Here is a 72,089-nt window from a genome sequence, read left to right as displayed (position 1 = left end):
ATTTCATTATATGCTTTTGCACATATTTATTTGTCGGATGATTCTCTGGTGATGCATGTCAAAACTCATGATGAAAGGCAAGGGAATTCACCGCTATTTTGCTGCGTGCCAAGGTTGTTGGAAAGAACCTGAAATTTGAGGTTGATTTTGTTGATGCCGATGTACTGCTGGACGGTACAGCGATGGGAGTAAACCAGGTGAAGTTATTCACCAAGTCTGCCGAGAGGCGGTCATTTGTGGAGTAGCTTTCTGAGAAGCCATTGCATCGTGTGTACATGCAGTGTGTGGAACAGAATAGCAATCCCACCGACTCCTTCGCCTGGATGAAGTCGGCTGGTCTCCAATGTGAGACTCAAGGCTTCGTTTTTGCTGCTCAGGACCAGTCACTTCCCACTCGCAATCGCCTAAATGTGATTCTTAGAGAAAATATTGTCATGAAATGTCGGCTGTGTAATGAATTTACAGACGCTGTCCAACACCTTGTCAGTGGATGCCCTTCTTTGGCACAAACAGCATACCTTAAATGACGTGATGGCATGGCTCGTTGTTTTCACTATCGTCTTCGACATGCCCGTGGCTTTGACTCTGAGGTCCATCCATGGTACGACACTGAACATGTACAGGGCGTCATGCCAGGATCACCCGAACCCGCTCTGCATACTATTTTTAATCTGTAAAACATAATAATAATACTCCGACCCATCCGTGCAGCACCAACAATACACACACGTACATGTACACGTACACGCACATGTACAAGCATGCACGCACACACACACGCACGCACGCACGCACGCACGCACACGCACACGCACACGCACACACACACACACACGCACACACACACAGAGAGCCACCTTCTTAGGTCTGTACCTGTAATATATTGGAAAATTGAAAGCAGAAATACACTTTGGGGCAATATCTATACGTATCTCGAAACACTGTTGTGTATGCCTGTACCAGTTAAGTGTATGCCTAATTTGTATACGGAACGAAACATTAAAGACGGACCACAAAAACTTCATTTTGGCTGCGCATAATAAAAACAAACCATAATGTGGATGCATATAGGTATGTACTTTAGAATTTAAAGAATATAAACAATAAAGTTCTGTTTATATACTCAAAACATCTAAACTGCAAAATATTACCACAATACGCCTGTGCATTTGTCGTTTATGAATGTAGTATTGTATTAATATAGTTGAAACACGACTCTGTCTGACAAAGGTCGGCTTATGAATCCAGATCTGATGTGGTGAATATATTATGCAATATGAACATGGCGGCGCAGCAAGACACGGACGATTACATGAGTCACACAAAAAGACCTTTCAAAAGATAATCGATAATTGTTTGATTTATTCACTGTTATCTTGCACAGTGTAGGTTTATTAAAACAGATGGATAATAGCTATGTCTGATCGTGAAGTCAGAATGTGAAAGGATTAGCTGATAACACGTTGATTGATTGTTCACTGTTATCTAAATCAATCATTGTGTTAAAGAACCGTGGACATTATGAGAATAGTTGACAAGTGTGCTATCTCAGCTGACCAATCAGGATGGACACCTATTTGAAATACCTGCAACAAATGAACGTGATAATTTCAACAGAGGTATAATACCCCCAGACTTTATACATTATTATTAAAATATTAGATTGTTACAAAGACACATGACATCGAAAGTTTCTTAGTACAAACTGCCCATGTCTAGGACATTGTTTCGTTACATCGAGACACCTTGAACAAGGTAAGGACAAAAAAATATAAACACCACGGTTATAATTAGTTTTCTAATTCAACTTAGTCTGTAACACGAGTTCTGATTGGTCAATGCTATAAATTTCCGACCGTATAATCAGCATATACGGTCGCAATTTGAAAACCGATTCACCAAAACCTTTGAATGTATCCCTACACTATTGGGGTAACGCTGTTTCGCAGGACATTGTCATTTGCAGAAGCCATTGGTCAATTAACTCCCCATTCCAGCTAAAATGGGTGGAATTTGTGTTAAAAAAGACAAAACAGTATCATAAATTTAATTTTAAGTTCAAACAACTTACTCGCAACGGGCTGTTGACCCAACACTGTTAGATCCTGAAACAAGGTTTATGACGTCATTATGGAGCGTGACGTCACCTGCTATGACGTCATTTGACAACAGAACAGATAATGGCCCGTAGTTGAGGAATCAGCGGGACGCTCATTTCTGTAACTAGAGGGCGGTTTCATCATAATACCGTCCATTTTATCTATAATACTATGATCTATTCATCATTGTCCAATTTTGTCTGTGTGCACATAATAAACGTGTGTAGTTTGAAAAGGGAACTACTTTCTCTGGCGATGGTGTAAGTTGAAGGAGTGATATGATTAACCTTTGACCTAGAGGAACTTTAACCCGGTTTAAATAATGAATTTCTTTCACGAAAACACAGCGTAAAACGAGTTGAATTAGAATGGGGATAACTGTACTGTGTTTGACGAATTGGGGACGTATACCGGTGGTTATATAGCCGCAAATTCAACGTTATATCGGCTCCGCTTACGCGTCGCCGATATAACGCAAAGGACAAGGTATGATAAGGGTGATTTTTGGCCCACAAACAGAATTGGCTGAACACATGTTATTTGTTTAGAGACAAGATGGCTTTGCATAAAAAAGCTATTTTTTAAATGATCTGAGGCCATAATTTCAATGCAGAGGGGCCAAAAATGGGTTTTATCAGTTCCCATGAAAAAATAACGAAATATCAGTGTGCCATAATGACTTATATACAACTATCAGTTTATTTACACATAAAACGGTATCAGTTTTGCAACAGGTATTCATGAAGAAGAAACATGTCAACATCAATCACAAGGTTTTAACTTCAAGGGGCCCAATTAGGGTTTCAATACATTGTGGACAGTAATTCAATTACTTGCCAATTGATTACAAAAAGCATATTATTGACAACTTTCTTTGCAAACATAAACTATAGGTCAATTTTACAACATGTGCTTATGATAACCAATCATGTCCCACGAAAAATCACAGGGGGCCCATTTTAGGTCTAATTACATTTTGGGCACAGCTTGATTTTAACAAGTAATTGTTAAAAGTCAGTATTCACACCGGTTCTAGCAAATATACAGTAAACATCTCATTCACAACATGTTATTACAATAACCAATCATGTTGCACTAAAAATCACAGGTCTTGACCTCAAAGGGGCCTATTTCAGGTGAAATTACATTCTTGGCACAGCTTGATTTAACACCATGTAAGTGTTAAAAGTCAGTATTTACAACATTCTTGCAAATATATACAGTAAACATCTCATTCTCAACATGTTGTTATAATAACCAATCATGTTGCACTAAAAAGCACAGGTCTTGACCTCAAAGGGGCCTATTTCAGGTGAAATTACATTCTTGGCACAGCTTAATTTTGACACCAAGTAAGTGTTAAAAGTCAGTATTCAAAAATCTTCAAAAAGTAATTATTCACAACTCATTCACTGCAAATATATATAAAACATCCACTTTCACTCTTCATCCACATGGTCATCAATCTCAGAATCAGTTTCTGAATCACTGTCAAGAACTGCAGCATTCAACCATGTATCACTAGAGTTGCTGGAAACAGGCATATTGTCTTGGTGTCTGCCATACCCAGATCTTCTCTCAACTGAAAAACAGATGACTTTATATCAAAAGAAAATCCTGTTTTAAAACTTTGATATTATAAATCTATACAAGGGTAACATTACTTATTTATTTTCAAATGTCAGTAGTCTGGCCTTGAAGGCTTATGCAGATTTAATCACCACTGAGACATCAGTATTTCTGAAATTCTGTCACATTAAATAAAAATATTGGTTATTTTTTAGCACTCACTTTATTCTTACCTTCCACCTCAAGTTTTGAAATGACACTCCTGAAATCAGTCCAAGCAAATTTCTCTTATCTGAAAACAAATATTTGAAATCATAAAAGAATTATCATTATGTTCAAGAAATTGGTGCTTTGTAATTTTTCTAATGCTAAACATGTCAATAGGATAGTTATATAGGGAAGGGAATTGACCTCCAAAAGCATTATCAATTTGTTGAGGCCACTTTTTGATCAATTATAGATATAAGATAAAAACAACTGTTAGAGCACTTGAAAACAAAGGTAATCAGTCTTCAGTTTTAATATGACAATTGAAACCAATAGTCATTGATTCTGTAAACATATTTTTAAGAAGAAATAGTGAACGCTTTTAATTGATTATGTGATTGGTTATTGGTAATTGACTGGCAGCCCACAAAATATCCATAAACTAATTATTTGTTTGATCAGTGCACCACTAATTAACAGCTCTGGACAGTTTGTAAATATTTACTTACAGAAATTACCATACTAACATTTTGAAACAATGCTTACCTTCTACAGATTCTTTATTGTGTGGGGAACAAAGTGGAAAAGTCAGTGTCTTCAGGCTTAAACAAGATTTACATGATGTTAATTCAAGTTTGTTTGAACAGTGTAACTTACATTACCAAACTTAAGAATTTTTTTACAAAAATTTGTATTTCATGTGCTCAAGTTTTTGTCAGCCAATTTACAATGTTTAACTTAACTTTTGAAGAAAAAAAGAAGAGAAAAAACAATTAGGATTTGAACCTGAATGTCTGATAACAGAAAAAAATTGAGAAGCCATCACTGTAACCACTAGGCTACAGATTCTACTGTTATTATTTGTCACTTTAAGCTTATATATACACTTTGCAACAATGTGTCACTTGACGTCTGCTTGCTTTTCATAATCTGCTAGACCTTGATACAATGTTCTTATTCTAACAATATTAAATGTAGCCTGATATATCCTAGAAAACATCAAGGTACATAATTTTTGTTAAAATGTGTATGTTTATACACTGTTACATCCAGTGGAATGCCAGTGTTATTTGACAGTGACAGGTGACACAGAGGGGTTTGCTAAACAGATGATAGAACAAATATGATAAAATTCTAGCATAATTACAAAGATTCTCACCTTTAGAATGCTGCCTGATCATATTTTGAAAAATCTTCTGATGTCTTCTTATTTTTCCAGCAGTGATCAACAGGGTCTCCAAAACACTAGATCTACCCTTGTTTACCTCAAAGTAATCAGCCTTGAGAGTCCCTTACGATATTGAAATTGTTTAATAAACATGTTTGATAAGTTCATTTTAGTGCTCTAAAACATTCAAAATAGTAATGAATCATGGTATAGTTGTGTAAATGTGACGGATAGTTTTCAGAGATATTACTTTACGCCAATGTTTATTTTTGAGATGTTGTATGGGGCAATTTCATACAACTGAAAAAATGTACTTTTAAACATTTGATATGAGCAAAAGCGTGACCCACCACAATTTTTTAGGAGTGCATTCTAATTTACTCTCTTCATGTGTGGTGAAAAATTGGGATGGGTCAAGCTTTTGCTCACACTTTTTTATCACTCTGAAAATATGAAAATGCAGGTTTTTCGAAGATATTGTAAAATAGGTTAACTTTGAGGTCTTCAAAGAGGGAAAAAACAGCACTAAAACATATAAAAAAAACATATGGAGGTAATTTCAACAATTCATTTAGCATTTTTTATGCTAAAATTATCATGTTGTAGAACTTTGAATATCATGAAATTTTGTGGGCCAATAAGGGCCTTTATCATACCTTGTCCTTTAACGTTAAATCGGCTCTGCTTACGCGTCGCCGATATAACTAAATTTGCGGCTATATAACCACCGGTATACGTCCCAAATTCGTCAAACACAGTACAGTTATCCCCTAAGTATAGGGAATCGTGAAACAACACCAAAGAAGGTGCACCATGCCTTTAGAAGCCTCCAAATCGGCTATGTATATGGGAGTGGCAGCCCCTCCATCCAACGAACACCGAACAGCGGCAGACGTTCCGGAGGGAATCTATACGTGCAAAAAGTTTGCCAGAGCGAAATACGAAGGGAAGAACCGACTGTTGCTGCTGCTCTCTATGCGGACTGGCGAAACGATTCCGGTCTGTGGCTACAAGATACGAGAAACGATACAAGACGCCTGTGGAATGGAATGTCTACAATTGGTGGGTGGACCGTTTCTGTGTAGGCTTGGCAAAATCTGCCACTCGCGATTGCCTATTTCGAAAAGGAAAGATGATCGAGCAGCCGAGTTGCTGTTCCCCAGAGAGTCGAAGTTCCTGTAGAGACCAAGCGGGTATAACTTCTATCCAGTCAAAACAAACATACAAACATACACGCAAACACACATACGAAATGTTTTTTCTAGACAATCCACACAACCATATCTGTCACAACTAGTGTGACAGTCCACACAACCATATCCACCACACCTAGTGTGACAGTCCACACAACCATATCCACCACACCTAGTGTGACAGTCCACATAACCATATCCACCACACCTAGTGTGACCATCCACACAACCATATCCATCACACCTAGTGTGACAGTCCACACAACTATATCCATCACACCTAGTGTGACTATCCACACAACCATATCCATCACACCTAGTGTGACAGTCCACACAACCATATCCACCACACCTAGTGTGACCATCCACACAACCATATCCACCAGACCCAGTGTGACAGTACACACAACCATATCCACCACACCTAGTGTGACCATCCACACAACCATATCCACCACACCTAGTGTGACAGTCCACACAACCATATCCACCACACCTAGTGTGATAGTCCACACAACCATATCCATCACACCTAGTGTGACCGTCCACACAACCATATCCATCACACCTAGTGTGACCATCCACACAACCATATCCATCACACCTAGTGTGACAGTCCACACAACCATATCCATCACACCTAGTGTGACCATCAACACAACCATAACCATCACACCTAATGTGACAGTCCACACAACAATATCCATCACACCTAGTGTGACCATCAACACAACCATATCCATCACACCTATTGTGACAGTCCAAAGAACCATATCCATCACACCTAGTGTGACAGTCCACACAACAATATCCTTCACACCTAGTGTGACAGTCCACACAACAATATCCATCACACCTAGTGTGACCATCCACACAAGTATATCCATCATACCTAGTATGACGTTACACACAATTATATCCACCCGGCTTTGGTATCTTTACCGTAGTTACACGGCAGATTTAATCTCGCTTGATGCTTACCTTTGTGTATAAACTAAGTATCACTGCCATCTTTACTTTTAGCTCAAAGTTATGAGATGTAAGTTTAGAAATGTAACTATATGAATGTCAGAATGATTTATTAGGTGACAGTAAGAATAGTGAAACATTAAATACTTCGCTGCATTATCTCGTGTGGCGTTACCATATTTACTGAGTTTATTATATTAAATTGTCTTAACAATGAATTTTGAATTTGAATATCCTCTCTATTTGTGTTTGAAGGCGTGGAGATCTCGGAGCTAATTGCCTGTAAATATTTGAAGGCGTGAGCGGTCCCTAACAAGACTGTATCACAATCACAAAGAGAACTTCACTCGCTGGAATCAGTGACAATGGCATGGAGGATTCGAAAAGGTAGACTGTTGTCCCTGCTTACGTTCAGGGTCTTTGAATAATAATTAATTTATATATTCAATTATTTGTTAAAGGTTTTGTCGTCTCTGTTGACTGTGGAATGTGTACGACATACACCATGAGTGCAGATTTAAACGGAGTCTTCCCTTTCTGTTTGTTTCTGCTGTCGGTAGGCCAGGACGTTCTAATCCTTCTATTTGTTTCTGCTATTGGTAAGCCTGGGCGTTCTAATCCTTCTATTTGCTTCTGCTGTTGGTAGGCCAGGACGTTCTGATCCTTTCTGCTTGTTTCTGCTGTCGGTAGGCCAGGACGTTCTACTCCTTCTGTTTCTTTCTGCTGTTGGTAGTCCAGGACGTTCTGATACATTCTATTTGTTTCTGCTATAGGTAGGCCAGGACGTTCTAACCCTTTCTGTTTGTTTTTGCTGTTGGTAGGCAAGGACGTTCTGATCCATTCTGTTTATTTCTGCTATCGGTAGGCCAGGACGTAGTAACCCTTTCTGTCTGTTTCTGCTATTGGTAGGCCAGGACGCTCTCACCCTTTCTCTGTGTTTCGACGAGGCCAGGACGTCCTGATCCTTCTGTTTGTTTCTGCTATTGGTAGGCCAGGACGTTCTGATCCATTCTGTTTGTTTCTGCTATTGGTAGGCCAGGACGTTCTACTCCTTCTGTTTGTTTCTGCTGTCGGTAGGCGAGGACGTTCTAATCCTTCTGTTTGTTTCTGCTATTGGTAGGCCAGGAGGTTCTAACCTTCACTGTTTGTTTCTGCTATTGGTAGGCCAAGACGTTCTGATCCTTTCTGTTTGTTTCTGCTATTGGTAAGCCAGGACGTTCTAATCCTTCTGTTTGTTTCTGCTATTGGTAGGCCAGGACGTTCTAACCCTTTCTGTTTGTTTCTGCTGTTAGTAGGCCAGGACGTTCTAACCCTCACTGTTTGTTTCTGCTATTGGTAGGCCAGGACGTTCTAATCCTTCTGTTTATGTTTCTGCTATTGGTAGGTCAGGACGTTCTAACCCTCACTGTTTGTTTCTGCTATTGGTAGGCCAGGAGGTTCTAACCTTCACTGTTTGTTTCTGCTATTGGTAGGCCAGGACGTTCTGATCCTTTCTGTTTGTTACTGCTATTGGTAAGCCAGGACGTTCTAATCCTTCTGTTTGTTTCTGCTACTGGTAGGCCAGGACGTTCTAACCCTTTCTGTTTGTTTTTGGTAGGCAGGGACGTTCTAACCCTTCTGTTTGTTTCTGCTATTGGTAGGCCAGGACGTTCTAATCTTTTCTGTGTTTTTCTCCTAGACGAGGACGTTCTGATTCTTCTCTTTGTTTCTGCTCTTGGTAGGACAGGACGTTCTGATTCTTTGTGTTTGTTTCTGCTGTTGGTAGGCCAGGACGTTCTAACACTTTCTGTTTGTTTTAGCCAGGCCAGGACGTTGTAACCCTTTCTGTTTGTTTCTGCCATTGGTTGGCCAGGACGTTCTAACCGATTGTGTTTGTTTCTGCTACTGGTAGGCCAGGACGTTCTAACCCTTTCTGTCTGTTTATGCCATTGGTAGGCCAGGACGTTCTACTCCTTCGTTCTAACCTCTTTGTGTTTGTTTCTCCTGTTGGTAGGCCAGGACGTTCTAACCCTCACTGTTTGTTTCTGCTATTGGTAGGCCAGGAGGTTCTATCCTTCACTGTTTGTTTCTGCTATTGGTAGGCCAGGACGTTCTAACCCTTTCTGTTTGTTTCTGCTGTTAGTAGGCCAGGACGTTCTAACCCTTTGTGTTTGGTTCTGCTAGTGGTAGGTCAGGACGTTCTAACCCTCACTGTTTGTTTCTGCTATTGGTAGGCCAGGACGTTCTAATCCTTCTGTTTATGTTTCTGCTATTGGTAGGTCAGGACGTTCTAACCCTCACTGGTTGTTTGTGCTATTGGTAAGCCAGGACGTTCTAATCCTTCTGTTCGTTTCTGTTATTGGTAGGCCAGGACGTTCTTTGTGTTTGTTTCTGCTGTTGGTAGGCCAGGACGTTCTAACACTTTCTGTTTGTTTTAGCTACACCAGGACGTTGTAACCCTTTCTGTTTCTTTCTGCTATTGGTAGGCCAGGACGTTCTAACCCATTGTCTTTGTTTCTGCTATTGGTAGGCCAGGGCGTTCTAACCCTTTCTGTGTGTTTTTGCTAGGCCAGGACGTTCTAACCCTTTGTGTTTGTTTCTGCTATTGTTAGGCCAGGACGTTCTAACCCTTACTGACTGTTTCTGCTATTGGTAGGCCAGGACGTTCTAACCCTCACTGTTTCTTTCTGCTATTGGTAGGCCAGGACGTTCTAACCCTTTGTGTTTGTTTCTCCTGTTGGTAGGCCAGGACGTTCTAACCCTTTCTGTTTGTTTCTGCTATTGGTAGGCCAGGACGTTCTAACCCTCACTGTTTCTTTCTGCTATTGGTAGTCCAGGACGTTCTGATTCTTTGTGGTTGTTTCTGCTGTTGGTAGGCCAGGACGTTCTAACACTTTCTGTTTCTTTTAGCTAGGACAGGACGTTGTAACCCTTTCTGTTTCTTTCTGCTATTGGTAGGCCAGGACGTTCTAACCCATTGTGTTTGTTTCTGCTACTGGTAGGCCAGGACGTTCTAACCCTTTCTGTTTGTTTTTGGTAGGCACGGACGTTCTAACCCTTCTGTTTGTTTCTGCTATTGGTAGGCCAGGACGTTCTAATCCTTCTGTTTATGTTTCTGCTATTGGTAGGTCAGGACGTTCTAACCCTCACTGGTTTTTTCTGCTATTGGTAAGCCAGGACGTTCTAATCCTTCTGTTCGTTTCTGTTATTGGTAGGCCAGGACGTTATTTGTGTTTGTTTCTGCTGTTGGTAGGCCAGGACGTTCTAACACTTTCTGTTTGTTTTAGCTACACCAGGACGTTGTAACCCTTTCTGTTTCTTTCTGCTATTGGTAGGCCAGGACGTTCTAACCCATTCTGTTTGTTTCTGCTATTGGTAGGCCAGGGCGTTCTAACCCTTTCTGTGTGTTTTTGCTAGGCCAGGACGTTCTAACCCTTTGTGTTTGTTTCTGCTATTGTTAGGCCAGGACGTTCTAACCCTTACTGACTGTTTCTGCTATTGGTAGGCCAGGACGTTCTAACCCTCACTGTTTCTTTCTGCTATTGGTAGGCCAGGACTTTCTAACCCCTTTGTGTTTGTTTCTCCTGTTGGTAGGCCAGGACGTTCTAACCCTTTCTGTTTGTTTCTGCTATTGGTAGGCCAGGACGTTCTAACCCTCACTGTTTCTTTCTGCTATTGGTAGTCCAGGACGTTCTGATTCTTTGTGGTTGTTTCTGCTGTTTAGGTAGGCCAGGACGTTCTAACACTTTCTGTTTCTTTTAGCTAGGACAGGACGTTGTAACCCTTTCTGTTTCTTTCTGCTATTGGTAGGCCAGGACGTTCTAACCCATTGTGTTTGTTTCTGCTACTGGTAGGCCAGGACGTTCTAACCCTTTCTGTTTGTTTTTGGTAGGCACGGACGTTCTAACCCTTCTGTTTGTTTCTGCTATTGGTAGGCCAGGACGTTCTAATCTTTTCTGTGTTTTTCTCCTAAACCAGGACGTTCTGATTCTTCTCTTTGTTTCTGCTCTTGGTAGGACAGGACGTTCTGATTCTTTGTGTTTGTTTCTGCTGTTGGTAGGCCAGGACGTTCTAACACTTTCTGTTTGTTTTAGCCAGGCCAGGACGTTGTAACCCTTTCTGTTTGTTACTGCCATTGGTAGGCCAGGACGTTCTAACCGATTGTGTTTGTTTCTGCTACTGGTAGGCCAGGACGTTCTAACCCTTTCTGTCTGTTTATGCCATTGGTAGGCCAGGACGTTCTACTCCTTCGTTCTAACCTCTTTGTGTTTGTTTCTCCTGTTGGTAGGCCAGGACGTTCTAACCCTCACTGTTTGTTTCTGCTATTGGTAGGCCAGGAGGTTCTATCGTTCACTGTTTGTTTCTGCTATTGGTAGGCCAGGACGTTCTAACCCTTTCTGTTTGTTTCTGCTGTTAGTAGGCCAGGACGTTCTAACCCTTTGTGTTTGGTTCTGCTAGTGGTAGGTCAGGACGTTCTAACCCTCACTGTTTGTTTCTGCTATTGGTAGGCCAGGACGTTCTAATCCTTCTGTTTATGTTTCTGCTATTGGTAGGTCAGGACGTTCTAACCCTCACTGGTTGTTTCTGCTATTGGTAAGGAGGACGTTCTAATCCTTCTGTTCGTTTCTGCTATTGTTAAGCCAGGACGTTCTGATCCATTCTGTTCGTTTCTGTTATTGGTAGGCCAGGACGTTCTTTGTGTTTGTTTCTGCTGTTGGTAGGCCAGGACGTTCTAACACTTTCTGTTTGTTTTAGCTACACCAGGACGTTGTAACCCTTTCTGTTTCTTTCTGCTATTGGTAGGCCAGGACGTTCTAACCCATTCTGTTTGTTTCTGCTATTGGTAGGCCAGGGCGTTCTAACCCTTTCTGTGTGTTTTTGCTAGGCCAGGACGTTCTAACCCTTTGTGTTTGTTTCTGCTATTGTTAGGCCAGGACGTTCTAACCCTTACTGACTGTTTCTGCTATTGGTAGGCCAGGACGTTCTAACCCTCACTGTTTCTTTCTGCTATTGGTAGGCCAGGACGTTCTAACCCTTTGTGTTTGTTTCTCCTGTTGGTAGGCCAGGACGTTCTAACCCTCACTGTTTCTTTCTGCTATTGGTAGGCCAGGACGTTCTGATTCTTTGTGGTTGTTTCTGCTGTTGGTAGGCCAGGACGTTCTAACACTTTCTGTTTCTTTTAGCTAGGACAGGACGTTGTAACCCTTTCTGTTTCTTTCTGCTATTGGTAGGCCAGGACGTTCTAACCCATTGTGTTTGTTTCTGCTACTGGTAGGCCAGGACGTTCTAACCCTTTCTGTTTGTTTTTGCTAGGCACGGACGTTCTAACCCTTCTGTTTGTTTCTGCTATTGGTAGGCCAGGACGTTCTAATCTTTTCTGTGTTTTTCTCCTAAACCAGGACGTTCTGATTCTTCTCTTTGTTTCTGCTCTTGGTAGGACAGGACGTTCTGATTCTTTGTGTTTGTTTCTGCTGTTGGTAGGCCAGGACGTTCTAACACTTTCTGTTTGTTTTAGCCAGGCCAGGACGTTGTAACCCTTTCTGTTTGTTTCTGCCATTGGTAGGCCAGGACGTTCTAACCGATTGTGTTTGTTTCTGCTACTGGTAGGCCAGGACGTTCTAACCCTTTCTGTCTGTTTATGCCATTGGTAGGCCAGGACGTTCTACTCCTTCGTTCTAACCTCTTTGTGTTTGTTTCTCCTGTTGGTAGGCCAGGACGTTCTAACCCTCACTGTTTGTTTCTGCTATTGGTAGTCCAGGAGGTTCTATCCTTCACTGTTTGTTTCTGCTATTGGTAGGCCAAGACATTCTGACGCTTTCTGTTTGTTACTGCTATTGGTAAGCCAGGACGTTCTAATCCTTCTGTTTGTTTCTGCTATTGGTAGGCCAGGACGTTCTAACCCTTTCTGTTTGTTTCTGCTGTTAGTAGGCCAGGACGTTCTAACCCTCACTGTTTGTTTCTGCTATTGGTAGGTCAGGACGTTCTAACCCTCACTGGTTGTTTCTGCTATTGGTAAGCCAGGACGTTCTAATCCTTCTGTTCGTTTCTGTTATTGGTAGGCCAGGACGTTCTTTGTGTTTGTTTCTGCTGTTGGTAGGCCAGGACGGTCTAACACTTTCTGTTTGTTTTAGCTACACCAGGACGTTGTAACCCTTTCTGTTTCTTTCTGCTATTGGTAGGCCAGGACGTTCTAACCCATTGTCTTTGTTTCTTTACTGGTAGGCCAGGGCGTTCTAACCCTTTCTGGTGTTTTTGCTAGGCCAGGACGTTCTAACCCTTGTTTGTTTCTGCTATTGTTAGGCCAGGACGTTCTGCTGACTGTTTCTGTATTGGTAGGCCAGGACGTTCTAACCCTCACTGTTTGTTTCTGCTATTGGTAGGCCAGGACGTTCTAACCCCTTTGTGTTTGTTTCTCCTGTTGGTAGGCCAGGACGTTCTAACCCTCACTGTTTGTTTCTGCTATTGGTAGGCCAGGACGTTCTAACCCTCACTGTTTCTTTCTGCTATTGGTAGGCCAGGACGTTCTGATTCTTTGTGGTTGTTTCTGCTGTTGGTAGGCCAGGACGTTCTTTTCTGTTTCTGTTAGCTAGGACAGGACGTTGTAACTGTTTCTTTCTGCTATTGGTAGGCCAGGACGTTCTAACCCATTGTGTTTGTTTCTGCTACTGGTAGGCCAGGACGTTCTAACCCTTTCTGTTTGTTTCTTTTGCTTCTAACCCTTCTGTTTGTTTCTGCTATTGGTAGGCCAGGACGTTCTAAAACCAGGACGTTCTGATTCTTCTCTTTGTTTCTGCTCTTGGTAGGACAGGACGTTCTGATTCTTTGTGTTTGTTTCTGCTGTTGGTAGGCCAGGACGTTCTAACACTTTCTGTTTGTTTCTTAGCCAGGCCAGGACGTTGTAACCCTTTCTGTTTGTTTCTGCCATTGGTAGGCCAGGACGTTCTAACCGATTGTGTTTGTTTCTGCTACTGGTAGGCCAGGACGTTCTAACCCTTTCTGTCTGTTTATGCCATTGGTAGGCCAGGAGGTTCTATCCTTCACTGTTTGTTTCTGCTATTGGTAGGCCAAGACATTCTGATCCTTTCTGTTTGTTACTGCTATTGGTAAGCCAGGACCTTCTAATCCTTCTGTTTGTTTCTGCTATTGGTAGGCCAGGACGTTCTAACCCTTTCTGTTTGTTTCTGCTGTTAGTAGGCCAGGACGTTCTAACCCACACTGTTTGTTTCTGCTATTGGTAGGTCAGGACGTTCTAACCCTCACTGGTTTTTTCTGCTATTGGTAAGCCAGGACGTTCTAATCCTTCTGTTCGTTTCTGTTATTGGTAGGCCAGGACGTTCTTTGTGTTTGTTTCTGCTGTTGGTAGGCCAGGACGGTCTAACACTTTCTGTTTGTTTTAGCTACACCAGGACGTTGTAACCCTTTCTGTTTCTTTCTGCTATTGGTAGGCCAGGACGTTCTAACCCATTGTCTTTGTTTCTGCTACTGGTAGGCCAGGACGTTCTAACCCTTTCTGTGTGTTTTTGCTAGGCCAGGACGTTCTAACCCTTTCTGTTTGTTTCTGCTATTGTTAGGCCAGGACGTTCTAACCCTTACTGTTTGTTTCTGCTATTGGTAGGCCAGGACGTTCTAACCCTTTCTGTTTGTTTCTGCTATTGGTAGGCCAGGACGTTCTAACCCCTTTCTGTTTGTTTCTCCTGTTGGTAGGCCAGGACGTTCTAACCTTCTGTTTGTTTCTGCTATTGGTAGGCCAGGACGTTCTAACCCTCACTGTTTCTTTCTGCTATTGGTAGGCCAGGACGTTCTGATTCTTTGTGGTTGTTTCTGCTGTTGGTAGGCCAGGACGTTCTAACACTTTCTGTTTCTGTTTTGTAACCCTTTCTGTTTCTTTCTGCTATTGGTAGGCCAGGACGTTCTAACCCATTGTGTTTGTTTCTGCTACTGGTAGGCCAGGACGTTCTAACCCTTTCTGTTTGTTTTTGGTAGGCAGGGACGTTCTAACCCTTCTGTTTGTTTCTGCTATTGGTAGGCCAGGACGTTCTAATCTTTTCTGTGTTTTTCTCCTAGACGAGGACGTTCTGATTCTTCTCTTTGTTTCTGCTCTTGGTAGGACAGGACGTTCTGATTCTTTGTGTTTGTTTCTGCTGTTGGTAGGCCAGGACGTTCTAACACTTTCTGTTTGTTTTAGCCAGGCCAGGACGTTGTAACCCTTTCTGTTTGTTTCTGCTATTGGTAGGCCAGGACGTTCTAACCGATTGTGTTTGTTTCTGCTACTGGTAGGCCAGGACGTTCTACTCCTTCGTTCTAACCCCCTTTGTCTTTGTTTCTCCTGTTGGTAGGCCAGGACGTTCTAACCCTCACTGTTTGTTTCTGCTATTGGTAGGCCAGGACGTTCTAACCCTCACTGTTTGTTTCTGCTATTGGTAGGCCAGGACGTTCTAATTCTTTGTGGTTTGTTTCTGCTGTTGGTAGGCCAGGACGTTCTAACACTTTCTGTTTGTTTCTGCTATTGGTAGGCCAGGACGTTGTAACCCTTTCTGTTTCTTTCTGCTATTGGTAGGCCAGGACGTTCTAACCCATTGTGTTTGTTTCTGCTATTGGTAGGCCAGGACGTTCTAACCCTTTCTGTTTGTTTTGCTAGGCCAGGACGTTCTAACCCTTTGTGTTTGTTTCTGCTATTGGTAGGCCAGGACGTTCTAACCCTTACTGACTGTTTCTGCTATTGGTAGGCCAGGACGTTCTAACCCTCACTGTTTCTTTCTGCTATTGGTAGGCCAGGACGTTCTAACCCTTTGTGTTTGTTTCTGCTGTTGGTAGGCCAGGACGTTCTAACCCTCCCTGTTTGTTTCTGCTATTGGTAGGCCAGGACGTTCTAACCCTTTGTGTTTGTTACTGCTATTGGTTGGCCAGGACGTTCTAACCCTCACTGTTTGTTTCTGCTATTGGTAGGCCAGGACGTTCTAACCCTCACTGTTTGTTTCTGCTATTGGTAGGCCAGGACGTTCTAACCCTTTCTGTTTGTTACTGCTTGTTTGTTTCTGCTGTTGGTAGGCCAGGACGTTCTAACCCTTTTTTGTTTGTCTCTGTTTGTTACTGCTATTGGTAGGCCAGGACGTTGTACCCCTCACTGTTTGTTTCTGCTGTTGGTAGGCCAGGACGTTCTAATCCTTCTGTTTATGTTTCTGCTATTGGTATGCCAGGACGTTCTAACCGCTTCTGTTTGTTTCTGCTATTGTTAGGTCAGGACGTTCTAGCCCTTTCTGGATTTTTTCCTAGGCCAGGACGTTCTGATCCTTTCTGTTTGTTTGTTTGTTTCTGCTGTTGGTAGGTAGGCCAGGACGTTCTAATCCTTTTGTTTTGTTTCTGCTATTGGTAGGCCAGGACGTTCTAACCCTTTCTGTTTGTTTAACCCTCACTGCTATTGGTAGGCCAGGACGTTCTAACCCTCACTGTTTTTCTGCTTTCCAGGACGTTCCTAACCCTTTTCTGTTTGTTACTCCAGGCTGATGGTAGGCCAGGACGTTCTAATCCTTCTGTTTATGTTTCTGCTATTGGTATGCCAGGACGTTCTAACAGCTTCTGTTTGTTTCTGCTATTGTTAGGTCAGGACGTTCTAGCCCTTTCTGGATTTTTTCCTAGGCCAGGACGTTCTGATCCTTCTCTTTGTTTCTGCTGTTGGTAGGTAAGGACGTTCTGATCCTTTGTGTTTGTTTCTGCTGTTGGTAGGCCAGGACGTTCTAACACTTTCTGTTTGTTTCTGCTATTGGTAGGCCAGGACGTTCTAACCCTTTCTGTTTGTCTCTGCTATTGGTAGGACAGGACGTTCTGATCCTTTGTGTTTGTTTTGTTTCTGCTATTGGTAATCTTTTGGACTTTTGGTTGGCCAGGACTTTCTAACCCTCACTGTTTATTTCTGCTATTGGAAGGCCAGGACGTTCTTACCCTTTCTGTCCGTTTCTGCTGTTGGTAGGCCAGGACATTTTAATCTTTTCTGTTTGTTTCTGCTATTGGTAGGTCAGGACGTTCTCATCTTTGCTGTATCTTTCTGCTGTTAATGGACAAGGACGTTCTAATCCTTCTGTTTGTTTCTGCTGTTGGTCGGCCAGGACGTTCTAACACTTTCTGTTTGTTTTAGCTAGGACAGGACGTTCTAACCCTCACTGTTTGTTTCTGCTATTGGTACGCCAGGACGTTCTAACCCTTTCTGACCGTTTCTGCTGTTGGTAGGCCAGGACATTCTAATCTTTTCTGTTGTTTCTGCTATTGGTAGGCCAGGACGTTCTCATCTTTGCTGTATCTTTCTGCTGTTGGTGGGCCAGGACGTTGTAATCCTTCTGTTTGTTTCTCCTGTTGGTCGGCCAGGACGTTCTTACCCTTCTCTTTCTTTCTGCTATTGGTAGGCCAGGACGTTCTAATCTTTTGTGTTTGTTTCTCCTGTTGGTCGGCAAGGACGTTCTAACCCTTCTGTTTGTTTCTGCTATTGGTTGGCCAGGACGTTCTAATCTTTTCTGTTTTTTTTCTCCTGGGCCAGGACGTTCTGATCCTTCTCTTTGTTTCTGCTCTTGGTAGGACAGGACGTTCTGATTCTTTGTGTTTGTTTCTGCTGTTGGTAGGCTAGGACGTTCTAACCCTTTCTGTTTGTTCTAGCCAGGCCAGGACGTTGTAACCCTTTCTGTTTGTTTCTGCTGTTGGTAGGCCAGGACGTTCTAACCGATTGTGTTTGTTTCTGCTACTGGTAGGCCAGGACGTTCTAACCCTTTCTGTGTGTTTTTGCTGGGCCAGGACGTTCTAACCCTTTGTGTTTGTTTCTGCTATTGGTAGGCCAGGACGTTCTAACCCTTGCTGTCTGTTTCTGCCATTGGTAGGCTAGGACGTTCTAACCTTTACTGTTTGTTTCTGCTATTGGTAGGCCAGGACGTTCTAACCCTCCTTTGTTTCTGCTATTTGTAGGCCAGGACGTTCAAACCCTTTGTGTTTGTTTCTGCTGTTGGTAGGCCAGGACGTTCCAACCCATTGTCTTTGTTTCTGCTACTCGTAGGCCAGGACGTTCTAACCCTTTCTGTGTGTTTTTGCTAGGCCAGGACGTTCTAACCCTTTGTGTTTCTTTCTGCTATTGGTAGGCCAGGACGTTCTAACCCTTACTGACTGTTTCTGCTATTGGTAGGCCAGGACGTTCTAACCCTTACTGTTTGTTTCTGCTAATTGGTAGGCCAGGACGTTCTTACACTTTCTGTTTGTTACTGCTATTGGTTGGCCAGGACGTTCTAACCCTCACTGTTTGTTTCTGCTATTGGTAGGCCAGGACGTTCTAACCCTTTGTGTTTGTTTCTGCCATTGGTAGGCCAGGACGTTGTACCCCTCACTGTTTGTTTCTGCTATTGGTAGGCCACGACGTTCTAATCCTTCTGTTTGTTTCTTCTATTGTGAGGCCAGGACGTTCTAGCCCTTTCTGTTTTTTTCTCCTAGGCCAGGACGTTCTGATCCTTCTCTTTGTTTCTGCTGTTGGTGGGTCAGGACGTTCTAACAGCTTCTGTTTGTTTCTGCTATTGGTATGCCAGGACGTTCTAATCCTTCTGTTTGTTTGTGCTATTGGTAGGCCAGGACGTTCTAATCTTTCTGTTTGTTTCTGCTACTTGTAGGCCAGGACGTTCTAATCTTTCTGTTTGTTTCTGCTATTGGTAGGCCAGAACGTTCTAGCTCTTTCTGTGTTTTTCTCCTAGGCCAGGACCTTCTGATCCTTTGTGTTTGTTTCTGCTGTTGGTAGGCCAGGACGTTCTAACCCTTTCTGTTTGTTTCAGCTGTTGGTAGGCCAGGAGGTTCTAACCCTTTCTGTCTGTTTCTGCTGTTGGTAGGCCAGGACATTCTAATCTTTTCTGTTTGTTTCTGCTATTGGTAGGCCAGGACGTTCTCATCTTTGCTGTATCTTTCTGCTGTTGGTAGGCCAGGACGTTCTAACAGCTTCTGTTTGTTTCTGCTATTAGTATGCCAGGACGTTCTAATCCTTCTGTTTGTTTCTGCTGTTGGTAGGCCAGGACGTTCTAATCCTTCTGTTTGTTTCTGCTATTGGTTGGCCAGGACGTTCTAATCTTTCTGTTTGTTTCTGCTATTGGTAGGCCAGGACGTTCTAACCCTTCTGTGTTTTTCTCCTAGGCCAAGACGTTCTGATCCTTCTGTTTGTTTCTGCTATTGGTAGGAAAGGACGTTCTGATCCTTTGTGTTTGTTTCTGCTATTGGTAGGCCAGGACGTTCTCATCTTTGTTGTATCTTTCTGCTGTTGGTGGGCCAGAACGTTCTAACAGCTTCTGTTTGTTTCTGCTGTTGGTAGGCCAGGACGTTCTAATCCTTTTGTTTGTTTCTGCTTTTGGTAGGCCAGGACGTTCTAACCCTTCTTTTTGTTTCTGCTATTGGTTGGCCAGGACGTTCTAATCTTTCTGTTTTTTCTGCTATTGGTCGGCCAGGACGTTCTAGCCCTTTCTGTGTTTTCTCCTAGGCCAGGACGTTCTGATCCTTCTCTTTGTTTTTGCTGTTGGTAGGCCAGGACGTTCTGATCCTTTGGGTTTGCTCCTGCTCTTGGTAGGCCAGGACGTTCTAACCCTTTCTGTCTGTTTCTGCTATTGGTAGGCCAGGACGTTCTAATCTTTCTGGTTTTTTTGTCCTGTTTGTAGGCCAGAAAGTTCTAACCGTTTCTGTTTGTTTCTGCTAGGCCAGGACGTTCTGATCCTTTTGTTTATTTCTGCTATTGGTAGGCCAGGACGTTCTAACCCTTTGTGTTTGTTTCTGCCATTGGTAGGCCAGGACGTTGTACCCCTTTGTGTTTGTTTCTGCTATTGGTAGGCCACGACGTTCTAATCCTCTCTCTTTTGTTTCTGCTGTTGGTAGTCCAGAACGTTCTAACCGTTTCCGTTTGTTTCTACTATTGGTAGTCCGGGGCTTCAGGCGTACGGTCCCATTCGCCATTCCTGCAACGTTGGCAGGAAAATAATAATCGACCTAGCAACCATAGGTGCCTGCATTTCATAACTTGTGAGGTACATGCGAACATTTTCTTTTTATGAAGATTTCAAAGACTGTCACAGTTGCAAGCTGTTTGATCAGGGTTAGCCTTCTCAGAAAGGATAGAAAAGTTGTTAGAATTGGTCTGCAGCAACCATGCTTTGAATAAACGACTAACGGGATCGGGTGGTCAATCTTGCTGGCTTTTGATACATGTCATCTTATCCCAGATGGAGGAGCATGGTAGTCTGGTTGTTAAAGCCCTCGCTCGTCACGCTGAGGACCTAGTTCGACTCCCCGAAGAGGAACATTATGTGAAGTCAATTTCTTGTGTCCCTCCTCCGTGAGATAGCTGGAATATTGCTAAAAGCGGTGTAAGACAATACTCAGTCAAATATCCCTAGGATTTGTGTAGATCGATAATGTCATCGATTATGCCATGAATATTACCGAGTGCGGCGTTAAATAACAAAAAAGAAAACAAACCAAAGCTGACGCCGTAATGGAACTGGAAGACCGCCCGTTACACTCACCGTAGATGATCATGATTAATATATGACAACCAGCATGCATATGTGTCGACGTCTTTCATAAAAGTTTTATCGCTCCAGCCTACAAGAGTCTGGTGTTGATGGTGGGGATGGCGACGTTGTGGTTGATGTTCCTGCTGTTGAGGATCACGTGGACCAACGAGAGACCATCACGCTCCAGAGGCACAGGGCATCAAAACAAGGGGCGGGGCACTGACAGGTTGGAATTTCGCTTGTTAGATATAGCGGTCGACTGCCAACTTAAACATTTTGATCAACTTGTTAAGCCTATTTTATTGTATGGTGCTGAGGTGTGGGGCTACGAAAACACTATTCAATTAGAACGTATTCATTTGAAATTTTCTAAATACATATTAAAGGTAAAAACAACAAACCCTGATTTTATGGTTTACGGTGAACTTGGAAGATATCCACTTAGTATTTCTTTTAAATTGACAATGTTATCATATTGGTATACATTATTATTATCTCATGGTAAACAATCAAAAGTAATGTATAAATTAATGTTTAATTTGCACAATTCTCAGGCAGATGCTAAATATCCGCCAATAGCGGAAGTACAATCTGTCTTAGAGAATACAGGCTTTTAGTTACATTTGGCAATTACAAGAATTTCAGAGTACTCATTTGCTGGTAAATAATGTTAAAACTGTACTCGTTGATCAGTTTCTTCAAACTTGGAGAGAACGTAAATCACAGTCATCGAAATGTCCTATATTACAATATGTTTAAGGATAATCTTTATATTGAAACTTATTTGTTGCAACTTCCTCTAGATTTACGTATTTATACTACAAAACTTAAAAACTGTAACCACAAACTCCCTGTCGAAACTGGTAGATGGCATACAATTTATAAAGAAAATAGGTTGTGTACATCATGCAAGAGTAAAATTGGGGATGAATTTCACTTTATGTTAGAATGCAATGAGTTAAGCGAATTACGAAACAAATATCTCCCTGCATATTATATGTATGTGTTTCATTGCTTTGCACATGTATTTGTTTTACTCTATGTCATGTATATGACTCATGAGAATAAACTTGACTAGGCTTAACTTCACATGATATGTACTCTATGTGACAGCACTCAGTTCACGCCCCACAGTAATATCAAATCGTAGCTTTCTTGTTTATATATGAATGGGTTTCATCGCGTATATTTCTTTGCAAAATAACGAGAAAAAGATTAAGGTTAAAAATCTGCTATAATTTATGTAATAATTGTTTTCATCTTTTTATAGGTCATCAACTTATGTGAACATGAATTGAAAAAAACCCATGAATATTGCTATTTTTCACAAGATGTATGGCAAAGCAGATCAATGCTCATGACACCAATTGCCTTGCACTGGTTCGAGTATTTACAACCCGTAGAGGTCCGGGTTAGAATGAGCCTTCAGTAACCCATGCTTGTCATAAGAGGCGACTATCGGGATCGGGTAGTCAGGCTCGCTGGCTTGGTTGACACATGTCATCGGTTCCCAATTGCGCAGATCGATGCTCATGCTGTTGATCACTGGATTGTCTGGTCCAGACTCGATTATTTACAGACCGCCGCCATATAGCTGGAATATTGCTGAGTGCGGCGTAAAACTAAATTAACTCACTCACTCGATTATTTACAGATCGCCATCATGTAGGTATCATATTTAGACTATTAATAAACGAACGATGGAAGAAAATTGGATCTGATGATGAGGCTAGTTAACCGGTTAAATGAAGGTAAAAGTGTCCCAAATTCTCGGATTGATGCTCATGACATCAATCGCTTGTTGAATGTATGCTACCGTATCTCGACAACGTGGACGTTGCCTATGATGCCCACACGTGATTGTCTGGCCCAGCCGACTATTGACGTACATGCATTGCAGATGGGTAGTGATGTGCGGTAACGACGGGTTTCTAACGGATGGTAGCCACGAAGACAGCTGGAAGGTTCTGATTGTTGTGGATGACAATGTCTCCATACCGGCTTGCAACAGGTAAGTGCACACTAAGTTTGATGAGAAATTTAAAATAAATTTAAAATAAATAAATCAGAGCCTGTTACTGCGGGAAAGGTTACAAATCTTGATAACGCTGTAAAAAAGCGGGAAATGCTTCATCAAGCTATTGATATTTATTATTTGACCATCTGTGGGAAAGCCCAGTGGATAAAGTGGTCGCCTGTAATGCCCAAAGCCTGGGTTCGATTCCCAGATGAGTGCAATGTATGGAACACATTTCTGGTGTCCTGAACCGTGATATAGCGAGAATATTGCTAAAACTAGACACCCCACCCCCACCCCCAAAGTTGCTTGTACTTTATTGAAACATAGGATTTGGTTATCTTGTCTGAATCACAGATTCTGTATCATACACTGTGCCACATATTTGTCAACTCACAATGGTTTTCATTTACTCGCTGTAAAGTGGGTATTTACCAATATTTCAGCAATATCACGACGGGGGACACCAAGGATGTGTTTCACACAATGTACCCATGAGGGAAATCGAACCCGGGTCTGAGGCGTGGCGCTTTAACCGCTAGGCTACCCCATCGCTCCATATTAACCATCAGAAGTTTTGTTTTTTCCGCAGAAAACCATCTTGTTTCACAGTTAGCCTTGGTGATCCAGCTGCTCAAACATATGACGTCATCAAGGTAATTGACGACCATAAACTCCGACAGAGGGCTTTGGGATTCTTAACTGTTATCTCGCGAGGTGCTGACGTCATCTATGACCGATGTGCCGCTTACAGCCCGGAAGACACTGCTCAGGGTTATTTCCTCCACCATCCTACCCATGGCATTGTCTATGCGGACAGAAAGAGTTACTTAGATAGACATGCGCTGTTTCAAAGTACGAACACAAATTATGCAAATCGAGGGCTATTACGATATTGTGCTCAAGACAATTTGGCGCCTTTGATTCAACAGAAGGTAGGGCCCGTTTTACCCGGGAATCTGAATCCCTCAAAGTCAGCACACCTGCAATCACTTAGACAGGTATACAACAGACTCCCCACTGTTTTCCTACCCAACCACGTGTACACAGAATTAGATGATGTCCCCACGTTATACCACGAAGAAGGGTTCTGGTCCATAGTAATGCTGTTCCTGCCATCCGGCTTTGGGGTGGGGCAGGCGTTGTCACAGAGGCTGCTGTGGGAGGTTGGAGGAGTTGTAGGGCTCATCCCCAAATGGGACAGCCATCAACAGTTCCTGAATCGGACAACGAACACATCCCGAGTCATTAAGTCATTGGTGAAGGAGGTTATGGGTCCATGTGACTGTAAGACTGACAGTACCATGTTCCAGTGTGTACGAGAGCTTAGCGGGTACCTGCTGGACCACAATGTGATGACGTCTGAAGACAGAGAACTGATCCAAGTCTGGCTAGCGGATCTGGAAGTCGCAGGGTACAAGGAACCTAAAAGATATAATCACGAATTCCATTGTCAGAGCACGTTGATCGCGACCTCTGGGTTGATTAGACCCGTTTTGATTTCAGCAATTCAGCCTCCCGCCTCTGACCTGTCTACTGTGATGAAGCCTCTATGTCCTCAAGTCAAGTATTCATCATCACCTGCACCAGTCATAACCGATATTGCTCTCATCATCACTTTCAACTCGGACAAGTTTTATGACAATCTTCCTCTCTTGGAAGCAATTCACAGACGATACTTTGCTCACATCATTTACTGTGGTCCAAGACAGGACAGTTTCGAGTCCAAACTTATTGCATCTGTTGCCTTATCGAATATTCTGTTTATAGAGGGCATCAAGGAAGGATGGCATTTTATGTGGGAGTGTCTGACCTTGACCTCCAAGTTTAACCTTAACGTCAGAGGTTACCTACAGATCGGGGACGACACTCTCTTGAACTCGTGGAATATCGCGGACCTACCACGTGACCGAATATGGATTGTGCGTCACGGGCAGTTAATCCCGCGGGATGAAACAAATAAATGGGTGTGGTGGAAACATGTCTCGGGTCAGAAGGCAGTTAACCGTGCTCTAGACACGATGGTCAGAATAAACAGCAAGGAACCGGGGAATACACACGTGAGCAACTTCTTGAAAACATATACTACCAACGTTGGGGACATAGGTCACGTGTATCATGGGTCATGTGACCTGATGTATATTCCGTCCAAGATGGCCGACCAGTTCAGGTATTTGGCAGCCATCTTCCGTCGGGAGAGAGTAATTGTTGAACTGACATACCCGACTCTTGTACATGGCCTAGCGCCCAGTGCTGACTTCTATATGATTCAAGGGGAAATACTCTGGGGTAAAAAACGACGACAGTATGCGGAAATATATCATGAATATTTGCATTCGCTTCACCCATACAAACTATCACATGCACTCAACTCGACAGAGGGTCGTGCTTTTCTCTGTGGAGTATATATGCCTCTTCAACAGGAAAATCTAGCGTTGCTAAGTGACCAAACCAACTACAGGAAGTAATCATTTCAGAAAATATTGTAGAAATAATGCTTATGCTAAAAATCAGCTTTGTCACAAAATACAACATTGTAAATGCACGGTTTTTTTATTGTACTTCCAGAACATACCCGTTCATTTGCTCAATTGTTTATATTCTAAGCTCCGAAAGAAAGTACAGGTTGATAATGTTCATTTGAAACCACTGATTGCAAACTGATAATCATTAAAATGTGTATTCACAGTGTATGAAATAAAACCCGTCCGACCGCCCGAGACGAGCTTTATCTTTATCTGTATTTCTGCCGGACGTCTAAGTTTACAGATAGCCAGCCCAATGGACGGGTGAAAAAAATATTCAGACAACGTTTCCACTGGCACTGTCTATTTAGTATTTAAGAAGGACTGGTTAAATCTCTTCTGGGCTGGTAAGTTTGCGAAGTTACCAGCCCAGATGTCTGGCTGGGTTTTGGCTTATTTCATACACTGATATTAGTATTCATCGTCAGAGGTAAAAGAAATCAGATCACCCGAACTCGTCACATTTAACCGTACAGTGCTTGGATGTGGAACTGGTAGAAATGTCCTCATCCCAAAGCACGAATTGCATGTTCATAAACTGTGTGAGAATACAATGATCTGTACGATGAGGGACAAGTCTATATTATAACATACCACGCGAACAGAGAGAGATCATACAACCCTTAAGTTAAGAATGAGATTACAAGAATTGTGGATGTAAGCTGACGACGGTAGCTCGGCTTTGGGAACGAAGCAGACAGCCCGTGGTGAGAGGTGGGTAGAGTGTGCAACAAGATACAAATCATTCTTTATGAATTATAGGAACCTGTTGCAAAAAGTTGACTTGGAAGAACGTTGACCTGTAACTTCCACCTCATGTGGCTGCCAAGACTGAAGGTTTTGCTGCAAAATATATAATTACAGGTGACTTCTCCATTGTTGACAATAGCAAACTTCATCAACAATTTAAATTGGGAGTAAATCAGGTTAAGTTATTCACCAAGTCTGCCGAGAGGCGGTCATTTGTGGAGAAGCTTTCTGAGAGGCCACTGCATTGTGTATACATGCATTGTGTGAAACAGAATAGCATCGCCTGGATGAAGTCGGCAGGTCTTAAATGTGAAACAGCGAGCTTTCTTTGTACTGCTGTGGACCAGTCACTTCCCACTCTCAATCGCCAAGATGTGATTCTTAAACAAAAGATCAATATGAAATATCGACTTTGCAATGAATTTACAGGGACTGTTCAACACCTTGTGGGTGGGTATTGGATGCCCTTCCTTGGCACAAACATCATATCTTAAAAGACATGATGGCATGGCTCGTTGCTTCAACTATCGTCTTCGCCATACCTGTGGCTTTGACTCCAGGGTCCGTCAATGGTACGACCCTGAACATGTCCTAAGAATGATGCTTTCAAACTTCTGTAGAATAGGCTCATATACAGTCTAAGAAGATTCCAGTCAACAAACCTGATCTTGTCCTTTTCAATCATTCAATTAATTTTATATGTCATGGAATCTTTTGTCCCTTTTGACAGCAACGTGATTGGCAAGATTCAGGAAAAGCATGATAAATATGCGGGCCTCGCCTTTGAAATGTCTCGCTGGCATCCCAAATACACTGTCGTCAGACTCCCCATTGATGTCAGTGCCATTGGTTTGGTACCTCCTGATCTCTTGGCGCAGATCAGGAGAGTGCCCGGGTTCTCCACCGGGAGCACAGCCCTTCTGACACTCTAGGTAATGCAGAAGGCTGCAGTGTTGGGGAGCTTTCATATTCTCCGGAAAGTTCTTGGTGGGTTCGACTAATCAGCGTTTCCTGGGAGAAGTCCCATTCGCTGTCTGGGTGGCGTGTAGAGGGTGCGAGAGCCCTGAGCTGATGATGAGTCTTACCAGCTCGACTGTGCCAGGATCGCCCGAACTCTCTCTGCTGCTTACTATTTTGAATCTGTTAATAACGTGTCCATTTATATAGCGGATGTATTACCCCGGATAACCCAAGCTGCCTGTTAGGCGCTAGAAGGTTATAGTCACATGACTTATCACACCAGGTAGCCATTTTCTGCTGGGTGAACAGAGGCAATTTTGATCAAACTCACTTGCCTAAGGGGAAAGTACATGTATTACGCGTGCTTCGTTGCGGGGTCAAGCTGCCAAACACAGACACCCATCCAAGGATTCTCTGCGCCCAACGTTGCTTAACTTCACCTGATTGGGACCTAAGCTTTATGCACACGGCCACACACCACCACATAACAACGTTAATATAATTATGGATGCTGTTGAAACATGTGCAAAAAAAATGGGCCAAAACTGAAGAGTTACTTGTCGAATGACATTGTCTTTCAGAGTAGGTTCAGTAATTACGTGATGTTGTCATTGATAGAATGCACAAACTGAAAAAGAGGAAACAGAACTGGAATAAAGCCATTCTGTCCCAGTCAGCATCCAAAGTCTGGCTGCCCTGCATGAAATGTTTGTAGTTATTCCCAGAGCTTCAGAATCAGCATTAAACAGATCGTTTGATCAAAGAGGTTGGTGCACGTGACATATCAAATAATATATATAACGTATGTAAATGGCCATAAAATACCATAACCATTATATTAAACATTACATCGTTACATAAACTGTTTGTTCAAGGGGCTTGGTATACGTGACATATCAAATAATGCCACATATAAGCCCAGTATGTTAAGCGAGGAGGAAATCTGTCAAGACCATTTGACGGTACTATCAACGTTTGGCTTGAATCTTCAGTATTTCCTCTTTTCAACTGGATTCCAGAGCTAAATAAAAATCCGTATAAAGCGATATATATTGCAGGGTCCAGTAAATGTACTACCACATCCCTGTCTTAAAGATTAACCATACTCCTTAATACTATCAAGGAAGGACTTTCTCAATATTCACAAGAAGAGACTAGCGGAGTTCATACCATATGGGTTCTCAGATCCGGGACGAGTTCCGTTCTGTCAAAACATTTTTCAACGTTGTATACCGCTTTCCCACATGACACATACGGAAAAACTTAATGTTTTGATCCATGGGGCATTTGTAAATAAACGTAGTGAACACAGATATACCTACACATCTATCTTCAGAGGTTCAGAACAACTTGTGATCACTATTTCCAATCATCACCAAACAAGGTTCTTTTTAATTGTATTAGTTCACATTTAACCATTGGTTTTTAAAGGAAATGGACATAATTGATAATTATTGTATCTTGTTAAAGAGTTTTTATTCAGTTGGATATAATTATTAACCGAAATTGTTCATGGCGATGCCCTCGACGGGGGTTGAAGTACTGTAAATTATTGCACACCTGAGAAGGTATGTAAGCCCATGTCTCTCAGGGTATGTTTGTATTTACCAGATTTTTAATGGAAGTATATTTGTTCTTTTACGTAACGGCTATATAGTACAATCACCACTGGCTGAAGGGTTGGTGTAAATCCCGCTAGGGTCCATGCAGGTAGCAGAGGTACTTTAAGTCCCCACGGTTCCTATATATAGCTAGTATGATGATCTACCTTCAGTTGCTGGAGATCTATATAGCCCATTTTTACCATGCGTTGTTGTTTACTTATCTATTATTTTAAATGCTATCATCTAGTTTTAAGTTATACCTATGATACTCTAGTAATTCTACTGTCCATCGCTGACAGATTTCTTAATCCTAATATATTAACTATCTATATTCAAATTCTCATCACGATATGGCTGAAACATTGCCGATGTGACGTTAAATTTTAACTCACTCACTCACTCACTCAGGACAACTTGTCAAAAATGAAAGCAAGTGTCCTTTGAAGTTTACCAAGGAAACAATGTGTGATATGCTGGACTTTCGCATTGTTAACATCTATGTCAAATTTGGGAGTCAAACCTTTCGACAGGAAGTAAGTATCCCCATGGACACCAATTGTGCCCCCTCCTTGCGGATATGTTTCTTTATGCATATGAATCAAAATTTCTGTATGGTTGATAAAATAAAAAAACAAGTTAATTTGGTCAAGAGGTTTAACTTAAGCTTCAGATATAAAAGTTGACTATTAGAATGTAGAAATCACCCCTTTCCTTCATGCCGCAGATCGATGCTCATGCTGTTGATCACTGGATTATCTGGTCCAGACTCGATTATTTACAGACCGCCGCCATGTAGTTGGAATATTGCTGAGTGCGGCGTAAAACTAATCTCACCCACTCACTTTCCTTCATACAGACTTGTGGAGCGTTCTTATTGTCACTCTGAATCTTTATGATGTTAAGAGAGTGTGTTTTTGGTAATTTGTAAAATCATTGATTAAGTGATAGTTGTTATTGGGTCACAATGTTTAGAGTTTTGAGTGTGGGTTGTGGGTCACATCTTGCATCATATATGTTTCAATGGCAATAGCATTTTAGCGGCACGCCTATTGTGATAGCGCTCCAGAGTTGCCTCCCTTGGCTTATTTCTGTTTTGACCGGTCGTACGTTCCACAGATTTCCATAAAGTTCTCAGTGGATAAAGAATGTTCTAGACTCTGTGTCAGTATATGCAAAGGCTGGTTGTTCTGCTCACTCACTCACTCACACACACACACACACACACACACACACACACACACACACACACACACACACACACACACACACACACACACTGGGACTAACACACCGAATTACACGGGACTTTGCATATCCCTGGAGTTGTCTACATCTTTCTGCCGTCACCTGCCTACCGTCGTCGTCTGTCTGCCATCATCTGACCTACATTCAAGATTGACAGTGCGAGCCAGAATGGTCTCATTGTAAACTACCTTCAGTAAGAATTTCTGCTCTTATTGTAAATGCCAAGACTCTGGTGAGTTACTATTTCATATTTGTGACCCATTACTTTAGATTTGTGACTCAATTGCATTGTACTAAATACCTGTATAATAGTGTATTGTCATTCATTGTAGCTGGCTCAATATATTATTGGATATTTTAGACTTGTCTGTGTTATATTTTGCTGGTTCAAAGGGGATTCTTAAACCTTTTATCACGGCAATTATTTAACCGTAACAATGAATAGATCTAAATATGAAACAGTTGCGGCGGTTTCACTTGTCTCCTTAATTTCAAGTTCAGGTGTGTAGATCAGAGGAAGGGAATGGCTATTTGATGGTTATTGGACGATATTAGATCACCCAAACTGAAGCATGATGTCCTGTACAATTCCTTGTTTTGGCTTATGTTTCCGTGTTTGTTCATTGGAAAATTTGATCTGTCTTTGCATGTGTTTGTGACAGATGCCATCGGATGGCAATCAGCTTTTCGGGAACCCGTCCATAACCGAGGAATGATTTTAATGCTATATTCGTCCTACAAGACAAATATTATGGATAACAACTTCTTTATTTGTTTACGACGACGTTTATGGGGTAGTTCTTGTCCCTTCTTCAGGTGGATAATGGACATAGTCCAGTATATATATTGATGTACAGGAAGCCAGAGATGTAATTAAGTATGTACAAACACAAAAGGAGAAAGTAAGTACAAACAATAAATGAGATGAAAGAGAAGAATACAATGAGAGGCATGTTTTTACAAGGACAGGGATGTATTTACATAGCAGAGTGGTTAAAGCAGATAGAGTTATGATTTCTTGGTGACACACCAGGCGCTAGCTTATAGGGAGGTAAACTCCTTGATCCCTGTTGATCTCGGGCACTCACATCTTCTTAGGTTGATTGGCTCAAAAGGTTTTCTTTTGCGCCAATCACTGACATTGGAAGCCAGGATTTCAGCGTGTTGCCAGTTGATAGAGTGGTTCGGATAGGACTCGATTATTAACAGACCCCCGCCATATAGCTGGAATATTGCTGAGTGCGGCGTAAAACTAAACTCACTCACTCACTCATTTCCTATGGACTATGTACAGCTTATACTTGACTCACAGCCAAACTATCATTTGTTCTTGTAAGGGAGAGGTGTTCATATAATCTTATAGCTTGTTCACTGATCCTATTCAATTTTAGTTTAATAAAAATATGTTTAAACCACATTAAGCTGACCCACCGTCACATAGCTGGAATACTATTACACTAACCCACTAGTCCACATCAACTGGAACACATCGTGGATGCCACAATACCTTCCTGTGATGTGTTTAAGACATAATCCACCGGGGATTTCGAGTATACATGGGACTGAACCTCAGTCGGGGATTATTACACCCACTTATGGGGTTTGTGATCATTTCAAGCCTGATAGTCTGCCTCCAGAACCTCTACAATTCTCTCTGATTTGTTACGAAGTGGAACCCAGCTTCTAAAGGAAGTGATTTGTTACGGTGTTCAAAGAGAGTAAATTGAACAGTATGTTGTTCTAAGGTTTTTATTCAATCGATCAGGTGTCAGTACTTACAGTGAGATAAAATTTAAACGCAAACGCCATTTTTGTCCCCACCGTGCTATGAACAACTATAGCGCTAGTAGAGGTGGGTAGTAGTAGTAGTAGTAGTAGTAGTAGTAGTAGTAGTAGTATGAAATACACAATGCCATTTTAGAAAGTGGTCGAATGTCACATATGTTACAGTAGTAGTAGTAGCAACCGCAGCAGCAGTGGCGGTGGTGTCGGCGGCAGCAAGAGTAGTAGTTGTAGTAGTAATTGATTTTGTTATAACCCGCGAATATCTTCAGAAACACAAGAGTCGATATCATTCACTGGATTGTCAGGTCTAGGCTCCATTATCTACTGACCGGCGAGATAGAGCTGGAATATTCTGGTGTGCAGCGTTTGTATATAATTAGCAAGAAACAAAAGTTATTTTGTAATAAATCTATTCTCACCCAAAGCAACATATTAAACAAGGGAGATAGTTCATTGCATATATGACTTTTTTCATAAAAATAAATATTGTATAATGCGTGTAATCTCAATGGAGAAGGCGGAAAACGTCTTTAATTTAGAACGTCCGATGTCCTTATCGCCCTCGATCACCATGCTATATTCTTAAGTTACAACACTTAGTTTTGAAAGGGACATATATTAAAATGGACATGAATGCACGTCTAGGTTACTCAACATTGTAGATTGAACATTTTCATTAAGATTGTATGATAATAAATAGCCAGAGACAACTAGCCGAGCAATCCTTTTGACGCGTTTGCTTCCCGATCTCACTGACAGTTAAGAAACACACGTACAATCGCAAGTATTACTTTGTTAATTAAGCTTGAGGAGAAAGCAAACGTGATGCGGGTCTCAGACGTTTAATACTTTCCTAAGACTGTTTGATTGTGGAAACTTTTAAACATAATCGGAACGAACCATGATTAGCACCTGAAGTAATACATTTCAAAGGGACGCAACTCTGTACAGCGCATTGCCTCTAAGACGAGCGTCCTTGTGCCTTCGACACAGTTGAGGAGAGCGAAGATTGCAGACTTACAACAGCCCACTTGAGAAAAGATGTTTGTAAAGGAATGAATCTTATTTAATAATTTTTCATGTTTGTAACAGAATAAATTTTAAAAATTTAGTTTCTGCATTCATACCATGGATACGGGCACACTTACTGTACGTTTGTACTGTATCATACGCTCTGTGTGATCGAGCGGCGTAAAACTCAACTCACTCACTCTGCGTGATCGATAAACATAAACACTAATCAACAAAGGACGATGTATGACTTTTGGTTCCATACATCAGATCTGCGGCCAGACTTCTGATTGAACGTACGCGTCGGACGCCTCTCCACGTGATTCATTGTGTCAAAGCTCATGGGTACGGATACATGATGAATTCACGCCTTGCTTCATTTGTCTTTGTTTTTCGTTAGGTTATGTTTGGGTTTACATTTCCAGTACTTTTTGGATCGAGTTCCATCCCGAATGGCTTTGTGTTTCCATAACCTAACAAAGGTTTTAAAGTTTGTAATTCGCATTTCGGTAGGAGCGTTTGTGATCGTTCATCAGTATAGGTGGTAATGTCACTGTAAAGTACAACGGCGATTCGTAAATAATTCAGTCGACCGGACAATCCAGTGACTGGTATCGATCTTCACAACAGGGATGTAATGACTCACAGGAACAAGTCAGCGAGTCTGACCATCCGATCCCGTTTGTAGCTGGTTACAAGAAGACCAATTCTAACCAGGATCGTCACAGAGGCAGTACAGTGTAAGGTGAATTCTAAAATGCTTTGCTAAAAGATCAAAGGCGCCAACAGTACTTTATCAGACTTTATTAGTACACGTTTTGCATTACGTCACTGTATAGAAGTCACTCGTGACCTTCCTGTGGTATCTGTATCCTGTAATACCATAGGAAGGACACTCGTTTCGTATAATTCGTATGTAATGAGACATCGTGTAATATTCTCTATTTATTACACTATACGTAGGGGTAGAGCGAACTGTATTTCTTAATAATATGTTGGCTACCAGATCTGTTGATAATACGGGTTCTTTTGTCGGTCGCTTTATGTACTTGTTTGCCCCTTCATCCGAAAACACTTCAGGTATTGCCATAAAAAAGAGTACGTGTTAACCTTACGAACATGTCCGGTTCCCTCCCCTTTCTTGAATATTAACCGAGCAAGGCAAAGTACAAGTACACGTAGTGAGGATGTGTTTTTGTTAGTTATGATATCACATTCATTAACTTTTGGTTGTCACGGGTGACAAAAGTTGAATGTGGATTTGAACTCGCATCTTAGGTTACACAACACCAAATGTTTTCCCATAGACTTCTATAGTAACCTGATAATTTAAAACAAAATAGACAGGCTATCAACAGCCATTCCATGTACACATGGGTACACTCTGGCCTTTAAACTACCATAAAACACAATATCTGGCCAACTTGTCCTTCTCGTTTTGCGAGCACAGGAAGCGGAACACATCAACCCCAGTTCCGCACCAAATGTCACCTACTGGAAAATATCTGTACACACAATAAGCGTAAGTGATGGTGATAAAAATGACAGCACCAAATACTTAAAATTGTGGTCAGTTTTAATTACTGGTTGGATGTGCTTTTAAAAAACAAACATCTTACACTATTTCATCCAATCACAGCTGTCACATGTCTCTGTCTCTCTTGACTTGTTTACATACGGGTCTCGCGCAGGGAGCATGTGATACTGATTTAGTGTAGTGGAACCTCTTAGGCTATGTAATTTCACCTGTTATGTGGGACGATGTGTTGTCTCTCTTTGTTTATTTGCTTCCGGTTTTACGGTAGGATACTGTAAGCTATGATAGGATTGTGGTGTGGCATATATTTTGCTTGAATTCTCCTGAACTGTATAATAAGTATGAAGAGGGACTACTTTGGATTTACACTCATCTGTCTGCTAACACTGACATTTCAAGACCGAAACGAGACGTTTCAAGAGGCCTCGTCTACATTGAACTTTCAACAGCTGTCAACAAACTTCAATCAGTATATCTACAAGGATCAAGACGTTGGTGACTATAGACATTTAGTTAATACTTTAGATTTGTGACCCAATGTTATTGCATTAGAATTCTGTAATGTCATTCATTGTAACCCTGTTCATCTTATATTCAATATATAATTGAATATTATAGACTCGCTTGTGTATTATTTTGCTGGTTCAAAGGGGACTCACAAGCCCTAAATCACAGTAATTCCTAAACCGTACCAGTGCAAATCAATGGCTGTGGTTAGGAGTGAGTATAATAATCGTTAAATGTGTACTCTTGTTATGAAGGCTGTTGTCCCAACAACAGTGAGTGAGTGCGTTGGGTTTTACGCCGCTTTTAGCAATATTCCAGCAATATCACGGCAGGGGATACCAGAAATGGGTTTCACACATTGTACCCATGTGGGGAATCGAACCCGGGTCTTTGGCGTGACGAGCGAACGCTTTAACCACTAGGCTACCCCACAGTCCCATCTGACATTAGAAGCATATTTATCAGAGCTGACGGAGGGTCCAGCCAATTGATAAGAAAGGGGTGTGGTGTAAATTCAACCTTTTCCACGATGCGTTTTCTACAGACATTAACTGCAAGAACGGATGTAAAGAAACCGCTGTAACACGAATCAGTCGAAAATATCACTATGCTGTTATATGTAGTCTTTAGGGACAAGCGAAGTATCCATATAAGACAAGGATTTGAAGATTTTCTTCTATACCTTAAACAATGTTTCCCTTAAAATAGTATTTTGAGTACATCTACATGCATCTCTTGTGTCAGTTACTGGATTGTCTGGTCCAGGCTCAAATGTTAACTGGTCGCACAGCTACTCTATATCTGTATGATCAATTGATTTATTATTTTTTAAATGTCACTGAATAATTAAATTTAAAATGATTAAGTGATATAATAAAAAAATATTATTTCACTCATGAAGCTTTGGATATTCTCATTTGACTTCTTCTAAAATGGCATCGGTTTTATTAACAGCAAAAACCGAATTTGTGATAACGCTGAATGAAGTACCTGAACTGGGCCCTTATTCTCGAAACGTTCGTAGCCCTAAGTATTCTCAACTTTGATCGTAGCCAATTTGTTAAGAATGGGATTAAGAAGTTCGTAGGACTACGAACGTTTCGAGAATAGCTAGCCTGATCTCTATGTACACTCCGGACGCGTTCTGCAGCATTAGAGGTCCATGTTTACATCATTATGTACAATGTATGTGTTATTCATGCATGCATGACACATAAAAGGGTAATATATACATATCGCTTGGTTGCAAGACTAATGAATGTCTGTGCATACATTTAACCAGTTAAAAGAACAATGTTGCACTCATGCGTTGTTGATATACTATTTCCTTTCTCTGGCCAAGGTAGGGTAAATAAACAAAAAGTGAAAATCATCTCCAAAACAGTACATCATATTCCATTTTCGGGTGTTTTAATCCCCCGTCCTGATTCAACTGGTAGGTAATGGTCTGTGGTTCTTAAATTAAGTAACGCCCTCCCATTTAGATAGGTTTTATATTTCAGTTAAAGTTTTTTTAAATATTATAAATAGCTCCTCTTGAAGATTTTGTGTGTTTGATATCCAAGTCTGCAGATTGATTTCTTTCAGTCTGTTTAAGCAAGTGATTTAGAAATATTTTTAGTAGGACATGCTTGAGCTGTCCAAATATAACTCATTCCAAGTCTGTCAAAAATGTCCTTAATACAGGCAATCCATTAATAGCCAGATGTGCCAGAAAATTTAGAAGCCTTTCCTGAAATGAGTTTTCACAAAAAAGTGATTTAATTTCAATTTTCCGTAGATATCTCCCCAGTTCCCATAAACCATGAATGAAGGGGTGTTTCTTGAATGAGAGGAGGTCCTATAGAAAAGTTAAAGAACGACTCAATCTTTGTTTTTTGTACTCTTTTAACCATTACAAATGAAAGACTTGTGGTTAGTCTTAAGCGGAACACGAAATTCATTGTTAATAAAACCTGTGGTTAATTAATACCGAGCGATTAAGTTGCCAAAAATCGTCTACTTCTCTCTCGCCCGCCAACGAAACCACAGGTTACGTAACTCTTTCGCCAGAATATTTTCCACCCAAGAATTATTGCCCAAACCGCATAATTCACACCCATAAAGAAGAACAGGGGCAACCAAGCAATCGAATAATCGTAACTGACAATCACAAGACAAATTAAGTTATCTACCTATGCTTAAAACAAAATGCATAGTTTTGGTGGCCTTGTCAGCTAGATTCTTTTTTATTAAAGTGAATATGTTATTTTTGCATAGTAATTCCTAGGCATTTATAAGAAGTCACATTCTCTATAATGTCATTTCCAATTTTGAAACAGCATGTATAATCTAATTAATTTTGAACCACCAAATATAAGTATATTTGTTTTGGATACATTTATTTTAAGTCTCCATGTTTTACAATATTTATCAAAGCAATCCAACATATGTTGTTCATTTGGGTCTGATGCTAGAAGAACGGTGTCGTTGCATATAAAAAAACAAATAGATTTATCATAGTTTCTAGTCGGTTGTTAAAATCATCGGGATGTACAGTTTTCATTTTGTAGATTATATTCAATATGATTCAGAAATATTGTAACTAGTATCGGTGATAAATTTTCACCTTGTCGTAAGCAAGACGTACATGGAAACAAACTGGTCTTCACTCCATTACATGATACACAATTAAGATTTAATATTTTGATACATGAGACTAGGACCGATTGTGAATAAAAGTAATGCAAGAGGGCCTAGTCTACGTGTTATGAATAACTTTAAAGAATTTTCGGTTATGTTGTTTGATATCACTTTTTGACATAGTCCCAATCGCCAGACATTGTCAAAGGCTTCCTGGAAATCAACGAAAATATACAAATATAATTTCGTTTTTCTACTTTTTCGGAGTTCCGAGAGATGATAAATTGTAAAAATGTAGTCCATTGTAGAATAGCTTTTTCTAAATACAGCTTGTAATTAAGATAATATTGTACTAATTTTAGGTATTTTGTAAAGCGGTTGTTTAATATATCTAATTTCCCGAAACAGCTCAAAAGTGTAACGGGTCTATAATTTTCTGGTTAATTTGGATCACCGTTTTGTATATATAACAAGGGACATATAGGGTCCGCTGCCCAGTCTAATGCGAGTCACTATTGTCTCACCCACGTGTTTTGTCCATGAGAACTGGTCACCTGACTCTGACAGTCGTAAACAAAACAATGTCTTGACCTTCCATCATACGCTGCCATTATACAGTCGCTAGTAAGCTCACAGAGCCAGGCACATGCTGTTTCCGTAGTTACCGGAAATGACGTAAGAGCTGTTCCGGTAGGCGTGACGTCTTCCATTTTATTGTAAAGGTAATTTCTGCTTGCTGGTGCTGCAAAAAAATATTAGCATCAGTGATACATGTGGTACACCGGTAATAAGGAGTCAGGACTTCAATCGTTCTGTATCCTTACGAACATACCCGGATTCTCATGGCAAACACACCCGGAATCTTATCTGTCTGTTGAAGTGTATTCGTGCCAATGTCTGAAAATTTTCATCTACGTAGATGATACTTTCATCTACGCACACTTGCATACACTCACGTATATACGTTAATATAAGAATCATCTACGAAGATGACACTTTCATCGACGCACACACGCACATATATATGTAAATGTAAGAATCATCTACGTATGTAATACTTCATTTACGCACACTTGCACACACGCACATATATACGTAAATATCAGAATCATCTACAAAGATGATACGATCCCGTTTGCCACCTTTTACGAGATGGATGGGTTGCTGAAGATCAATTCTAGCCCGGATCTTCACAGGTTGTTTATTAATACTGTGAATATAGCTTACGCGATTGTTCTTCAGGATTTATAATAGAAAAAAAGTACTGCATTTACTGTAAGATTCCCAACATGGGTACAATGTGTGAAGCCTTTGTCTGGTGTCTATAGACGAGTGCAACGTTGTTACATGTCTTCAGCAAGAACAGACCTTTAAAGATCCGGGTTAGAATTAGTCTTCAGCAACCCATGCTTGTTGTAAGAGCCGTCTAACGGGATCGGGTAGTCAGGCTCGCTGACTTGATTGACACATGTCAGCGTATCCCCATTACGTAGATCGATGCTCATGCTGTTGATCACTGGATTGTCTGGTCCAGACTCGATTATTTACAGACCGCCGCCATATAGCTGGAATATTGCTGAGTGCGGTGTAAAACTAAACTCACTCACTAACTTCAGAAAGACATTTTCATCAATATCCTTGTCCTGTAATGTTTTCATATCTTATATATTCTTGTATTAACTACCCTGTGCTATCCAAGCCTCTTTGACTATATGAACACACGTCATTTCGAAAATGATCATGTTAAATTTGGGATTACACTCCCTCAGTAAAGTACAGATTCTAGTACTTTTAGTTGGGTTGAGCCCCATCCGGGATTCGAACCAACACTCTCAGAGTCAGGCACCTAATCGCTAGCACACAGTCAGCCGCATAACCCAATAGCTACCGCGGCTTCCAACACAGGATGGGACACAGCCAAACAAAAGTTCCAGAATCTGTACTTTACTGAGGAAGTGTAATCCCAAATATAACATATGTTATTGTTTACTGTACATTTGTTCACGCAGCTATCGACCACTGACTAATACGCTTTGTGGTTTTTTCTCATGGCAAACACACCCGGAATCATATCTGTCTGTTGAAGTGCATTCGTGCCACTGTCTGAAACATTTTCATCTACGTAGATGATACTTGCATACACTCACGTATATACGTAAATGAAAGAATCATCTACGAACATGACATTTTCATTGACGCACACACGCACATATATATGTAAATATAAGAATCATCTTCGAAGATGATACTTTCATCCACGCACACTTGCACCCACATGCGTAAATGTATAAATCATCTACGTAAGTGATACATTCATTTACGCACACTTGCACACACGCACACGTAAATGAAAGAATCATTTATAAAAATTACGTAGATGATACTTTCATCTACGCACACTTGCACACACTCACATATATAGGTAAATGTAAGAATCATCTACGTAAATGATACTTTCATCTACGCATACTTGCACACACATACGTAAATGTATAAATGATCTACGTAGGTGATACTTTCATCTACGCACACTTGCACACACTCACATATATAGGTAAATGTAAGAATCATCTACGTAAATGATACTTTCATCCACGCCTACTTGCATACACATACGTAAATGTATAAATGATCTACATAGGTGATACTTTCATTTACGCACACTTGCACACACGCACACGTAAATGTTAGTTTTCAACATCATGAGCATCGATCTACGCAATCGACCACTGACTAATACACTTTGTGTTTTTTTAAATATCTTATCATGGAGTCAAACATGGTTGTGTCGGGATCTACTAAAATACTTCAACTTATCCAAGGTTCGACATACGTTCGACACAGCGATGTATTCATCACACAGATCATAGTCCATCAAATTGATTAAACCCCTAAAATAACAGCTATACTGGACACAAACGCAAGTTAGCAAGAACTGAAAATGTCGTTTTCACACAAAATGGAAATCGCATTACCAATGTTCATAAATATTATAATGATTACGGTCGGAAAGACCTTAATATATGCGTGTTATATCTTAATGAAATTGGAGAAAAATGTGGCTTTGTTGGGTCGAAATCACATTTAACTGTTCAGCAGGAGTGATAATTGCTACCTACGTATTTCCGGTTCCGGTTCCGGTGGACCAGTCTTGTGAAGTGTTTTTAATTACATATTTTGGCATGTACACCTCACCTATTTTAACACACATTGATGTGATTCCATATTGATCTGATTCCATGACGGCACTCCAGCCTCAGCTAAGAGTTTACTAAGATCTTACACATTACACTGATGTGCAATCTTCGTGACCAACAACTCACCTATTTCACACAACACACCATATTTGGTAGCACAGTTCTTAGTGAGCCACGCCCCCGGCGCGGAACCTGATCCTCTCATAGCAACACACAGCTCGCTGTCGAGGTTATTAGGTTCTGCAGCGGAACTTACAAACCAGTTCTTCCAACACAGGGGCGAGTTGTCTGCCCACCGGAAGTCGCCCGTCTTATAGTCGAGTCCGATCCAGTATTGGCTTTCCGGTCTGGAAACAGAAGTCAATGCTTGAAATAATGCTGCCTGTTTCGACAGAACGTTCGAGAAATCAGATCTGAAGTAGAAATGGCTGTACGAAACCTATGATAAGTAAACAATGGTGAGTTTCTGGTTAGTGTCTGGATGATCTACCTGTAACAGGGCTGACAAAGGCACTACTTTTCACTGCCTAAGGATACGTTTTTTTATATGTTATGGAGACATGTTTTTGCTAATTATAATGTAACATTAATTAACTTTAATTTAATCTGTACTGTCATTCGCTGTAACCTTGTTTATTCAATATATTATTTAATATTATAGACTCGTCTGTGTTTTATTTTGCTGGTTCAGTGGGGACTCGCCCTTTTATCTCATTAATTTGTAAACCGTAACATACAACCATTGCAAAAAATATACACTGTCAAGGCAAAAGTATACCCCGTGTTCACTTTACTTCGAAAGAGTGAGTGAGTGCGTTTAATTAAGTCACTATTGCACTATGGCATTATTTCAGCTATATTGTGACTTGATCAAGTTCTACAGTTAAACAATAATTGTAAATAATATATTTCAAACTAAAACCTGTCAGCAAAGAACAGTAAAATAACTAGATGATCCCAGGTCACAGAATTATAACTAGCCTTTAACCGTAACACCCATCATCATTTTTAACAACACAATCTAAAAAACGGGCTATAGATCCTCGGCAACTGAAAAAAGATCCCCATACTAGGGACAATGGGGACTTAAAAACTTGAAAGAGATAGTGTACAGTGCAAAATTGCAGTGAACAAATATGAAATCGAAAATGTCCGGCGGATATTGATTATACCTGAGGTCAATAACGCCTGGACAATCACGTGATATACATATTCTTTCAGTTGGTAAACTGAGATATTTCTTATGATGAATGTTTTGCAGCTGCCAGTCAACTCTGTCATAGTACAGGAACTATACCACTTTCAAATTAGAAATCTTGATGCATACCATTGTTAAGAAAACATCCATCATAACAAGAGTACGCATTTAACGATTATTAATACACGAATTCTGGTAAATGAATATCATATTCTTTTGTTATTAACTTCCGGTAGATAGTGCCGACCTTGTTGACGAAAGCAATCTCTAATGTTGTCGTTTAAATCGATTATCTGATGGCGAAATGATGTAGCCTAGAGAAACATTATGTTCGTTCAATATTTCTCAGGTTAGGCTCTGATGACAACGTATTGATATAATTGATCTCACAAGGATTACTTATATCTTTAGATGTTAAATCTTTTAGTAGTTATTTATTACCGAATTACAAGAATAGCGTCCCCCGTTTGGCACGGATAATGCATGCTCTCATGAGGAAACATTCAGTAATATTAAGTATTATTAATTTAATCATATTCTGATTCGGAAGAATAACTATATCTGGATGAACAACTTCTTTATTACAGGGATATGGATAGTCATTAAAAGAAGTTTGTTCCCTCCAAATTGCGTGTGTCACTGGTTGCACACGAGTGACCAACGCGGCTCACATCCGTGTGCAACGCGTATCACACGGGCTTCACACGCGTGGCCAACGGGTTCCACAAGAGTGAGCAACGCGACTCTCACGGGTTGCGCCACGCGTTGGACATTCGTGTAAGGGGAATGAACTTTTGGGCAGTAGTGTACACCTTTGTGTTTACTACATGCTTCACTATCCCTATCCCTTTGCCCCTACTTCTAAATGCCTCTCAAAGAAGTCATATTCTGATTCGTTCTTTCAGAGTATGTCGTTCTGCAAAACCATAGTGCACGAATGATTTGGGTTTGGTTTGGTTGTTGTGTAGCGCAGAACTCAGCAATATTCCAGCTATATGGCGGCGGTCTGTAAATAATCGAGCCTGGACCAGACAATGCAGTGATCAACAGAATGAGCATCGATCTACGCAATTGGGATACGCTGACATGTGTCAACCAAGTCAGCTAGCCTGACTACCCGATCCCGTTAGTAGCCTCTTACGACAAGTATGGGTTGCTGAAGACCAATTCTAACACGGGTCAGTACACAAACAGCAATCGTAGAGCTAAGGTTTGTTTTGAACAAAGGCACCATGGTGAATAACTGGCCTGATTGTAGTAACTCGAAATACCGTGTTGTAATGATATGTGTCTCTTGGAAGGCATGCAGTGGATTGAGGATGGGTGTACTCCGTGCATTAATTGAATACCACCATTTAGATGCGGGTTCGAAATGGTCTTCAGAAACCCTTGCTTGTGAAACAGGATCTGTGATTTCTGAAAACATGTTGGCAACAATGGTCCAAAATATGTTAACGGAAAAGAAGTAACAAATATAGGGGAAACTCACGATGGTCCGAGGGCTGCCAAAGCGAGGCTCTGAGAATAGGGTGACGTCAAAACCGGAAGTCTCATGCCCTGAGACTGGCAGAAAGTGATAGCTTCGTCATATTTGAGAGTTCCGGGAAATTCTGTTATCGCCAGGCCACCTGAAATTGAGTGAGTGAATAAGTAAATAAGTATGCTTTTACGCAGCTTTCGGCAACATTTCAGCAATATCACGGTGTGGAACACCAGAAATGGGAATGAAACTGTACCCATGGAAGGAATGGAACCATAGTTTAGGCGTGACGAGCGAAAGCTTTAACCATAAGGTTACCCCACCCGCATCCTCCTTGATGAACGATGGTACACTGCACCGTGCTATTCATCTGTTTCGTATAACATCAAGGAGAAGGGGTGCACATCAATCATGAAGTCCAAACGTTAGGGGGAAATGTTCCTCAGGGAAAAAGATATTGGGGGAGATCCCTGACCACTGCACTTAATCATCTGTAAACACGGAAACTTTTGGGCCCACCCTGTCAGCGCAGGGTTGAAAGGTGCGTTTACCCTTTTGGTGAACAACTGGTGTCACTGCTGGTTTTCATTGATATACTACCCATCAAAAAGTTTAGACTCACTAGTGTAAATGTAGCCACTTACCTCAGTCAACTGTTCTATACTAGATAGTGCAAAATATTCCATACTGTTTAAAGTACCTACTGTTTACACATGAACTGGTGTTTGTAAAACAAATTTGCAACGTCGAAAAGATTATTGTCATGAGTTCAATAAATGATGAAACTCAGTGAAAACTGGTGAATTCTTAACCACCCTTTCACCACAACACAGCGGTTCACCTGTACGATATTTGCACATGCTTTTCAGCAATTTGATGCATGATCCTCGTGCAATTCATCTGTATAAGGTTTGCAGTTGGCTCCCCAAGTTAGTAGAGAAATTCATCGTCGATGTAACCACATACATATACATAACATATCGTGAGTGCTTTAAGTGAGTCTAAATTTTTGAGGGTAGTATATATTAATATTTTCGGAGTCACCTTATCCTTTCCACCAAGGGAATGTTTCTGAAGATGGGATTATATATTCTTTGGCACTGGCGTTTCATATCTGTTGACATTATTCTGCCAAGTGTATGATTCCCGGGTGCTACCAGTAGGACAGGGCCTGTCTGCTGATGTCATTACTCATTTTCAGCTTGGTTAACACATGTGATCATCGTATCCCAATAGCGTAGATCGATGCTCATGTTGTTGATCACTGGATTGTCTGGTCCAGACTCGATTATTGACAGACCGCCTCCATATAGCTGGAATATTACTGAGTGCGGCGTAAAACAACCAACCAAACAACCAAACTCCGGTAGAAGGGAGCATGTTGAGTCGCCCCTTAGGACAAGCATAGGTTGCTGAAGACCAATTCTAACACGGATCTTTACGGGTAATCTAAAATATCAATGTATACAATGGTTACTCAAGCAGTATTGATCCTAGAGTGGCTAGGACGTTCTTACTGACTACCGACTGACTACCGTTGTAAAAAAGTCAATTGCAAAACAGGACATCTATTTGTCAAAGTTGTCAGGAAAGGAGTTGTTTAGCATATACATAACATGGACTGTAAGATATATGTATGCTCTTGCAGCTTTCTCACGTATAGTCTCAGTGTATTTCTGACCAGGTAATAATTTCTTTCTCTGTGCATCACATACAGCTGAAGTCAATGGTAACGTATACTCGACGTCACTAATGAAGGGTCAAGCTATTGGTGACACTATTTCTTAAAAGTTGTAAAATCTTCGTTTTTGTTTGAAATATTCGATCACTTTGTTTTGTTTACCACGCATATCTTTGATTATGAGACCCTCGCATAATCTTTCGGCCATTGTGGCTGATGACGTATGAAGGGATAAATTAGCTATATATCATACATGTCAGAAACTGCGCGCGCGCACCCACACACACACACACACACACACACACACATTGCAAGACGCCGTTTCGCTGTAATAAGCTTGGAGTGCAAATACAACGCAGCTTGATCATAACGTCAAGGTATATGTTTTCAGTTAGACTATACAAATCGAACAATAAAATGTAAGTATTTGATACACAAGGTAAAATAAATATCCATATTCCGTGTTATGTATACAGAACGTAACGCTGAACTCTATGCACACACTACACCCAGTCGACTATCGCGAGTATGTGTGAAGAACGGAATCGATGTTTCCATGCTACGATTGTTCAGAATAACATCCCCACGAGGACCACGGAACCATGAACTAATGTAGCAGTAAGCAAATACCTGGCTATGTTTTGTGTAATTACTATAGTGAATACTGGCTAAAACATACACAGTCAATAAATAACTTGGTCATACATTCTTCCGCATAGATGCATTTGTGAGTGCACCCATCGTATTACGCTTCTCTATTGCATTACTGTAAGTGCAACTCATTGTCTTCGTGCCTATAGTGTCAGGTTTGCCGATGATCAAGAATGGATTACCTTTGGCCTTGACAGTGTTTACAGTTAGGGTTTTGCGAATGAGAAGCAATGTGCCTACAGATGAACATTCCAGCTAGATCTATGGATTACCGAGGTTTCACTGGTTTGTTGTCTAACGCCGCTCTCAGCAATATTCCAGCTACTTGGCGGCGGTCTGTAAATAATGGAGTCTCGACCAGACAATTAACAGCAGGCGCATAGATCTACGCTATTGGGATACGTAGACAAAAAAATGTCCAATGCAATTCCTTATTTTGACTTGTACCATAAGTTCCCGAATTTTTTCAGGTGAACAGTTGACTAGATTCACCATATGTTTATGACGAATGCCACCAGTGAGGCATGATTCGCTCATAATTCGCCAACACCTGGTGTCATCACTATTCCATAGTGATTCATAAACACATGCTCTGTCATCGCATCGCATGGTGACAATCTCTAGATCATTTGGTCCTGACTCGATTGTTTACAAACAACATCGTACAGCTATAATAATATATATATATGGTGCTGAATAATGGTGTTGAAACATATATACTCTCTCAAAAAAGAAACGCATCACGACATTGGAATTTTGATTCATCCATGTATTGGTACAGGGAGGAAATTACAAACATGTTTCATTTATTTATTATTTCCATGATGTTTTTTGTCTGAAAACATCACATTCAAACGCATCGAGCATGAAATACCTGTATGTAACCGCATGATTTTGAGTGGTTGCATGCAGTGTCACAGAACACATAATGCACGAGTAATGCACGTGAAACTTGGGACTCACATCGTGTCACTGATGGGTATAAAAGATTGATCACTGTTTTTTTATTAGTCACTTTATTTGAGAGTTTCTAAAGAATTAAAAATGCAACGACTCAGCCGCGCTAATCGAAATATTGCTATAGGGCTTTTGGAAGCAGGACAGACTCAGCATGCAGTTGCCCGTCGTATGAACGTACACCAGAGCACGATTTCTCGCCTCTGGGAGAGATATAACCAGCAGAACTCCGTCGAGGACAGACCTATAAGTGGACGACCCCGAGTGACCATAAGAGCCTAAGATCGGTACATCCGGGTACACCACCTACTTCATCGTACAGCTACAGGCACCAGTACCACTAGACACATACCCGGATTACGACGAACGATTATCCGCACAGACTGCCAGGAACAGGCTTCGAGAGGCGGTTTTGAGAGCACAAAGACCGTACTTTGGTCCTGTGCTACGTCATCAAGGACTGGTCAGCTCGGAGTCAGTATAATGTGTCTGAGTGGGGCAGGGTGGACTGCAATTCAGCAACATCAGATCCAGAGACTGATTCGTTCGGTGCAGAGCCGATGTCGCGTAGTACTGAACGCCAGTGGTGGTCACACTAGGTACTAACTTCAGCGCCACCAAGCGTCTTTGTGGGATTCTCTATCTGACTTTTTCCGAGCCCCTACCAAACACCGATATTGGGACATTTCCTATGCGAAGTTTCATTGCATTTCGTTGATTATTAAAACCAATACAATGTATCATAATAAAGAAAACAAATTAAAGTACTGTCGGAAATAGAAAAAAATAAATAAAAAATTTACATTTACATCTACAATTTATGAAGTTAATATGTGAAAGTGTGAAATATCTGTTAAACTAAGTTCGGCCTAACTACAGTCTCAGTGGTGGGGAGATAGGAAACGTGAAAAAAGGACTTTACTGAGGAGAGATTAGTGCAGAAATGAGCAATGAGACTTATTTAGAACAGACACTGACTTTATGCAAATTAGTGTGCGATGCTATTGTACTTCAAAGGACACTTCTTAAATGCCTATTTTGAAACTAGACTTAGCTTCATTATAAACGATAGCTGACGTAAAAAATACTAACTTTAATACTGAAACTATTAAGGATGTAGCTACAATGGAGCCTCACTATCACTATAAAAACAAACATGTAGGAGGGGTCGTCTCAAAAGCAAAACCAGGACGAGTGTCATAGACGGTGGTGTGGGTCGTACGGGGGGATAGAGATATCAGCTAAGATAAGATAATCCTTTGAGGAAATTAAACTGGGGGATATCCAGTCCTGTCGATCTTGGGGTGGTCTTGCCAGCTATATATTTTGAAACATTTAATACGATAGTTGATTTAAGCTTTTCTATGGGTATCATATTGTTTTACATATCTCAACATAAACGTTATGAAAGACGCGTAAGATGACAATGAATCGTTGAGACAAATTCAATACACATGAAAAAAGGATAAAATATCTTTGAGATGACCCCTTGTGCCTGTAGGCAGTACATGCATTTCATGCCAGGTGAGTCGACGTCATACCTGGCTGAGCGACCTAATTGCCATCTATAGTCTGATCTATTGTTTTCAGCAGCTATTCGTATTTTTTCTAAGTTTTGCCCGATTTTACGAGTAAACATGCATTTCTAGATATCCTATTACACATCCCAGTTAGGCCGATGTGGGTTATTTCAACATATGCTACTTGCAGTTGTGTAAATTTTAGGGATACAGAGTAACAGCCTAAAAACAGTTTTTTTCCTATTTCCGACAGTACTTTAGTTCGAATTCTTATGTGCTTTTCTTTTTTGAGAGAGTATATATGCTTGGGATATATAGTCTGCTTGCAGTGAAAACGTACCGATGAATTTCACTTTAAACAAAAAAGTACATCAAATAAAGTGAAATTAAGATTGCGAATCCTCATGATTTTACCTTGCCAATTGGACATTTAAATCTCGAAATTTTATTCAAATTAGGATAAAAGTTATTTACCAAACGATCATAGATTCAAATCGCAACTACAGGTTTGTATTACAAGGGGTTAAGCGCAGTAGTTGGAACAGTGAAACAAATGCACGTGCGATACGTGAAGAGCGTTAACTTAAGAACCCTTGTCGTTTTCGGTGTTTCATTTGATGTGCATACCCCCTTGTAATACAAACCAATAATAGCCATGTGAAACTATGATCGTTTGTTAGACAACTTTTATCCTAAGTCGAATAAAATCCTGAGATTTAAATGTTCAATGGGCAAGGTAAAATCATGAGAATTCGCAGTCTTAATTTCACTTCATTTGTTTTCCTTTTTGGTTTAAAGTGACATTCATAGGTACGTTTTCACAATTGTACAAAGGACTCTGCTTTTAGCGAAGATTCCTTATGGATGTGGAAAGGGTTCTGTCGCTTTTCTTTATGTAGGAGTGAGTGAGGTTTTTTTGTTTTACGCCGCGCTTAGCAATATTCCAGCTGGCGGCGGTCTGTAAATAATCGAGTCTGGACCACACAATCCAGTGATCAACAGCATGAGCATCGATCTATGCAAATGGGATGCGATGAGATGTGTCAACCAAGTCAGCGAGACCAACCCATCCCGTTAGTGGCCTCTTACGACAAGGGGGCGGTGGGGTAGCCCAGTGGTTCAAGCGTTGGCTCGTCACGCCGAAGACCCGGGTTCGATTCCCCACATGGGCACAATGTGTTAAGCCCATTTCTGGTGTCCCCCGCCGTGATATTGCTGGAATATTGCTACAAGCGGCGTGAAACTAAACTCAGTCAGTCAGTCAGTCTTACGACAAGCATGGGTTCATTGAAGATCAATTCTAATCCGATTTTCACGGGTATTTATACAGGACGTTACATAAAGGACCATCTTGCTACTGTTTGTTTTTGTCAGTTCCACACTGAATTCGTAACGTAATTAAAGGTTATCTTAACTTGTTCTAGTTTGGAGTGAGTGAGTGAGTTAATATTTAACGTCACATCGGCAATATTGCAGCCATTTCTAGTCTGGAAATTGACGTGAAGCAAATGCAAGTTCTTTAATAACATCATTTTAAAAATTCATCAATAAATATTACTTTCATGAATTATAGACAATGTAAATATATAGCCAAGACAAGTTACAATTTAGCAGAGTTTTAAGCCCTACTAAGCAATAGATATTGGCATGGGAAGATCATTTCCTACAGATTTGCCGATCTTTAATCTGACGGAAAATATCCCCAATCGTTATTGTCTGGAGGCCTTTGTTCCCCATCCACCCGCTGTCACAGACTGACCTGTTATCTCGTTCCCTGACTGACCCGTGGCCTGATTGACCATTACATGTAGTGAAGGTGTTCCTCCCTCAACAAGATGGAACTTTAATAAGGCCAACTGGTCTTGGTTTGAAAAGCTCGCTTCTAATAAATTGAAACCGGATCTGTTTATTGCGACCCAGAACAATTTTTCTCTGATGAGCTGAAGAAGACTAGGAAGGCAAGGGAAAAGGCTGAGCACTATTTCCGCCGTCACATTATGGTTCACAATTTGAACAAATTCAAAATTTTAAAAAACCTTGGCGTACCTTTAAACAAAGTAAACGCCAATCTTGGCGAAATTATGTACATTGTATTCAAAATCAATTCACGAACGCCGATATCAAAGGCGTGGAATATGATCCAGAAAATCAAAGGTAAGGGCTCTAAATCTAGCATTCACCATTTTAAAGATGGAGACCAATTATTAACCAATAAATCCGATATTGCTGATAAATGTGGTGAAACTTTGGCCAAATATTCTTCCTCATCTAACAATTTCATTCCAAAAGTATCAAAAACAGCAACGAACGAAAACTGTTAATTTTAATTAAGATAATGGGAAAAATTACAATGAATTATTTTCTATTCATGAGCTCCATTCTCTTCATGAACAGGCTCACGATACAGCCGCAGGAGCTGATAACATGCATTACCAACTCCCGAAGCACTTACCAGAATCATGTTTGGAGACCCTTTTAAACATATTTGATGACATTTGGACGTCAAAGGAATTTCCTTCCTAGTGGCGTGATGCTGTAATTGTCCCAGTAGCTAAAACGGGACGTGATCATACCGATCCTTCAAATTATCGACCGATTTCACTAACTAGCTGCGTTTGCAAGACCATGGAACGCATGATCAATAATCGACCAGTTTGGTGCTTGGAAACCAACAATTTACTTACTGACATACAATGTGGTTTCCGTAAAAACCGAAGTACCATTGATCATTTAGTGCGATTATAAAGTCCATTATAAAAATTCAGCATGCAGTGTCGATCTTTTTTTATTTAGAAGAAGCTAACGATACAACGAGGAAATACGGAATTGAAAAAAATTTACACGATTTTGGATTGCGAGGCCGTTTGCCTCAATTAATATCGAAATATTTACATGACAGGCAACTTCAAGTCCGTGTGGGTTCTACCCTGTCCGATCATTACAATCAGGATCAGGGAGTCCCACAAGGCAGTATTTTGTCTGTCACTTTATTCAGTACAATGATGAAGAGTTTATCTAAAGCTTTAAACAATTCAATTGATGGATCGCTTTTTGTGGATGTCTTTAATATGTCTTTTGTGGTAAAAACATGTATACTATCGAACTGCAACTGCAATTATGTTTAAATTCAATCAATAAATGGTGTTTGGAAAATGGATTCAAATTCTCGAAAACCCAAACCATCATTTCTGCAGAAAATACAGACGACATACAGACACGAACTAAGTTTAGATGGAACACCTATTGAAGTTGTAGAGGAAAAGTATTATTTTCGATCACCTTTTTGACCTTTCAGCTTCATATAAAATATTTAAAAAATAAATGCCTAAAGGCACTTGATATATTAAAAGTTGTTTCAAACCTGAATTGGGGAGGGGATCAGAAAACCCTCCTCCAGTTGCACAGAATTGTTCTAAACTGGATTACGGCTCCTTCATTTATGGTGGGGCTTGTAACAGCAATTTAAAACTATATTGATTCAATCTATCACCAAGACCTCAGGCTTTGCCGTGGAGCCTTCAGAACCTCATCGATTCATAGTCTATATGGCTAATGAAACATCTCTACAAATACGTCGTCTTATATTATCTTTACAGTATATTTCTAAATTACCTTCTACTAAGCCCAACCCTGTTTTTATCCTCTTTATAAAGAACTCTACAATAACAAATCATCACTTATTCCACCACATGGAATAAGAGTACAATCTGCTGTTTCTGAAGCTAAAATTGATCTCGAAAATATAGCCCCAAGTCGGCTTCTTTTCGCTTCTTCTCTTCTCCACCATGGCAGCTAGTACGGCCAAAGGTGGACCTAATATTATAACTAAACTCAAGAAATCTGAAACACATCAGCTGATCTACCTCCAACAATATAATGAATTAAGAAACACTTACAGTAACTTCAAATCTATCTTTATAGATGGATCCAAGGATGGTGACAAAGTTGTTAGAGCCACTATCGTTGGATCCAGAACAGTATCTTCAAAATTACCTGATGGCAGCTCTATTTTAACAGCAGAGTAATGCCATACTAACAGCTCGAAAATATGTGACTCTGTGTCACTACTTCTACCTCCCCATACTGATTACAAACCGATCATTACAACTTACATCCGCGATCAAATGCAAAGAAGTAGAACACTCAAGTGAGTATTAATACATTACATGCAATTAAACCAACTGTTGGTTTTACCTTCTTGGGTTGTCAATCCGGAAGTTATTGTGCGACAATGTTGTATTGGTCATTCCAGATATACTCATGAATACCTCCTGAAAAGTGAGGATCCTCCACTCTGTCTTCCTTGTGATGAAATAATCACGGTCAAACATGTCCTGCTTGACACTATTGATTTTTCCCATCACAATGGATCAATATTTTGGTGTAAAAACAATGAAGCATCTTTTTAACCAGGACAATTATCATTTGACTTGGTTGACACATGTCATCGGGTCATCGATTCCCAATTGCGCAGATCAATGCTCATGCTCTTGATCACTGGATTGTCTGGTCCAGACTCGATTATTTACAGACCGTAGCCATATAGCTGGAATATTGCTGAGTGCGGCGTACAACTAAACTGTCTCTCACGCACGCACGCACGCACGCACGCACGCACGCACACACACACACACACATACATACATACATACATACATACATACATACATACATACATACATACATACATACATACATACATACATACACACACGCTTGCATACCAAGACATTCAGAAACAGACGCACACATACCCAGATATACACAGACGCATAAATACAAACATACATACATAGCTAGACATACACAAACATTCATGCATACACACAGACACATACCCCACTCACAGACACATACATCACTCAAAGGCACATACACAGACACATACTTCACTCATAGACACATACACCACTCACAGGCACATACATAGACACATACCCCACTCACAGACACATACCCCACTCACAGGCACATACACAGACACATACCCCACTCACAGACACATACCCAACTCACAGGCACATACACAGACAAATACCCCACTCACAGACACATACCCCACTCACAGACACATACACAGACACATACCCCACTCACAGGCACACACACAGACACATACCCCACACACATGCACACACACATACACATACACCACTCACAGACACATACCCCACTCACAGACACATACATCACTCAAAGGCACATACTCCACTCACAGACACATACACCACTCACAGGCACATACACAGACACATATCCCACTCACAGACACATACCCCACTCACAGGCACACACACAGACACATACCCCACACACATGCACACACACATACACATACACCACTCACAGACACATACCCCACTCACAGACACATACATCACTCAAAGGCACATACACAGACACATACACAGACACATACCCCACTCACAGACACATACACCCACTCACAGGGCACATACACAGACACATATCCCACTCACACCCACTCATAGGCACATACACAGACACATACCCCACACTCACAGACACATACACAGACACTCACAGACACATACACCCACTCACAGACACATACACAACTCACAGACACATAACACCACAGGCACATACACAGGCACACAGACACATACACAGACACATACCCCACTCACAGACACATACCCCACTCACAGGCACATACACAGACACATACCCCACTCACATGCACATACACAGACAAATACCCCACTCACAGACAAATACCCCACTCACAGGCACATATACAGACAAATACCCCACTCACAGACAAATACCCCACTCACAGGCACACACACAGACACATACCCACACACAGACACATACACCACTCACAGGCACATACAGAGACACATACCCCACTCACAGACACATACATCACTCAAAGGCACATACACAGACACATAATCCACTCACAGACACATACACCACTCACAGGCACACACACAGACACATACCCCACACACAGGCACACACACAGACACATACACCACTCACAGACACACACAGACACATACCCCACTCACAGGCACATACACAGACGCATACCCCGCTCACAGGCACACACAGACACATACCCCACTCACAGGCACATTCCCAGACACAAACCCCACTCACAGACACATACCCAGACACACACAGACACATACCCTACTCACAGGCACATACACAGACACATACCCCACTCACAGGCACATACACAGACACACACAAATGCATACACATAGTGAGTCACAAACATCCAAACCATATACACGTTACGCCTATGGACACACGTCAAGGATGTTAATTATACAGAGCACAAACTTAATTGACACTCGGCATTTGAAAAACAGAAAAACAACAGTGTTGAAAAGAACTAATGTTTAGTTCGAGGTATTGATGTTTCGCCACGTGTATGTACAGGAACTGGGAGCGGTGACTGCAGCTATAGAAGGTGATAGAGGAAGCATCCATTATTCAAGATCTAGCGCATGAACACACGACAATTCATGCAGAGATGATTTCAGCTGTCAACACATATTTACAATCACCAAGGTCACAGAATTACAGGTTAATAGTTGGCTGGAAGATCCGGGTTGGAACTGGTCAGGAGTCAGACTCGCCGACTTGACATATCCTCATATCCCAATTACGTAGATCAATGCTGTTGTTGATCACTGCATTGTCTGATCAAAACCCCATTATTTACAGACCGCCGCCATATAGCTGGATTATTGCCAAACAACGTTGAACAAACAAACAAACAAACAGATGCTTTGCCATGCCATGAGTGTTTGTTGACTTCTTTTGAGTAGTATATAGTGAGTGAGTGAGTGACATTTTACGCCGCTTTTAGCAATATTCCAGCAATATCACGGCGGAGGACACCAGAAATGGGCTTCACGCATTGTACCCATGTGGGGAATCGAGCCCAGGTTTTCAGCGTGACGAGCCAACGCTTTAACCACTAGGTTACCCCAACATCCCGGGTAGTATATCTTTACAACCGTTCATCTTTTATAAGCCTTCAGCCTTAATAACCTTTCAGTCTTTGTAAGACGTTAGCCTTTGTAGCCTTTCGTCCTTCATATGACCTGAAACCTGTTAGTATTTACAACTATTCAGATTTCGTCACCATTCGTCCTTATAGCCTTTCCGGCTTTGCAAAATTTTCAACCTTTAATTCAATGACATTCGAAAGCCGAATATGACCGAAAGACTTTAGTACCCGTTGTTGGGTGAAATAGGTGGTCGACATTAACGCAAACAACAAGAACTGGTCGAGTCATAGCGTCTCTGTGTCACATGTCTAGTGTGGTAGCTCGGTTGGCTGACAACAAAACAGGCGTTAGCCCGGAACAGTACAGCCGCATGAACGACGAGGTACAGGAGAAATAGGATTGAACGCAACTTTAAATAGAAGCAACATACCTAGAAGAAATCGACTGTACAATTTTGACAATATCATGAGTATATATTTGTTTCAGCGACCCGTGAAGATCCGGGGTAGAATAGGTCTTCAGCAGCCCATGTTTGCCACAAAAGGCGACTATGTTTGTCGTAAGAGGCGACCAACGGGATCGGGTGGTCAGGCTCGCTGACTTGGTTGACACATGTCATCGGTTACCAATTGCGTACATCGATGCTCATGCTGTTCACTGGATTGTCTGGTCCAGACTCGATTATTTACAGACCGTAGTCATATAGCTGGAATATTGCTGAGTGCGGCGTAAAACTAAACTAAACTCACTCACTTATTTGTTTCAGCAGTATTAAACCTCTGTTAACCCTTTTTAACGAACAATTCCACCTGTTTTCCTTCCGTTACTTGTTGACTTTCAGCGTAGATAATCAACCAGCATTTATACGAAGATTTTAAAGAAAGTCAAGTGACTGTTGCTCAAAGGATCATCGTTACCACGTTCAAGGCTTGTGTCTGTGTGTGAAGATTGTTTCAAAGTTTAATTCCATGTTTGGATGTATACCATTGTGCTAATTTGAACTGAACAATTGCGCATGTGTTTGTGACGGGGACAAGATAAGGTCACCTTTTCATGAGTGAGCGAGTTGAGTTTTTAGCAATATTCCAGCAATATCACGGCGGCGGACACCAGAAATGGGCTTCACACACTGTGCCCATGTGGCGAATCGCAACCGGATCTTCGGCGTGACGAGCGAACGCTTTAACCACTAGGCCACCCCACCTTTTCATGAAGACCTGGTGTCATGTCTATATGATAACATTCATGAACATATATATTCATGAGATAGTCGGAATCGTACAATCGACTCTGCATTGACATATTTCGGCATTAAGACATGTCATCCTCACGTTTCTACGGTTTTAAATTCTAAAGCTTTGTTTTCAAAAGTCGAATTTCAAATTAAAAAAATTCAAATCATGTTACCTTTCGCTCTTAGTTACAGCTCTGCAATAACAATATATTTGTATGCCTTTTACAATCTTCCCGATCCTGTTTGTTGAACAGTTAGAAATGTCTTCATGTGTTCTGCAATAATACAACCTTAATGTACAGTAAACTACGGTGAATTAAACTAAAACATACCACTAATTTGTATTCGCTATTACCGTAGTACGTTATGCGCAGACCCGTGAAGATCCTGCTTAGAATTGATCTTCAGCGACCCATGCTTGTCGTAAGAGGCGACTAACGGGATCGAGTGGTCAGGCTCGCTGACTTAGTTGACACGTGCTAATTGCATAGATCGATGCTCATGATGTTGGTCACTGGATTGTCTGGTCCAGATTCCTTTATTTACAGACCGCCGCCATATAGCTGGTATATTGTTGAGTGCGGCGTAAAACTAAACTCACTCACTCGTTTTCGTTATACAAGTAATGACTGAAAAATGACAATCTCTAGTCAAGAAAGATATATACTTACTTGTCTGTGATATTTGAAATACGTAGTACAGTATCAACAACCAGCCATGTGTAGCCATATCTCGCACTTCAAACATATCTCTTTTTGAACAAAAAGTCAATTCTGTTGTCCACGATGGAACAGGACACTTCAGTTGCCTACGGTGAACACCGGGAAGCTTTTCTATCCCTGGAACTCAAGTGGTTTAGGTTGTTTGCTTCAGGTACCTTGACGTGGTTCTCTAATCTGTAACGAGTAACTTGTAAAAGTTCTAATGTTTCCTGAACTGTAATGGGTACCTTGTTGGAGTTCTCATGTTTCCTCAACTGTAATGGGTACCTTCAAGGGTTCGGCTGTTTCCTGAACTGTACCGGGTATCTTCAAGGGTTCGGGTGTTTCCTGAACTGTACCGGGTACCTTCAAGGGTTCGGGTGTTCCTGAACTGTACCGGGTACCTTGTTTGTGTTCGGCTGTTTCCTAAACTGTAACCGGGTACCTCGTAGGGGTTCAATATTCCAGGTGCCAAATATCTTGCATTGGTTTATGTGTTTCACACAGGTAAGTATCAGTATTCTTGCAATGGGCGGTGATCAGTATCCCCTCCAGAAGTTGTTAGCAGTATTTCAGACTAAAACGTCATCATACTAACGTGTTATGAACTGGTGAGCTATTGTCATAAAAAAAATGCTTCCACGAACCGCTTGTATGATCCCCTTCTGTTGTCCACAGTTGTAAATTCAACCGCTTGCAGTATCCGCAGCAATACGCTGATTCGCATCTGTGACTTAAGGCTACACAGATTCAATATTCATTTGCGGTTTACAAGGGACGTCAAGTATGCACGTGTTGTCTAGTTGAACTCCTGTGTATTTCTGAAGGCAGGGTGATGTTCTACCGGTAACGCTTGTTTTTCTTTTATTGACTGTTATTGAACTCCTCATTCATAGAAAGGAGTGAATGATTAAGACGGAGGGTTCTACTATAGATTGCCGATATCTCTGACCGCACTTTAACATAAATAATAACGCATTCAATATTGACTCCAGAGATTCTGAGGTTCATCCACTGGCAACCTGCGACAGTAAAGCTAGTGTGTTGTGTTCTGTTTTTCACCATTGACATATTGATTAAAATTTCATTTTTTAGCAAACGTGTTATATTTTCTAACAAGTATGAATCGATGTTCGAACCAATAGAATTATCACATTTATGACTGTCTAAAGCTTAGCTATACGAGAATCTATATTTTTTTAAAACTTTTTTCAAATGTGAATACAGTTTTGTGGCTCTCATTCGTATGGTATTGGAATATTGGTTTTTGTCCTGAGCTTTCTGCAAAATGGGAACTACACCCGATCCCGTTAATCGCCTAGTAAGGGTTGCTGAAGACCATTTTTAACCCGGATATTCACGGGTGCTACCATTATTGACAACAAATGTTAATGGTCCACTTGAGGCCATAAACACCACGGGATTTCAATCTGCATCAACTGTGACCAGGGGTACATGCTGCCTGGCTCTTGGGACATATTGATTTAATTTTCTGTGGCACTATATATCTGACTGTCACCAATCAGTGCCCTGTGCTAGGGTAAATCAATAATACAAAACACAAATCACTTACTTTGATATATTGTTGGGTTTTAATTCCTAGCCGACACACAAAGGTTAACCACACAAGATCAAAGAAAAAGCAGTAAGTTACAATGGAATAGAAAGGTTTATATTTACGATAATAGAAGCAGAGACAGTTGCTAACATATGCCAGAAGCAATAAAAAAAACATGCCCCTCTACACAAGTCAGTGCGCTCAGTCCAGTATTGACCGGTTAAAGGTGGACCCTTGGCTGAGGCGCGTGATCCTTTCTTGTATTCAGGTAACAGCACCGGAAGCAGATAGGAATGGATAAGTCACAAGTCATGTCGTGGAGGTAAAGCCAGGCTTTAATAAACTGCTTCCTGAAAGCGTCGAGGCGTATGCTGTTTGGGTCGGAAATTGATAATTGTGAATAATAGTGACAAAACCTTTTCCACATCCATGAGAAATCTCTGCTGAAAGTAGAAGTATTGAACAATTCCGACTATATCACGAGCATGTGTTATTGATTCATTATAAAAGAAATTACGATTCCCTGTTTTTTGTGAAAAGGTGAACGTTTTCCTGCCTCGCCGGAAGCAACCGTTATGAACACAGGCCAACGGTAGTTCACTGTTGGTGTGGTAGAAGTCAAAACAGGGAATTTCACCGTTTCTTCTACGTCTTTACCATAAAACGTTTTGAAGCTTTACTAAGGCTTTGAATGTTGTAACCTTGATCGAACAACTTCGGAGCAAGAGCACTGTGACGCTTTTTGAATCTTGGGTAGAAGAACATATTCAATTGTACCTCAAAATTTGTAAAATGCAAACACACAATACAGGAGCTGTTGGAATATTGCTCGACATGAAGGGAAAGTTGACTATTTGAATATTTTTTTTCTTTTTCAAACAGCCTTGTAGAGATATTTTGTCACTTTGTCTTAACACATACAAATAACTAATCTATGGTCCCCACAGATCCCCCTCAGGACCTCTCTAGGCCAGAAGGGCAGCCATGTGCATTGACGGAGTTTGGACTGTCAACACTGAGGGGCCTCAATCTATGAAACGAGCTGTACCATGTGCCAACATAACTTATCTTATGAGTGCCTCATTACAATGCTGCAACTCACAATCAAACCACCTGCCACATAACAATAAACCTATTCCATCTCAACTGTTATTCAAAGTCCATGAAAATGTTTAGTGGTCTGAAAAGGCCTTAAATAGAATAAAACCACACAACCACATAAATTGTTTGACCATAACCACATGAATTGTTTGATCAACAACCTGAGATCAATTTTATAAGATAAATGCAATTCTACATAAAGAAGATAATTGTATGCATTTCAAGATCTTTAGCCTAAAGTTAAAGACATGTTTAAAATATATAAAACAAGTCCTTGTTAGCATACAAATAACCCCGCATTGGTTCTCAAAGATCTTTAGCAACTCAAGACTTAAAGTCATCTAGTTAACAAAGAAGCATAATACTGAAAACACCCCCTGACCCTTTAATCTGGGTTCTAATCCCTAATCTAAAACAATGATTATTCTTGAAAAATTGCTTTCTAATACAATTGATAATTATCAAACTTTGCTAATCTGCACCTTTCCCTTAACAAAGAAGCAAATACTGAAAACACCCTAATCTGAAAACAAAACAATTACCCTAATCTGAAAACAATCCATTAAATGATTGTAAAATTATTGGCTGAACATTTTATGTGTATTTATGATAATTCTCGATAAAATATAAATAGAAAATATAACTTTGACTGCACTCACACAGATATGGAGGGTGATCCCCAAATTTGAAAGCAATCAATCCATTTCAGGATTATAGGTATGATGCGAAATTATTAAAGACTGCATTTTAATCAAATTAAAATATATATGATGCGACAAAAGGTTGTCTCCAGATGTGATCCAACAAATAGTTTTCAAGTTATTGGTTGGTATAACTGTTAGGTAGGGTTAAAATAAATAAAATTTTAAAAACCTAAGAACAATGTCTAGAGCTGAGGCAATCAAGACAAGAGCTGATTTGGGATCTGCTAAACTATAGAAAAAGAGCGAGCACAGTTCAAATCCTTGTCCCTATAACACTTAATAAAAACATTGGAGGAACGAGGTTTTTTCATTTGCACAGGATATATTTCAGACAATTCGAATTAGTACCACGTGGATTCTCCAACACTTAAAGAAGTTTCTGGAATTCAATTCCTGCATACCACTATTCAGAAACTTAAGGAACGTCTCCATCCATTTGTCGCTGAATATCGCGACCATCTCTATTTTCAAAGGTTCATGACAATTTCTCAAGATTGGAAAGAAATGTCACCTGATGTTTACAGAGAAACAGTATTTGAAATGTCTGGTCGTAAAACATGGGTCTATTAAGTCCAGTGAACGTAGCACCTTCCCCGTTCATCGGAGAAGGACGGTACAGCTTAGCTTCATGATACTCATTAATGCTTCATTAGGGAGTTTGTTGTCCATAAATTATATTCACTAACAATTCAATCGCGTATTTTCACCATCCATTTTTGTTGTTTGATATTTTGTTTACCATGTTTGACTGCGACTGCATCGATTATTAAAATCAACTCTTTTCAGACAATACCTAGATTATCTTCTATCCGCCTACTTCGAGTTGTAAAATTTGACAGCATAGGTCAGAAGGCGCAGCTATAAACGACTTTAACTGTGAGGTATAAAGTCCTTGTTTCTTCCATCTCGGGTACACTTTCTTGAATACCCCTAAGGAACTCACAGCTCAATCATCTCTTGATTCAAGGCTAGCTTCAAATAGCTAATTCCCCCAGGCCTAACAGTACATTAACTCACATAGAACAAAAGGCTGCTTTAACTGGTTGAGACGTTCGATCCATGATGCTGGAGCAAGCCCTGCAAACTACAAAAGGAAACTGCAAGGTTACTGAGTCCTCACTAGCAGCACCGCCTCCACAATCCGACATCACACTACTCCTGTCGTCACCATCACCCTCTTTATCAACGGACGAGAGACATCATCCCACACCAATGGGCCCAGTGCGGCTTCCTTAATACAATGGACAGCAAGATGATAAAAGTTGATGGGTAGATTTTGAAAACTTCAACATCCTCCATGGACATTCAGACTACAGATCCTGTAGAATTCTACCCTTCTTCTTGGACAGGGCTGCTAAGGTGTGGTTTCAGAACCTGCCTGAGCTTGTCAAGCAGTCACTGAAGGCTGCCTACCATCAACGTTTTGGGCATTCCTCAGCTTTCGTACATAGTGCAGATGGAGCACTTCATCACCAGGGTGCAATCATCCAAGTTGCGCTCCACCTTCCACAACAGCAAAAAAAACGGGAACACTACCACCAGCGACAGACACCCATCAACCACCTCAATAACTGTAACAGCAACATCCACAGCAGAATCCAGCTTCAGCTCAACCTCCTCAGCCATACAGCAAACCCAGCAACACCCATCACCCTTCCCTTACCAGCCTTCCTCCAGCAGTAGACGACTCCACAACACCTACGAGGCATATATCTTGGATATGGTATTTTCGGTTCCCTCACAATGTCCCCATAGAGAAACACAGTATGCACTGTGGTCTAACAGGTCACCATGCTAAAGTTTGTATATGTATATGCATTATACACAAGGAGGGAGTCGCAATATACACGTACGCCTCCGTCTCTGCTTTCTGGGTGACTGCGTGATCTCCAATAGAAGCAGCACCTCCACAGTTGACGCCACGATACGCCTGACGATATTACCACCCCTTTATCAATGGCGATAGCCATGCCAAAAGTTTAAGCATCCTTGATTGTGGCTTTTGGAAAATACCACTTCATTCAAATACAAAACAAAGTCAGCCTGATGGTGTTTTCAAATGGAAACCACGCACGCACGCACGCACGCACGCACGCACGCACGCACGCACGCACGCACGCACGCACGCACGCAAACACACTCCTGTGGCATTATTTCTCTTCAATATAGAACGTCAGTGCGAACGAATAGCAGACCTTGACTGTTCTCAGGAACAATGGATCACTGAAAATCAGTGAAGACATTGTTAATTACAATATTAAAATATAATATCTTCGGATGAAATCTTTGTATTACGAACTTTATTATAAATTCCTTGGCACCGTCAAGCATAACTAGTTACGAGTCGTAGTGTCACTGGGGGTCAGGTCAAACATTAAGTATTTAATGGCCATATGGCACTGACTTTATGAGGTAAAAGTATATCTGTGCCGATTATTTCCATTGATGCCCCGGATTGCCTAGTTCAGGTGAAGTTCCTTTTATTGTCGTGAGTCAGGCTACTCTTTATGTCAGGTGTGTGCAAGACGACTGGAAGTTCCTTGTACAGTCCGAGCGTCCAAATTCAGTAAGGTTCGGATTTTATTTAGGCTAACTCTCCATGTCTCAATTGTCCAAGGCACATATTTCAGAAGTAGGCAGTTCTCCCTAACAAGCTGAGCCTACTGAACTATTTGCTTTCTGGACCGTTGAGTTCATTAACTCCCAGGTGATAATTGGTCACAGATGACTTAAATGGCTAAATTGCATTCTGTTTACTGTCTTGCCAGAGTGGTTTTGCTTTCTTTAATAATAGCTGGCAATCACCTTGTTTGTCATGGTTTGTTAACCAGCAATAATTGACCCTTCGTTCGTAACAAACAATAATAGATCGTTCAAAGTACACTTTATGTTTCATTAAGGAATGACGGTTCTCTGGAGTTCATTACATGAATCAAATTGAAAATACAGAATCTAACTAACATTGATAAAGCAAGTGATCAGGCGCTATAAAAACTTAAAATACATATCACAAGACTCGGGTATCTTTGCCCTGATGCTCAAAAAACGTTGTTTTCTGTGATGTTCCATTGTCAATAAATGAATTGTTTTAGTTACGATATAGCTGAAATATTACCGGTGTGATTATGATTTTAACTCACTCACTCACCCGGCCACCCACCCGGCCACCCACCCACTCACCCGGGCCGCTGCAAATGATATTGGGTGAGGTGAGGTGAAATTGGGTTTAACGTCGTGCTTGAGAATATTTCGCTCATATGACGACGTGCATGCGTGTGTATGTGTATGTGCGGCTGCTTGTACTAGCCCAGACTTAAGCTGGTTTTATAGTGCTAGCCCACTGAGATACCATGCCGCAGTGAAGCATGAATACCCCACTCAGACACATTATACTGACTCCGAGCCGACCAGTCCTTGTTGAACCCTTTAATGCCGAGCGCCAGGCAGGGACCAACAAGTACCATATTTTAACGTCTTTTGGTATGACGCGGTCAGGGATCGAACCCGCGACCTTCCGCTCTCCAGGCGGACGCTCTAACCACTACACCACGGAGGCGGTCCGCAAATGATATTGGACCGCTCAACCTTAACGACGGGCCACTATCAGTTCTGTTGTCAAGTGACGTCATAGTGGGTGCGTCGGTTCATTCGACATTGACTTTGGACGGGCAGATATTCTGGGTCAAACAAGTCAAAGCAACCCGAATTCCCGCTTAAATAGCTGTAATACTGGCTTTCTTGCTGGTGCTAACCTTAACAATTGCACTATTAACGTTGTTGTTGGACCAAAACCGAACACTGACATAGTTTGACATGTTGCAGACTATGGTCTTGTCAAAGGCCAAGGTCGAATATCGTCACTTTCTGTTGTGACGTCACTTGAATTGTTCGATGACGTAATTGCATTCGGACAGTCAACCCGGTCAGAAGTTTGTTTTGAGTAAACTTACAATCAAATTCCTTCATTGTTTCCCTTTTCTTTTCAAACAAATTCCATGTATTTTAGTTACGACGGTAAAGTTATTTTAGGGCATTATTTGCAGTAGCCCTCGGTTCTTTTCAACTGCCTCCTCCTTCGTCGGGCAGTTAATGGAAGACCGCGGGCTTCTGCAAATGATAATACCCTCAAAAATAGCATTACCCTATATTATCATATCCCCCCTTGAACTTACACCATCGCCAGAAAAAGTAGTTCCCTTTTCAAACTTCAACACGTTTATTATGTGCGCACTGACCAAATCTGACAATGATGAATAAATTATAGTGTTATAGCTAAAATGGACGGAATTATCATGTAACCACCCTCTAGTTATCAGTAATGAGCGGGCCGCTGCAAATGATACTGGCCCAGTGATTCCTCAACTACGGGCCACTAGATCTATCTGTTCTGTTGTCAAATCACGTCACAGCAGGTGACGTCACGCTCCATAATGACGTCATAAATCTTGTTTCATGATCTAAGTGTTGGTTCAACAGCCCATTGCGAGTAAGTTGTTTGAACTAACGATTAAATTTATGATACTGTTTTGTCTTTATTTAACACAACTTCCATCCATTTTAGCGGGATAGGGGAGTTAAACTGACCTAGGGCTTCTGCAAATGACAATGCCCTGAAAAACAGCGTTATCCCAATAGTGTAGGGATAGTTACATTCAAAGGTTTCGGTGAATAGGTTTTCAAATTGCGACCGTATATGCTGATTATACGGTCAAAATTTATAGCATTGACCAATCAGAACTCGTGTTACATACTAAGTTGAATTAGAATTACGGTTGTCCCAAAGTAAAAACTTGATGCCTTATATTCTTTAGTCTGGTTGTGCCGAACCTCGGGTAAGTGTTTACATAGATTCCCTTCCTTATCGACAAAAAAGATGGTTAACTTACGTGAGTTTCTGACAAAGGAAGGTGTACTTTGATTGTAGTGGGTCATCTGTTACTGTCATTAACAATGCTAACAATAAGTCCATATATAACTATATATATATAACTGTATATGAGTGAGTGAGTATGGGTTTACGCCGCGTTTAGCAATACTAGTATTCCAGCATTGTACCCATGTGAGGTATCGAACCCGGCGTGACGAGCTTTAATCACTAGGCTACCCCACCAACCCAAATATAACTAGAATAACGTAACGGAAAAGACCGATATTACAGAAGTATGTCAATCGATATGTCTGAGATACGTGTATTTAATGTTTACAATATGTTACATACAGTTTTAAAAATTATATTTGTCAACGACCAGGTATGGCAGGATTTGTTATGGCGAATATGTGGTGGTCAAACATAGCGGATTGTTTTTACCGATGTTGTAACGTCTGTGAAGAAAGAGCTCGACCTGTGTATTCCTCCAATTAAGCTAAAAACTGATTCATTATGACTATTACATGAAAAGTATTCTTAAGCCAGATTATTTTTAAGAATATACTGTAACAGCTTGTCAAAGGTTCACTGGTATCAAGGAGTCACGGGACGAGGAGGTCAGACCAGCCTGGAATATTCTGAAGGTGTAAGTGCCGCACGTGCTGACCCCTGAACTGACCTCTACAGTCACAAAGTAACAGTCAGGGTCGCGACCACACTCCGGCACAGCGATGACTTAACATAACATCACTGCCACAGGCTAAATTGCATATCACGTGACCGGACTTTTATCTTGTTTGTAATCAAACGCGCATATTCATAATAAGAAGAGACTGGACTCACGAAAGCTTTTCGGCGCCCTCTTCATAATGTTTTACATTGTTACATATATATTCTTCCACAACTGCGACAGTAAGGTCTATTACAGAACATATTTAGATATCAAACTGGCTGCATCGTTTGCTCTCAATCAGCTTCGATGACAGCACGGGGAGCCGTACAACCTATGTAAACAGAGGGATCGCTACGCAAATCGAAATAGTGTTACATGTTTTTGGATATTTTCTCAGTGAAACTAAACCATTCTATTAAAGATGTTTAGTTAGATGTGGAGACTCGTCAAAAATAAAAGAGTAAAAGAAATCTGTACATGTATTGAATGGACATTGCAAGATGTGACGAATCGTCACATTTTTCTGGCGTGTGGCAGAGGTACTATGCTGGCTTGCCGCATGGAACTCTGGGTAGGAGAGTGGGTCGCGACGACAGCTGGCCACACAGTGCATCCGGTTGACAACCGGAAATGACGTCACAGGGTCATTCGCGGGTGCTGCATGGAAAACCTCTGTGAAATACTCATTGACCAAATCTGTAAATAAAACATTTGCTTTAAAACTTAATAATCTGAAACGATTCAAGTATGTTTCTCGCACATAAATGACTTGAATTTTCTCAACGTAATAGTTACACTTGCAAGGCATATTGCTTTAAAGCTTATAATTAGTGTTTATTCGTGTTTAGTCGCGTTTTTTAAACAGCAACAAAGAGAATATATGTCGCTGACAGACTTCTATTTCCCTTTTATTTCACCAGAAGGCTCCTTCTCCACTTTCTATATGAGACCGTGGTCCAGGGGTATAATACTCGTGTCTCTGAACGACGCTGCACATACAAGAGTCAACCAGGGCCAACTATGAATGTCTTTATTGTGGATGGTGAAATGACTGTGTGCACCTGCCTGCATATAGAAGGAGAATGTCTCTCAGTGAGGGACAGGTACACACACTGTCACATTTAACAACAATAACAGTACAGTTTGGCCAACCATAGCAACATTACATGAATATTACAAACACTACATCAATGCACAGTATGACTGTACCAAACACATGTGCCAACTATGACTTGACATATTATAATGGAAAACTGTCATGGCTGACGCTAACAAGCACATGGCCATTGTTAAGTTTATAAATTGACCAGATATATAAGTCGTTAATTTAAATTAAAGTATGTTCTAGCTGTGATAGTTAATAGTTGATAATTGTAATAAATGTTTAACATGTTTAATAAATTTAGTAAACCCATGCCTAACTTATTCCAATGAAGGTGGAAAGGCTGACTCACCTGCATATAGAAGGAGAATGTCTCTCAGTGAGGGACAGGTAACACACACTGAGGAACACCCAAAGGTGAGCAACAAGAAAATTATGGCAACCAATAGGCCAATCACAGCCAAGAAGAGAATTGTTTGGCATAAGAAACCAATCAGTGGCAGGTAAGTGGCACAAGGTGAGTCTACTTTATAGAAAAGAAGACTGAAGGAATTGGGATGATTCCCAATTCAGAAAAAGAAGGGGTGAAAATTAGAAGAACCGAGGAACCAAGATGGTGACCAGTGTTAGTAAAATAATCAAGACCAGACAATGACATGACATGACATGACTGCTATTACAGCACCTACATGGCACTTCAGGTAATTTTAATATTTTATAAAAAGGTAGTTTGTTTTTGGTTTATTTTTTAATTTTTTTTTTTTAAAATAAAAATATGAACTCACATATGCCCAAACTATGTACAAAATACCACACTTTCTGTTTTAGCAGAATGAAATATCACACGGCTACACACACACCCTTTCAGTAAAGTGACGTCCCCGACACCCTCAATACTCAGACTGGAGATACAAGTTAAACCCAAACTGTGTGATTTACAATCCACTGTTCATCTGACATCCATGCAGGTTTTCGACGAACACGCGCCAACCGTGGTGCAGGTGATGGAGTGAAGAATCAAGAGGCAAAGACTCATCACTTGAATGACTTTGGTAATCAACTTTCAACAGGCCCCAATACGACACATTACTAGCATTCAAGTCGAGTGCTGAAGTCTCAGGATCATGAGCACTGTCTGTAAAGTGGACAACCTTGGTCTAGGAATAGGGTCTACCATTCTGTCCCAATAGGAAGAAGCAGATTTCTGTGAAGAACTTTTCTTAATTGTGATCCCTGCTTACAAAACTCTGAAACACTGGTAAACTTGGATTAGGCTGAGCCTCCACAACATAAAAGTCTTCCTCCCAACGATTGATTAATTTCTGCATGCCACTGAACGACCAACATTGCTAACTTAGAACTATATCACCAACTTTAAACAGTAGCTCCGGGCTGCGGCTTTGAGGTCATATGCAGTTCGTTGTTTTTCCTGAGCTTCAATATTTCTCCTAGCAAGATCAAAGGCAAATGGAAAGCTTTCTACGTATCTGAAGCAAACTGAGTATGAGCGTCTGAAGATACATTATTGGATGTAGTGCACCATACGCAATGCCACCAATAGGGTAACCGAGGGTGACGTCCAAACATAAGATAATAGGGAGTAAATCCAGTGGAATCCATGGACAGCAGTTATAAGCATGAACCAAATGTGCCAAATGATCCTTCCATTTTACCTTTTCCCACTCTCCAAAAGTTCCCAGCATCCCTAGGAGCCGCATTTATTGAACCGTTCACAAAGACCATTCCCCATGGGGTGATAAGGAGTGGTTCTGGTCTTCTGAATACCGGCATATGCATACATAACTCCTTGATTGTCGCATTCCAAAATTTCTACCCTGATCAGAATGAAGCTTTTCAGGTAAACTACATAGTACAATGAGGTGATTAAAGAGAACCCACGCTTGTTTTGAATGGCCTGATTCTGCGGTGGGAATCAGTACAGCATACTTGGCAAAATGATCAGTAATCACTCAAAATATTCTCATACCCTCCAGAACAAGGTTCCAACGAGATAGTCAATGCATACTAGTTCCATCGGGTTGACAAGAAATGAATGCTGGATAGTGGCGCACGCTTCTCCAAGGAGCCTTTCCTCAAAACATTAACCCCACAACCACCGACCTCCCTTTCAACATCCTGGAACACTCTTACCAATAAACCCTAGCACCTAAGAAGAGCAATGGTACGATCTCTACCAAGGTGACCTGGTATGTCACTTCATGAAGACTAGTGGACAACTTCCGCACGGGAGATCTTTGAACCACCAACCGATAATATACCCCATCCTCGTAAAAATCTGGCTTGGACGCTGAAGGGCACCATCTCTCGACAAATGGGAGATTATCCCATTGATGTTGAAGGATTGTAGTTGTGTCCTTATCCATTGTCTGCAATGTCTCTTTGAGAAGGATCTAACACTCTAACCAAGACAACAAGTTCTAAAATAGAACTTAATAGGAATCGGCCATTAATTTGATGTTCTTCATACCTCGAGAGAAGAGTGGACCCATCGATGTAGTGATTCTACTTGGATAATCAATGCATTTCAAACATCTACATCTAAAGAGAGGGTTTTGGATAACAGGGGTCGAGACTATATGACCTTTGATATATAGCAGTGACACTTCTACTGTCAACAATTTCCGTGATAACCTTTACCAACGTGATCAGCATCAATAAGTTCTTGGACTTGTGCACATATTCCATGGAAAAACTATATGTGGCTAAAGCAGCCAACCAACGGTGTCCACTCAGATTCTAGTTTAGCCTTAGTCAACACATACTGCCTCAGTGGATTATTGTCTGTTTTGATCATAAACTGGTTTCCAGTAGAGATAATCATGAAACTTTTCTCACCACTGCCCTTTAAAGTGGATACTCCGCTCTGCTCGAGACAATCCAATGCATCAGCACACTAGCACAACTCTACGCTTCACTATCCAGCTGTTGATAAAGAATGGCACTCAGCATCCACTTCCGCTGGCACTCAATATGCAGCCTGCAAGGCTGGAGTGAAATCGCATATGCCAAAGACTGGGTGTGCGTCAAGAGATCAATCAGAGTATCGTGTAGCAGCTTGTTGTTCTCCTCCCAAAACAAACCGGATCAACGATTTCCTTTTTCCCAGAAGTACCGGCTAGTAGATCATTCAAAAGTTAAGTCTGGCACTTTAGCATAATCTTGACAATCGGTAATAATGTTCGGGAAGTTCAAGAAAACTTCGTGATCTGATCAACATTCTGGGAACTGGCTATTGCTTAAGTACTCTCACTTTTGCAGGATCAGTAATTTAACACCTGTCTCTGAAATTTCATGTCCTAAAGTACTTAACTGATTTCAAATTAGAGGAAACTGATACTTTGAGGGCTTGTGAATTTGAGATTCATGTTTTCTTTAACTCTTTCAAAAACTGAGTTCATTGATATGTTCTTTTGAAGGTCTTACTCAAAACAATGATATCATCTAGATCAAACACTGTAAAAGGTGGAAGATCCCCATGCACTCTCCAAGGGAGACGTTGAAAAGGTAGGAGTATTAGTAAGGCCGAACGTATACAGTTGAACTCTATAAAAGCCTAATGGTCCAACAGTGAAGGCGTCATCCTGGCTTTATGTTCTCCGCGAATCTCAATCTTGCTAATAACTCTGACTTCAAATCAAGACAACTAAAGCATTTAGCTCTATGCAAAGTATCAAGTGTCCTCTATTCAAGGCAGACTGTAAGTAGTCACGAACTCAGTTACGATTCAATCCGGCGATAATCCACACACAACCTCCAAGTTCAGAGTCCTTCTTACGAACTAGGTACAATAGGAGAAGCAAAGGGACTTTGAAGAAGGACGAATGACATCAGTACTAAGCATGGCTCTTTTGATGATTTCTTACCCTTGGTATATTGGATGGAGGAATTCTTCTCGGCGTCTTTCCCTAAAAGGTGTGGTATCAGTAAGGCTCAATTCATGTCGAATGCCAAAGGTCAAATGCACCTTACGTCTAAATCAGACTTGCTAAACAAAATCATCAAACTCATTGATTAGAGACTCTGAACTCAGCAACTTCCTCCTCTGTATAAGTCTGACTCAAGCTTCCAAAAATCAAAACGATCTTTTGAGGCTGAAGACTGTGCATCGCGGTATAGAGCTGATCCATAACTTCAACTTGCTCTAAGTGACAAAGCATGGTATGACTCCGGGATAGTGACTGACTCCATTCGGATGGATTGGTGACCCTAATCTTAACCCTTGAAGGACACCTACTGGCACATCAACAAATTCACAGGACTAAAATTCGCTAAGAGAGCCTGGCAATGATGTAGAGGGAAAAGCAATAACATTGCATCCCAGGTTGAGGTTTAGTCCCAACGCCACATAGACCAGTAATGAGCTGATTACAACCAGCTTCAACGGTGATTGACTTTGTAGACTGAACATTTTCTAACTCACCTGGCAGAGCCTCAGATCTCATTACAAACCACTGGCTTGTTTCAACGCCCAAGCCAATGACTGACAAGAAACATCCTTGGAGTGAAGAGCTGCGATTGATAGTAGCAAGTTCCTGAGAACATTAGCACCCTAACACCTCAGGAACAATTGACAGTTAAACCCAGCTGGGGAAACAACCAAAATCAGAGAGGAAGGCAACTCAACTCTGTCCCAAAAATTCCTGGGAATGCCAACATCTGCTTCCAAATGCGAACTCCAACACGCAAAGTATGTCCAGTAGCTCCAATTGATTCGGTAAAAATGTTATCTCAGCTGTTTGAGTTCACAATGAGACAAACGTTCCTCATAACAGGATTTTGACAAAGCTGTAACACCCGGTTCTGTGCCCAACCAAAACCCTACAATGCAATGACCTTCTGGAATATCTACTATGGACTCATTTGTCTCAATTTACTAATCCATGTGGTACATGACGTGGAGCTTTGTTCCTAATCCAACGCTCGGCCTCTACGTGTGGATTCTCTACTTGTTTAAAGAGCATCGAGGATGACCCTTCTGTTTTGTCCTTAACTCACCACAATCACAAAAACACTTACTGGACCTCTATAGCCTGACCACATTGACTTCTGAGAAGGAGGTTGTGCAAAGTATTTTCTAGTAGGAGCAGACCTTCCTCGAAACATTCTATTTAGGGGAAACCTAAACCCGATGGTCAGCAAGGTGGCATTGAACATCAACTGATGGAGGAGACGAACACTCAGCCTC

The 72,089-nt window shown here is 41.0% G+C and overlaps 2 protein-coding genes across 2 annotated transcripts; one reads left to right on the top strand and one right to left on the bottom strand.

Moving 5' to 3' along the window:
- The first annotated feature begins 23,818 nt into the window (after positions 1-23,818).
- Positions 23,819-25,183, top strand: LOC124275667. Its single transcript, XM_046711290.1, has 2 exons — positions 23,819-24,916; positions 25,139-25,183. Exons 1-2 carry the CDS (start codon positions 23,819-23,821, stop codon positions 25,181-25,183), a joined length of 1,143 nt encoding a protein of 380 aa, XP_046567246.1.
- An 11,150-nt stretch (positions 25,184-36,333) lies between these two features.
- On the bottom strand, positions 36,334-57,667 carry LOC124275666 (C-type mannose receptor 2-like). Its single transcript, XM_046711288.1, has 4 exons — positions 56,849-57,667; positions 43,146-43,284; positions 40,585-40,805; positions 36,334-36,371 (listed from the first exon to the last, which is right to left on the bottom strand). The coding sequence occupies exons 1-4, from the start codon at positions 56,922-56,924 to the stop codon at positions 36,334-36,336; spliced, it is 474 nt and encodes a 157-aa protein (XP_046567244.1). The 5' UTR covers positions 56,925-57,667.
- Between the last annotated feature and the right edge of the window lie 14,422 nt (positions 57,668-72,089).

This window comes from Haliotis rubra, unplaced genomic scaffold (assembly GCF_003918875.1).
Source record: "Haliotis rubra isolate DU_JTF1 unplaced genomic scaffold, ASM391887v1 Scf2005, whole genome shotgun sequence".
NCBI classification, from domain to species: domain Eukaryota; kingdom Metazoa; phylum Mollusca; class Gastropoda; order Lepetellida; family Haliotidae; genus Haliotis; species Haliotis rubra.
The sequence above is the reverse complement of the archived record's forward strand: the minus strand, read 5'-3'. Positions and strand labels throughout refer to the sequence as shown.

Bases quoted from the DNA above. Each gene is read 5' to 3' on its own strand.
- LOC124275667 (XM_046711290.1), top strand. From the start codon at position 23,819: ATGCTGTTCCTGCCATCCGGCTTTGGGGTGGGGCAGGCGTTGTCACAG. The intron at 24,917-25,138 runs GTAATTGTTGAA...CCTCTTCAACAG, and splicing joins CCATCTTCCGTCGGGAGAGA to GAAAATCTAGCGTTGCTAAG.
- LOC124275666 (XM_046711288.1), bottom strand. From the start codon at position 56,924: ATGTTTGAAGTGCGAGATATGGCTACACATGGCTGGTTGTTGATACTG. The intron at 43,285-56,848 runs GTAAGTATATAT...ACTCAATTTCAG, and splicing joins ATTTCAAATATCACAGACAA to GTGGCCTGGCGATAACAGAA. The intron at 36,372-40,584 runs GTGAGTTGTTGG...AACTCATTTCAG, and splicing joins TGGTGTGTTGTGTGAAATAG to GAAAGGCTTCTAAATTTTCT.